The 51,815-nt window shown below is 42.2% G+C and overlaps 2 protein-coding genes across 2 annotated transcripts; one reads left to right on the forward strand and one right to left on the reverse strand.

Annotated features, from left to right (window-relative positions):
* Positions 1-9,654: 9,654 nt before the first annotated feature.
* nkx2.1c (transcription factor Nkx2.1c) lies at positions 9,655-12,408 on the forward strand. The gene is given in 2 exon segments (NM_001124223.1): positions 9,655-10,085; positions 10,261-12,408. Coding segments are annotated over 2 exon segments (1,035 nt in total). The 5' UTR covers positions 9,655-9,718; the 3' UTR covers positions 10,929-12,408.
* On the reverse strand, positions 12,283-42,126 carry LOC110522080 (5'-3' exoribonuclease 2). Its single transcript, XM_021600166.2, has 30 exons — positions 41,882-42,126; positions 40,908-41,035; positions 40,477-40,588; positions 40,225-40,336; positions 40,026-40,084; positions 39,746-39,835; positions 39,188-39,260; positions 38,920-38,970; positions 37,616-37,773; positions 37,378-37,452; positions 37,130-37,263; positions 36,961-37,018; positions 36,588-36,695; positions 36,263-36,307; positions 35,715-35,858; positions 32,495-32,583; positions 30,120-30,255; positions 28,245-28,352; positions 28,042-28,131; positions 24,022-24,094; positions 23,786-23,869; positions 23,377-23,474; positions 21,903-21,982; positions 21,752-21,808; positions 20,961-21,029; positions 20,428-20,562; positions 19,600-19,715; positions 16,069-16,132; positions 12,671-12,854; positions 12,283-12,514 (listed from the first exon to the last, which is right to left on the reverse strand). Exons 1-30 carry the CDS (start codon positions 41,954-41,956, stop codon positions 12,452-12,454), a joined length of 2,868 nt encoding a protein of 955 aa, XP_021455841.2. The 5' UTR covers positions 41,957-42,126; the 3' UTR covers positions 12,283-12,451.
* Positions 42,127-51,815: the final 9,689 nt, after the last annotated feature.

Below are 51,815 nucleotides of genomic sequence, written 5' to 3' on the forward strand. Positions count from 1 at the left end.
TACATTTGATTTGATTTGATTGTGCAAGGGAGGAGCAGCTGAACTCAGTAACACAACCTAACAGAGCCAGGCTTTTATTGTGGATTAAATATACCCAGATGTAGGACCCCTTGTTCATCATGTTCAACACAAAATGTTCTCTTAAAGTATTTTTTCTTTCTTTTTTTGACATGGTGTAGAGAAATATATCCTGTTAAATACATGATGCAACAAAACTCAATGACGTTGGATCAACTTTTTTGTTGTTGCATGCACTGAAAATCTACTTTGTTCATAGATTCCATAGATTCGTCTGTGTTGTGTGTTATGGTGTCCATCGGGACACACTGGGAGAGTACTGAGGGTCAGAGGTCGACGATCACTCTTCCCCATCCCCCACCCCGGCTATAGTGTGAGTCTTTAACGGCAGCCCCATCTTCCCCTGGCTGGGAGATGGAAGCTGGGCTGGCCAGGACAGGAGCCAGGTGGTCTGGATCCCTCCTGTGAGTGGTTTGAGTGGCTGCCTTTCCAAGAGCCCCGGGAGCACAGCTGCTTGTCCCATTGCTCTTCACAAGAGCAGGGGATTAAATGGAGAAGAGAGAGAATGAGGGACAGAGAGAGAGAGAGAGAGAGAGAGAGAGAGAGAGAGAGAGAGAGAGAGAGAGAGAGAGAGAGAGAGAGAGAGTGTGTGTGTGTGTGTGTGTAAGAAGTAGAAATTGAAAAACTGGAAATCTAAGGGAGAGGGTAAATAGTAGTCCAATGCCACACAGACGTGCACCAGGTTTGTGAGAATGGATGGGTTTCACAAAATAGCATTTTCGAAATTTGAGTTGAAATATGAATTCAAATAGGAACATAATATACATTTTCACCTCAGCTCAATTGTGGTATGAGCACCCTTTACCTGGTATAAAAGGTTTTCTTATAGTGAGGAAGTAACTGCAGAAAAACCTGGGCCAAATGTACTAGTTTTCCTACAGCTTCAATGTTAGGAACTCTAATGATAATACGTAGGGAGTCACACAAGGGACAACACATAGAGGGGAATGGCCCTGACAACAACAACAAAAAGGGTCTTAGGATGCAATTAACCACATAGAGGTCAGAGTCTATTTGCCAAGGGTTCTATTGGGAGATCCTCCATATAACATAAGAACTAAAATCATTACAGCCTATAGAGTGTTAATGATGTCTCTCACAGGAGGGATAAACTGTCGGGAACTGTTCTGCCAGGTGGGTGGAAATCCACTGTAACTGTCTTTTCACACCATAATGACGGTGTCTCCGTAACACAAAAGAGAACACACAACGTGATTAGTCTCATAATATCAATGCCTCATTTCAAATACTGCATTTTTCCTGAGGGCAATCTTCTTCGGTTATCTGGGACAGGGATATGGGTGATTTAGATGAAAATGCAATCACTCTCCTGAGTGTTTACGTGGTTTGCTAAATGAATTGTGACGTGCACTTCTAAAGAATTGGCCAGAGAAAATCAATTTAATTGAGATACCAACACTGCAAAGTGCCACTTGTCATAATACTCGCTGTTGGACACTTTGTGGCTGTGCTTTTTATTACAGTGTATTAGATCAAGCGGCAGAAAGTCATATTACACCTGAATAACCTGACTGAAATAGTGATAATATCCATCATATTACATATTACATTATATTCAACATGATAGAATTATTATATCATCAGCATATAAAGTTGTACTATGCTCATAAGGCATAAGGTATATTCTTCAAGAATCAATGGGTATATCCTACACTGAACAAAAATATAAACACAACATGTGAAGTATTGATCCCATGTTTCATGAGCTGAAATAAAAAAAAGCACAAAAAGCTTATTTCTCACAAATTTGTTTACATCCCTGTTAGTGAGCATTTCTCCTTTGCCAAGATAATCCATCCACCTGACAGGTGTGGCATATCAAGAAGCTGATTAAACGGCATAGCCATTACACAGGTGCACCTTGTGTTGGGGACAATAGAAGGCCACTCTAAAATGTGCAGTTTTGTCACACAACACAGATGTCTAAAGTTTTGACGGAGCGTGCAATTGGCATGCTGACTGCAGGAATGTACACCAGTGCTGTTGCCAGAGAATATGAATGTGCATTCCTCTACCATAAGCTGCCTCCAACGTCATTCTTATGCCCTACAAGGCCCACCCATGCCTGCACCCCTGCCCAGTCACGTGGAATCCATAGATTAGGGCCTAATGAATTTATTTCAATTGACTGATATATTCTTTATATGAAACGTAACTCAGTAAAATCTTTGAAATTGTTGCATGTTGCTTTTATATTTATGTTCAGTGTACATATCATTCATTACCACAGAACAGAAGTACATCTTTACAGACTGTTCTCATGCTCCTCACAGTATTCTATGGGCTACGGCTCAGCTGTGTGAGGCTGTAGTGTACAGCCGTCACATTACACCCTGCATCTGCAAACTCTAAATTGGCCAGAATGATACAATGACTCACATCAAAGGCACAATCACAGTTCATTTGAAGTGCATGCACAATGCACCAGGGCAAGGATCAGCCATGTCCAGCGAAGTGGTCTTCTTCCCAGAATACAAACATCTTCCTTGTTCTTGGTGGATGTCTTTGCATATTCATGCCTTTCCAAGTGGCCCTTTAATTATAGACTGCAGATTCATATTCATTGGATCTTTGTTTTGTACAGATGTTTTCTAGCCACATGTGCAGGAATAAGAATGGGTAAATATTTCACCACGGTAGCTCTCAATTTGTTTTGGCAATAGGGGAAAGAATCACAATAGAACATGTTTATACAGTATATACACACATATACGTTTATATTTGTTATAATATAAACAATTTATTGGCTTAACAAGGACATTGAAGAAGGTGGTATAGAATACATTAAATATCCACATTCCCTATCAAACCAGTATTGATGCTTTGCCTCAAGGTGTCAAAAAATTAAAAAAAAGACTAAACATAGGCTATCAAAAGAGCTGTTGTACATTTGTGCTGGGATGTCTGGTATCCAGCATCGAGGAGAGAGATATATGGAGAAATACCCAGAACTGGAAATGCATATTGATGTGTGTGCTCTTTAGGTGATTGGACCTGATATTGATTTGTGTTTCATAGAAACACCTGAGAAAGATGGCCTTGTGATAGGCTATATAGCTGCAGTATAGGCGTATATGGGCTATAGGCCTATCGTCATCATTATCGTCATTGGTACAACTCGTCTAACAGCTAACTAGGCTATTTGGTGATTGCTGGTGCAATCCAAAAACAATATCCTATAACATTCATTTTTCTTGAGATCACAGGTGGATGACATTGTTTTATATGGATGAATAACAAATGGGTCGTCCACTCTTCCTGTGCCTTTTGAGAAGTGTAACTTGGTAAAAAAAAAAAAAAAACACATCTGCAGTAAGTGACTTTTAAGTGCTAAATAAAGTAACTGTGTTGACCGTCACAAGTTAAGGTTAAGTTTAGGCATTAACTCAGACTTCTTAAGGTTAGGGTTAAGGTTTGGGATAGAATTAAAAAACAAAAATATAAACAAATAAAAATAAACTACTTTCTATCGCTGGATTCCAACGTGCAACCTTTGGAATCAGAGGATCCTTACTCCTGTTCGTCCTTCCCGTTCCACAACGCCCTAGAAAAAAAACGAAACCTACTTGAAGGTAACAGTGCTCATTGTTGCCCCTAGTGGACGGTTTCCATGACATCTCCCGATGTCCTCAGACATGTATGGACGTCTAACACTGATTTGTTTAACGGGTAACCTGTCTGGCCATAAAAATAGTAGAACTAGCTCACCGCTTTTACGCGATGATTTCACTATTAGATGTGCAATGTCTCTTTGGTTTTTTTTTGTTTTATTAGGCCTAGATTCAATCCGATCAAGCGTTAACCTGCAATAGCACACACCCAGCATAGCGGATGTTTGGCGATGTCAGCGGTGGAACTGTGCTGGAGCCATCAAATCAGTGAGCAGCTGCTCTAGCGATCATTCTCGCTAAACCACACCTGCCCCACTCCTGTTAGACTTTCAGAAGAGAGTGTATGCTATAGAAAATTACGCTCAAATTGTAAAATCATTCAACAAAATAATGAGGATTCCTTTAATCCTAATCAAGGTGTAGATGACTTCTCACATTCCAGTGTTCAAACTTGGAAACAAGACTGCATGAGATTTATCTTAATCTTAATCTTAACTAATCATATGAAATAGCCGAAATAATAATCTTCAGAAATGACTTTGTCAAAGCAACAAAGTAACTAGGGCTTTACAATGATGGGGAAACTTTACAATGTGGAGATTAACTGAGTTCAAATCTTCCTAGAAGTGACACAGGGTTGACGGAGGGCACTTTAGCAAACCTTTGTTCATATAACAAATCTGATGAATTAAAATACCCTGTGGTCTATATTAAAAAGGACTTCAGTTAATATAAAAGGTTTCTAAAATAAAATATTGGTGCATGGTTTCTACTTAAAATGTCAAAAGGGACTCTTTTCGAGGAACAGACCCAAATAACTGAATAGACGAACGTGTCAGTCGCTTCCAAGATTTGTAATAACGACAATAAAACAAAGGACAGGATAATCTAAGGGGGGGGGGGGGGGTAAACCCGTTTACAAAAAGATTATGGCATTCGACCAATTCCACTTCCAAAATATAATTTTTTTTACATAAAAAAAAAAGAGTTAAAACGCACAAAGAACATTAGCTTAGAACGGTAAAGTTTCCGTTTTGTTAATTGTTAATGCACGACATTTCTTGGTGGAGGTGTACATATAAATAGTTATATTTATTCTGATAGAATAAAGACCTCCCAACTATCTAAAGTTTTAAGCCTATGTACGATAATTGATTTGATCACATCGGCTGCTGATATCATCAAATCGCACTTTTAATAAATACACTTTAAATCCACACTTGGTCCAATGCTAAAGCCCCCATATAAGCATAATTTAATTTATAATATAAGAAACATGAATTAAAATACAAATAATACTGGAGTGGATGAGAGGGTCTTGACTGAGGAGGCTTGGCACACACGTTTATCACTTCATCTATGCTACTCATGAAAGAAGATTAAACAGTTTGGTGCAATAATCTGAAATTCACATTGGCGAAATCTAAATACAATAAAGCAATCAATTAAAGCCGCCCATGGGCCGAAAGCTTGAGAAAAAGCTGCTATCTACTTCTAATAATACGTCTATACTATTATTATTTGCTACAGTAGGATAGTAGTAATTATGCTGTCAGCACTTTATATAGTGAGTATACAGCCTATACAATTTTCTGGAAAAGATGGCACACAGTAGGCATCAATGGTGTCTATAATACAACTTTTTCATTCGCAATGCTTAAAATGCTCTTTACAAGTTACCGAAGTGCTTCCATTATATCAATAAAAATATGACAGGTTTGTGAAATAATACATTCATATGTCATAAGCTAAAACAATTCTCTATTATCCATCATTCTTTGGTGACAGGCTTGTCTACATTTGATTCCAAAGCAATGACTAGGCCTGACGTTTCATTTTGCCATGATGTTTCTTCCGAATGTCAACATTTTGATTAGTAGACTATACTTAATTCACCACTGTATCAACTAAATTCATATTCCAATTCTTGATTTATTAATTTAGGGGCTACCACTGCCCTCTCCAGACCACCAACGCGATTTTTCTCGTGCCTGCTCAAAAAGCTATTTTGATAGGGTTTATAGGCTAGCCTACCTCCAAGTTATAGCAACCGTGCACCTGCCGTGCAACATTAATATGTAAATGTGACTACTCTTTTGAAACATATTGTCATTATTTACAATTCTGTTAGACAGTGTCATCGGCAAACATAGCCTAGGCCCTCCGTTGAGCAAATACCCACAGCTTTTGGTGTAATTGAAATGAACTAATCGTTCATAAGACATTGCCCAAACAAAGAGAGCAGGCCTACAGGTTGATTGTAGTCATGGGGGGCCTTTTCCATCGTCCGGTGCACATGGAATGATGTTGCAACACGATTCGATGCCTTTGGTAGCTTGCCGCACTGGCGCGTAGCTTAATACAGCTGCCATTTGTCTTGCGAAGAGCTGGGATTCCACTTCTGTAAGTGTTTCGCCTGAGAAAGGAATATACCACAATTGTCCAACATTCTGAAACCGTCGAACAGTGTTTGCTACAAAAATACTCCAGTGAATAATTTCCACCCATCTTGTTTCTTTCTTGTTGCCCTCACCGTGACATGAAAGTTGAGATCATAGCTTTTCATTTTGTTGAATTGGGTTAACAAGCACGGACTCCACACAAGCTCATTTGCTTCACTTACATCTCCGGTGCATTAGCAGGAACGGTTCAGGACCCGGGCCCTCACTCTAAGCGCAGAACCCCTTTACTGACCTCTCCAAATCTCTCTCATGTTATTGAGCCAGTGGTGGCGGAATGCATCAAGTGCCCCATTGACAGCAAATATGCCATCCCTCTACTCCAAGACGTTCGGGATCTTTTCAAATATAACCTCAAAAGAGTTGCTTGCGTTTTTTTGTATATTATCTCAAAATGTTCGATATGCAAGTAGGCTGTGCGTTTATGGGGGATAGAGAGGTGATGCAAAATTATAGAGCTAGTAAATAGCACAACGTTAACACAATTCAAAGATCATTCCGAATTCCCACTATAGTTAGTTACTGAAGGCTACAGTCACCTCAAGAGAATCGGTCATTGCTGGAAAGTCCAAACACAGGCCTCTATCATTGAGGGTCATTGTTCTGATTAGTGCTCGAGTGTCTCCTATCTTCTTTCCCAATCAAAATGTCTGTTTTGCTTTGCGCTATATTAATTATGGTGCAAATGTTGATCTGATTACAAGTGATACTGAATTTACTAGCTAGTGGAAAACAGTATGTAGTCTAAATGGAACATTACTTGGACTTGTTTCATAATATGAAACTCAACATAAGTTATAGGCCTATAGATAGCCTATGGGGTATATTTCTATAATGATGTAGCCTAATAATGTAATAACACTAAAATACATTCCTATAGGCTACGATTTTGACCTATTATGGGTTTGTATATATAAATAAATGGTGTAACATATCAAGAAGAACCGTAATTATCCTATCGGGTTTCCATAGCTACACCAACGACTGGGTTATGGAACACTAATCTAGCATAACAATTTGAGTCTAATTTTACCGGTTGAATTAATATTGATCAAATTAACATTCATTCAAAAAAGTTACAGTAAATGAAAACATCAAGACAAAAACAAGTTACCTGCAATAAGCTGGAATTCAACAGACCCGAGCTGGAAAGATTCCCTTTTCATGCTATATACCAGCACAAGCGATAGTGGTACATAAAATGGAAAAACATTTTGTGAATATAGGCCTATGTATTTATGGTCCCGAGACATGCACGTTTCAATAGAAAGACCGAAATCATTATTGCTATTTTTGTTATCGAATGTTTCTCTGTGCAGTCATGATAATGGGAACGTGGTTGGAATGGAAGAAATTTGAGTGCAGTAGCCCATAACCATACCTTTTGAAAGGTCCCCAAGATTGAGCGGTTTGGTTATTTGCATGGGGCTACATCCAGGAAAAAGACCGAAAAGAGCCATCCACCACAATACAATTCGTTTATTATATGGCTCATTCAACAGATGCATTATGGAAAGCAGACAACTAAGATGTTATCCGATCTGAACATATTTTTACAAATGAGCATTATAGCCGATGCTACAATTGTGCTAGGCTGAAAACTTTGTTGTAGCCTAGGACTAACAAAAAATGAAAGAGCAAAATGGTATTCAAATTAAATTGTTGATAAATGACATTAGGCTATAGCCAATCAGAATTTTAAAAAGTGGTCTACAGAAAAATTGCCTAACCCTACATCTTGACTAAGCAAGATCGCCTATCAGACAGAATCAAGACAAGGCCATTACCATACTTGGCCTAAAATCTGAAAAATTCACATTCACAAAACAATTATTTAATTATAAAAAAATTAATGTTGAAAATGCATGTGTGTGGGCTGCACAAATGTGACTGTGCTTCAGCACTTGTCATTTCCTGGTCTTGCCACCTCTTTCTGCCACAGGGATTTTAGCATATAGACTACCGCTATCTGCACGGATAAGAAATTATCAAGTATAATTCATTTAAAACAGATTGACAAAAGATAATTTCACGGAAATCAACTCACCTGTTGTCAAGTCAATACCTCTCAAACATTCGAGGTAGCCTAAAAATGATTTAGACAGTTTTATAGTAATTTAAGTCGCGAAATCACCGTATGGCCTATATTTTACCTTTTTAAAATGTTCAGATTAGCCTGCATGCGGCTCGCATAGCCTACCTCTGAAGCATTGGATGAGCAGGTGAACTCGTTTCTAACTGGGCACAGACGTCAGTTTAAAGACCGTTTTTGGTTGAACTGTCAACTTATTTTCATTCAATGTGAAATCAACAAAATGTCACCATGTCATTGGATTTAGGTTAAACGTTGGGTAAAAAAAAATCGCTTATGTTGACAACTTTTCCACCTTCATTCAACGTCACACACATTGTTGTTTAAATGACATGGAAGCAACGTTGATTCAACCTGCCGTTGTCCGGTGTTCTACCAGAGATAAATGACCATTATAGATCAAAGTAAATGGCAACAATGAGTTATTAACTCAATTAGCATGCTATTGGTGATCCATCTTTTTGATTTTAAAATAGATAAGGACTTAATACACATTTAATTGTCTTTGATGAATCTCGTTCACATCAAGGACTGAACTTTGATTTGAATCCATGCCATCTTTGCGGTGTAGGACATTGTGCCATAGGCTACTCTATCCGTTCCCATATCCACAATTAAATAGGCCTAATTGGAAAGTACCAGGATGACTGGACAAGTAAGCAAAAGTGGAATTTGTTTGTCTTCCAATGAGTGACACATTAAACGCGATTAATAACATAGGGTTGGTTATTTTCACATCTAATAAAGTATTATTTTAAAATACTAATCCATTGTATTGTCTGATTACATTTTGTAAAGAAGCAAAAATAATATAATTTTTATGATCGTTATTGTATGGGGTAATGCAAGCCTACCAATTTGTCAATTGAAAAATATATATAATCACACCCTTAAATGCAGAATGTGACAGCTTGGATGGTGAAAGAAAGTCTTCATTGTGGTGCCTGATTCGGTCTCTGGTGTCTGTTCGAAGAGCTCTCGAGTTAAGAAAAAGGTTGCCATTTTATTTTTTGGCTGGAGCAACAGCTTTACCCGAATGCACCAAAACTATAGCCCATTGCCTCACTTGAAATCCGACCAAAGAATAAAAAAAAAAAAACTTTTCGAATTAGTTCCATATCACATGTATTTATCAAATTGACGTTTAAACCATCTAAATGACATCTTGCTTATCTTAACTCAAAACTAAAATGTTCCTAAATTACCCGGTTAAAATGTCAAAGCCCATTGTTGGCATGTTTGGCTCGTTGCTCCGCCCCTCGTGTTTGTCGTAAACCTGGCGCCTGGCTAGAGTCAAGACAAGATAAGAGCGCCCAAGGCTCCCCTCCTTCTCCAAGGCGATCCATTGGAAATCTCAGACGGACTCACAAGTACTCTTGTAGGTGTCCTGCAGCAGAGACACAACACTACGGTCGGACTTGTTCCGCGTTCAGCCAAATTCACCTGCGGGCTAAACCATGTCCTTGAGCCCAAAGCACTCAACTCCTTTCTCAGTGACAGATATTTTAAGCCCGATCGAGGAGACCTACAGAAAGTTTGGAGGCATGGACAGTACAGGGAACCTCGCGTCTTCGCTGGGCGCATACCGACAAACTCAGGTGTCTCAACCAGGCATCCAGCAGCACGCCATGTGCCATAACACCGGGGTGGGGAGCACCTATCACATGCCACACAGCGTCTCCCAATTTTCCAGTGCCATAGGAGGCTACTGTAATGGGAGCATCGGGAATATGGGAGACCTCCCGTCTTACCAAGACACAATGAGAAACGGCGCAGCAGCAACTGCATGGTATAGCGCAAACACCGAACCCCGCTACCCAACAAGTAAGTTGAACAAGTAGCCTTTGATGTTACTTTTAAATGCAATTCGTTTTGAATAACTTAAATGTAAACTACAACTTGAAATGGTGATTAATTGAATTGCGCACCACGATTAAATTCAAATAATTTAAAACTAAACCGGTATCTAATATGCATTTATTTAACTGTGCCATTGAAGTTTCTAGATTCATGGGGGCTACCACAGGGATGAACATGACCGGGATGGGGACATTGGCAGGGATGGATGCCACCAAATCCATGGTCACCTTACACTCTGCGCCCAGGAGAAAACGACGGGTGCTCTTCTCTCAGGCCCAGGTGTACGAGCTGGAGAGGCGCTTTAAGCAGCAGAAATACCTGTCGGCACCCGAGAGAGAACACCTGGCAAGCATGATCCACCTGACACCGACCCAGGTAAAAATTTGGTTTCAGAACCACAGGTACAAAATGAAACGCCAGGCAAAGGACAAAGCGAACCAGCAGATTCAACAGGAGAACGGCAGTGTGTGCTCACAGCAACAGTCACCGAGGCGGGTAGCAGTCCCGGTTCTCGTGAAGGATGGCAAACCCTGCCAGAACGGGTCAAGCATAACGACGTCTGGGCAACAGCAGGTGCAGCAGCAGCAGAACGCGTCCGGTGGTGCGATGACGGCATCGGGAAGTGCGGTGGTTAATCACCATAATCAGCAGGTGAATAATCCGTTATCATCCGAAGAATTGGAGGAAATGTCCCCCAGTTCCCCTATCCTACACAGCCAGATAAACATGGCTCAGACAGACGCGGCTCTCCTCGAGTACACCAATAACATGGTCAGTTCAAACCTGCTTTATGGTAGAACTTGGTAAAAGGGAGAAACCTGCCATTTTATATTTTCATTCTGGAGAATACATCAAGTGGATTTTAAGACGAATAAAAACATCGGGAAGGACAGTGATCGTTGGTGACATGGACAACAGAAGCACCATACTTCCTTGACATTTGAGAGGTGCATAGACCACCTATTTTTAAGAAAGTCGACCGTGCGTGTTTTACTTTTGAAGAGTTTTTGATAAAAAATGAGACTCCAAGCACTCGGTGACGGTGTGAAGGGAGTGAAGTTTTATTTGTTGGAATTAAATTCTTTAAGGACACATTGAGGGTATCAGGCCAAAGTCTTGTAATATTTCGATGAATGAACCTGAACTGTATATATAGTTAACACATTTCATGTGACAGTGATTGTTTTTAAACGAAATATTTGTTCGTTCATTTTTTGTAAATTACAAATGTGATGGCTGCATAGCATACATATATACAAATCACAATCCAGTTGAACTAACAATAAATTGCTTGACATGTAAGCATATCTGCTTATTCATGTGGCACATGCGGATGTAACAAAGTTGACGTGTAGGTTATAGCGCAATTTTGATTAAGACGTTGGCCTAATGCAATCACATTTGTTATTAGTCCTCATCACCCAATTATTGAACGAAAGAGTCAAAATATAATTTCCAATATTTCTTACCGTTACAAGCAGGCCTGGTTAAGTAAACAAATATTTAAGCACGTAGTGTATAGCATGATAAAGTCCCAAAATGCAAGACTATTTGCAGGAAATTTAAAATTGGACCGTGACTGATTTGGCCAAACAATGGAAAACGAAGATGAAAGGCGAGAATTTTCAAACTACTGTAATAACTGGAGCTCAATTGTTGTTTCACATTTTCAATAAATATAATTTGTTAATCGTGGGCTCTTTGATTTGAACATTTGAAATATAAGCACGCAAAAATGCTAACTATTAGTGATACATTTGCCTAGTTTATTATAATAATAATAATAATAATAATAAGGTCCCATTAAATAAAGGGGCACTGAATGGCCTATTATGTATATTTGCTATGGAGCTGTCAATCCAATACATTTTGAATTGACAAAAAAACAAAAACATTCGAAAATAATTAAACCATTGTCCAAAGACTTGCTATGTTTATGATTTAGGAATATTTAGTTTACATTTTTCAATGAATGCTTCACATCAGAAAGCTTATGGCGATTGTGAGGATTGGTAGGAGGAATATGATTTGAAAATGTAAGGTATATGTGATGCAAATAGCTGAATCGTTTAATTTGGCTATATTTATGAACATTTGAAATAAAATATTAATCTAAATTAGGGTCAATATCAACTTTACAAACAAACTGACAATGACACAATTGTCTTGACTCACTTGTATTTCACAAGTTTTACAGGCATTATTCTTAAAAATTCAGTACATAAGAACATTTTCAGAATTATTAAAAGAAAACAAGTAAAACAGCCTGAAAGACAAATATAGCGAGAAAAAAAAAATAATATTCGCCTTCTGCCCATCTAAGTCTAAATTTAACTCCAATTGTATCTTCTTGCTGGGGGTGGCAAGGGGTAATTCCGTCCAGCGCTGTATCCCTGTAAAACACAGAAAGGACCAAACCGGTCAGAAGGGCTGCACAATAAACAAAGCATAAAGGGCAAAGACGGCAGCCACTAGTGCAGTATAGTATGTGTAAATTATCTGGAGGTGTCCTCCTCGTCAGGTGGATATGGTCAAAGTCAAGTCATTACCGGTTGTCCTCCACGGTCGTCTCTGCGGTCTCCTCTACGGTCATCCTGACCACGTTGTTGGTGGTAGCCACTCTGACCCTGCCCCCCTCCATGGCCTCCTCTCTGCATGTTCTGCTGGTAGGCAGCTCCCTGGGACTGCATCGACCGGTCCCAGCCGTGCCCACCACTACCACTATACTGCTGCCTGTGTGGGAACAAACATTAAAATTGTCGTTTTGGATTTTACATTTATGGACTGTATGCCTACATTTGCAATTCGGTTCTTAACTGCCATGTTGTAGAAGATTACTAAAACTACATCACTGCCAATTTGCCTTTGATTCTAAAACAATGCAGATTAGTTAAACACGAAGTTAAAACATCTAGCTAATGACTAGGGCCGGAATGATACCAGTATCGCAATATCTTTTCCATGGCGAATATTAAAACACGAAGCAGACTAAAATCTTTGGTCCTTTAGAAACCTGCTGTATGTAAAATATTGTGTTCCATAGTTTGGAAAAGAAATACGCGACTGGATGACAACATAACGTTAGTTTCCAACAAAAGTTCAATCCACTTCGTGTTTCCTTGTCGCGATCCTGGTATCGTCCCGGCCCTACCCAAATAAACAAATCAGAATTTGTATTGAATTCTAAAGAAAGTTCAGTCTTTCCTCCTAATTGACAGCTACAAAACACATTTGCCATGCTGGACAATTTGGGCTTTAGGCCCTCCCTGCATTTGTCCTACCCATTTAGTCTAAGTATGTCAGAGCACCTGATCAGGAGCAAAAATAAAATATGTTTCAAGTTCTATTGATGCAGCCTTCAAAATTGACCGTGGTGACCTAGCAACATCCCTGCTAATTGGTATAGACCTGGAGATTGAATTCATAAAAATAAAAAAATAAAAGGGCCACCCATGTCACATGATTGAAAGTATAAAAATATTAAATTAATGCCAGAGTATGAAATAAACCATACATTTACATGTGGCTTGAATCATGAACTGCATTCATCCCTGAAATGAGGACACCACATTTCCTGTGTGTGATGAGCACACAGTGGGTCTCCATGAATAACGCCTCAGCAATGTGTCCATCCATAAGCCAAGCCACCACATTAAGGTCTCATCTTATTCACTACAATTGGCCAAGGAAAAAAGTAGGAACCGTTGTCGAGGGGCCCATCCCTCATTATTGAACCATGTCACATTCTTCCCCAATGCCAGACTTAACAGAGCACTGGAATCTGTAATCCCTCCTCAAAGTTCCTTATGAGTTGCATTTCGGTCCCGTTCGTATAAGTAGTTAAAAGAAACCGTTTTCAATTCTCCCACTAATAACTAGTGACCTAAGGTGACGGAGAGCCACAATAGGCCTGGTAGGCCTGAAAATTTGAACCAAAGAAGCTGATTAGTCCTTCAAGAGGTCTGGAGCCAGAAACAATGGCGGGTCTGTGCGGACACAGTGGCTGTGGTGCAGAAATGTTACCGCTGGAGCAGTATTAGTGATGCCTCATTAAGTCGGCCAAACCTCAAGAGAAATTTGTTTAGCACTCCCAAATTGTTAATTCATCTCTAAGCCCCCCCATGGTGCAGCCCAGTGGGCTCAACTAATATAGGAAGGCCTGTCATCTACCTGGACATTAAGTGTGACTCCATAGTCACCACTAAACCACTGGAATATTCTCTACTAACCACATACAGTAACAGTCAAAAGTTCAGACACCTACTCATTCAAGGGGTTTTCTTTATACTTACCATTTTCTACAAAGTAGAATAATCGTGAATATATCAAAACTACAAAATAACAAATTTGGACTCATGTAGTAATCAAAAAAAAAAAGAAGTGTTAAATAAATGAAAATATTTTATATTCTTCAAAATAGCCACCCTTTGCTGTCATGAGAGCTTTGCACACTCCTGGCATTCTCTCAACCAGCTTTTCCAACAGTCTGGAAGGAGTTACCACATATGCTGGCTGCTTTTCCGTCACTCTTCGGTCCAACTCATCCCAAACCATCTCAATTTGGATGAGGTCAGGTGATTGTGGAGGCCAGATCATCTGATGCAGCACTCCATCACTCTCCTTGGTCATTTGACCCAAAACACACCTCCAGGCTGTGTATAGGCTAAATAGCCTATACACAGCCTGGAGGTGTGTTTTGGGTCATTGTTCTGTTAAAAAATCAAAATGACAGTCCCACTAAGCGCAAACCAGATGGGATGGCATATTGCTGCAGAATGCTGTGGTAGCCATGCTGGTTAATTGTGCCTTGATTTCTAAGTAAATCACTGAGTGTGACCAGCAAAGCACCTCCTCCTCCATGCATCACAGTGGGAACCACACATGCGGATATCATTCATTCACCTACTGCGTCTCTCAAAGCCACGGCAGTTGGAACCAAAAATCTAATATTTGGACTCAGACCAAAAGGACAGATGTACACCGGTCTAATGTCCATTGCTCGTGTTTCTTGGCCCAAGCAAGTCGCTTCTTATTGGTGTCCTTTGGTAGTGGTTTCTTTGCAGCAATTCGACCATGAAGGCCTGATTCACAGTCTCCTCTGAACAGTCGATGTTGAGATGGGTCTGTTACTTGAACTCTGAAGCATTTATTTGGGCTGCAATGTCTGAGGCTGGTAACTAATGAACTTATCCTCTGGGTCTTCCTTTCCTGTTGCGGTCCTCATGAGAGCCAGTTTCATCATTGCGCTTGATGGTTTTTGCAACTGCACTTGAAGAAACTTTTAAAGTTGACTGACCTTCATATCTTAAAGTAATGGACTGTCATTTCTCTTTGCTTATTTGAGCTGTTCTTGCCATAATATGAACTTGGTCTTTTACCAAATAGGACTATCTTCTGTATACCACCCCTACCTTGATTGGCTCAAAACACACTGAGGAAAGAAATTCCAAATTAACTTTTAATAAGGCACACCTGTTAATTGAAATGCATTCCAGGTGACTACCCCATGAAGCTGGTTTTGAGAATGCCAAGTGTACAAAGCTGTCATTAAGGCAAAGGGTGGCTACTTTGAAGAATCTCAAATATCATTTTGATTTGTTTAACACTTTTTTGGTTACTACATGATTCCATGTGTTATTCCTAGTTGATGTCTTTATTATTCTACAATTTAGAAAATAGTAAAAACAAAAACCCTTGACTGAGTAGGTGTCCAAACTTTTGACTGGTACTGTATATTACACTAAACCTCATGTAATAATAAAAAAAAAGGTACTACCATGGTTAATTTCCTATGCTGCAGTGGGGGCTTTGGACAAATACTACAACATCCGTTCGTAAAGTGTTTATATAAATGCCACTGCAACAATCAATTACTTATCAGGCCCAGGATGAGAGGCCTTGCGAATACACGCCTATGTATTAAAAGCAGACAATGCCGTAGACTCACCTTGGATATTGCTGTACAGGGTTGAATGGGGGAGGTGCCCCTAGAAGACCCTGCTGCCTGGAATCTGTGACAAAAGAGAGACATTCAGAAAGTGGTTCTGGGGAACCAATTTCCCTAACACGCTACTAACCTATCGAGAGCAATACACCCTTTTAAAAACAGCAATACTTAAGGTGTACCTACCTAAGAATTTGGTACTGATGAGTTGCCATCAGTGTCATTTTTATACACCTCCGTACATATTGCATAGATAAAACCAGCTATGAGACTCTGTTTAGTGAAAATGCTAGTTTGAAACAAAGTGAGATTCCAAGGAATCCATTCCAAAGCAATCCCTTCGAGTGAAAGTTAAATCTGTTGCACGCAATGTTTGCGAATCAAAACGGAAACTCAGGTTTAGCATACAACAGACTATGTAAAAATGTATTAAAAGTTAATTAACCCAGTTCACTTCAGCCTTAACCTCAATATGAAACCAATAGATTTCAACCTAAAAACTGATCAAAAGAAAGTCACAATGATAAAATTAAGCCCATTCAAGCACTAAACCACAATAGGATTTGAGGTGGGGGTAAAAAAAATGCTGCATTTGCATTTCTTGTCTCCAGCAAAATGAAATAAGCATTCAGCGTGCAGCATTGTGGATGACTCAAGTACCCCTGGTTCCATCGCGGCGAGCCCCTTCACAAAGCCACACTTTTTAAAAAGTAGCGAGAGCGGCTTCTTCCAGATCCGCTGTTGCCAAGGCAATGACCAGCTGCAAGCCCTGGACTTGTTTGTTTATAGGGGCAGGCCTGGTGAGTGGCTGAGACGGGAGGAGAGGGGGCGGGGTGAAATGAAAAGAACTTCAGCAAAGGAAAGCCAGTCATTTACAAACCTGGATTGGAGGTTGGTGTTAAAAATGTTTGATAGGAGGGGATGGGATATGTGGAAATAAGCGTTTGGCCTGCTGGCACAGCACAACAAAAGTTTCACTTTGAGGCCAATGCTCAATGTTATGGAGAGAGAGTTTAATAATATGGTCTGAGATGACCAAGAGAATATGGACTGGTCAGTCTGACTTGCGGGGTGGAGTAAAATTGACCACAATAGATGTTTGTCAAGTGATTGAAAATTCTACAGATAAGAACTAGTACAATTGAAACAGACTAACAACGCATAACTGTTCATCCAAACAAAGGTGATTAGGTTGCATCTGTGGACTTGTAAATCTTGACAGTTAATAATCTTGTGGACCAACAACCTTATTGCAGACCACCCACTCTGGCCCCAATTATACTCCGGTAACATTGTCATCCGTCTTCTGTCCTGATGACCGGCAAGTCAGTCAAAGGAGGAAATTACAATTAGGCGCCTGTCCTTCTCCTTAATTAACAATGATCTAAAACTCTAGAGCTCCAAGCCATGTGACACAAAAGACAACGAACGATTACGCCTAAAGTCCCCCAGTACACTTCACATTCCCTGTATTAAACCAGGGGATAACAACTAGCTCAAACCAACTCCATTTTTCTTCCAACAGTTGGCAACGTTCTATGCCTAGACCTTTCGGCCTGAAATTAGAATCAACTGAATTCCATGAGAATGCCTTAAAAAAGTGCAACTTCTAATAATGCAGTGACAAAGTTTCTAGTACAATGTGACTGGACGTCAGAAGACTAATGGCCACCGGCGGTGTCTCTCCGTTGGGTCATTACACAGCAGCTGTTTTTATTAGGCCCAACAAAACCACGCAGCATGTTTCAGAAGCAGCCGGTTGACACATCACCGCAGGAGGTAGTGGCACGCTGAAAGGGGAAGTTAACTTTGGTTTCAACCCTCTCCAGTCTACCACACATCCAATCAAATGGGATCGTCCCAGAAGGCTTTTATCAGAGGGGCCAGTGTGTCCAGAAGCACTCGACAATCTCATTACCACCCGCAGTCTCCCAGTGCAGCCAGCACCACTAATCAGCGACACAGGAGCCACCCCCAACCCAACACAAAAGGCCCCAACCTGACCAGGGTGATTACTGACAACCTAGTGGATCCTCCCTGAGAGAGACAGTTCACAGCAACAAAAGCCTTTGAGCGCTGAGCTCCCTACTGTCCCAGAGTTGTCACATTTGTAGTCTCGTCTCAATAACTTGTCTGGCTAATTGTGCTGTTGGGACCAATATCGTCTCACACCATATATAGACTAGTTAATCTGTGCATCTTTTTATAAATTGGTTGACTAAAACTGCTAGATTCTCTTATGGATGGAATGGGAATATATACACACACACACACACACACACACACACACTTACAATTATTTGATGTAAAGTTCCCTCTGACTTAAAGCTGCAATGTCACTTTTGGGGCAATCTGACCAAATTCAAATAGAAATGCAAGTTATGGATTTAATTCTCATTGAAAACAAGTTATAGATCGGTCACTCATTGAAAGTGTAAAAAAAGAGGCAGATCTGTTTTACGTGCGCCATTTCCATGTTTCCCGTTCTTCAGTTCAAATCGAGTCTTTTGTACACCAGCTTCAAACAGCAAAATTAAATGTAAAAAAAAAAAAATAGTTATTGAAAATATAATTTATTGTTGGTTATTTGAGGCAAGTGTCAAAGGGACAGTACGCTAAAATTAAGCTGTTACATTTGTATTATTCCTGCAGTTTGGCGAATTGTATCGTCAGGACTAGAAGACCATGAATTTAAAAAATCCCACCGTTACATAAAGTGACAATTTGAAGAGAAACAGGCCCACAATCAGATGGGCCAGAGTATTAACCCTGATTGCCTTAATCAAAATAACTAATATAGAAAGAAAGAGGATGAAGTCCGTCCTACGCTGCTAATTGGCAAGTTTACCATCAGGGATGAACAGCAGAGGCCAAGGGAGGCTGCCGCAATCCGAGGGAACCAAAAGCCTTATTTGCATCAAGTGCCACTGGAATAGCCTCTGCTCCCCCACAAGCTATCAGCAGCCAGATGAGATTATTCATCAACTTGCAAATGGGAACATCAAAGTCAAATTGGAGAACTGAGCCTGCGTCCCAAATGGCTCACTATTCCCTGTATAGCGTACTACTTTTGAGCAGAGCCCTGCTATCAGAGGAGCATGGGGCTGAGACCGGGGCCTGGGGACAACCAGGAGCCTCTGATTAGGGGCTAGGAGACCGAGAGAGAGAACGGCCCACTCCAGATTACGCCATTCCAACTCCCCAGTGTTGAACAAAAGGGCCATTTAATTGTATAATATATAGTTATTTTTATTCTTAGAAGAGGTACAATATGTCAGCCGAAGACAAAGGAAGTGAAATGTAGCAGCAAGTAAGAAAGGATGCAACAAAACGGCTTTTTGGATCTGAGATTACTGTCCATCTTTGCTAGCTTTTCTATCACCTATTCAGATAGTTACTACTCGACACCTGCATTGAACACGTAAAGACTTTTTTAAATGGGAGATGCAGCGATTGTGTTTGTCTAAGGCCTGACTGTGTGTGTGTGTGTGTGTGTGTGTGTGTGTGTGTGTGTGTGTGTGTAAGAGGACTTACGTGAGAAGTGACCACCACTGTGGGGGGGCCTGCTGTAGTTCCCCTGGTGGTAGTTGCCAGGGGGTGGAGCGTTGCTGTACTGCCCACCTCCCTGCTGCTGTCGGTTAATGCTGTGACTGAAAACATGCAGCGTAAGTCACAGATATTAAATAATTTGCTATAGGCTGTTCCATACACACTGTTCCTTAAGCCCCAGCTGCCAGTCAAATAGCTGACTACTAACCCTAATGTGGCCGGCTTCTTCATTGAGTAACACATCGGGTGCATCAGATGCCTACACATACATTTTTATATATTATAGCTGCTAATACTAACCATTTGCTGTCACAACACAAGCATACCAAACTCTGTGGGGGGGGGGGCGAAAAATAAATAACTAATTTATGCCAGGTTTTCCTAATTACCAGTCTCTAAACACCTGCCCATTTGGCCCCATCAAGGCAAATAACTGTTTAAATTACAGAATTAAGGATTTGGTGGACAAAAAACATTTCTGAATACATCAGGTTTCTTTGGCAGCATGCATAATTCATTCCTGAACATGCTACAGTCCAGAATCAGCCAGATGTTCAATTACCCAAGTTCCTTAAAGGGGCATTCCGGGATTGGTACATCCATTCTTGGACTTTCCATGAGCTTGGTTCAACTGTATTTACTGTATAAACAACTTAACAGTAAACAAACAGCCTTCTGTGAAAGTCTGACTAAGTTAAAGAGCTTAGATATCATATATCAAAGGGTGACCATTGAAGGGATATCATACAAGTTGGTCTGGCTTGCAAGTCTAAAATGGTAAATACTGTCTAGTCTGAAGAGATGTGCACGTACCCCAGGGCCCTGAAGGCTGACTGGTCCAGATGGACCTGCTGCCGGTTGGAGTTGAAGCCCAGTTGGGGCCTCCAGTTACCCCTACCACGGTTACCCCTCTCCCAGTCTCCAGGCTTCAGCACCTTGGCAGGAATCCTGAGAGACAAGGAGACACTTTATTTTTCCACACAAAACAGTAACAGAATAGGAAACACCACACTGGTCATATAGAGCTCCATGATCCACCAAAAAATGAAAAGACAATGAACACACTATGAATTTCTCAAAGGGGACAGGGAGACATGAGCGATAAATAACAGATATAGTGGATGCCATTCTTTAAAATCAGACGCGGTGTACAAATTCAATTGACAAACCATTTTAAAAGGTGTAGCAATAAGTATTTTGATAACATTTAAGATAAAGATTTTACACTATATTAACATTGTTCTTTAAGCAATGTGTCTAAGCACATACAGAAGGTGTAAGATAATATACAGCTCTGACTCAATGGGAACATGTTAATTATAAAACAATGCATTGCAATAACTTACTTTGCTCCATGAAGAATGACAGCCTTGAACACAAAGGTCTCTCCAAACTGTGGGTCCTTATATTTCACTCTGCCAAGAAAAAAATGAATTTTACAACCATTTATTTTATGAATAATTTAATTTGTGAGTTCTTTTTTTTAAACAGTACTCCCTAAAAAGTTTACATTTCGGTGAAACTCCAGGCAAAGCAGACTCCAAGCCTTGCATTGGCAATGAATTTAATAACCATCCTGCCCCAAGGAGAAATAGCGAGCCAAGGCATTTAAATCGGATACTCCAGCGCTGGTCGTAGAAAATGGCATCAATTCCGTTTGACATCAGCTTTGCTCTACTTCCAGTGTGAATGAGAGAGGCCATGTCCCAAAAGGCACCCTAAACCCTATATCCTGGTCTAAAGCAGTGGACTATATACGGAATAGGGTGCCATTTGGGACACAAACCCACTGAGAACAAGGGAGTCTCAGCACCTCTTAGAAGCTGACCCCCAGAGGGCCAAGCAGGTCGTTACATCCAAGGACTTTTTCTATCGTGCGGTAAATGAGCATTTGAAGTCGACCACTGAAGGAAAACTTGAAATTGGTTTCACACAGAAGATGACCTTAAATTTCTTCTCCTGGTCGAGATCAATCATGTAACGTAAAGCAGTAATGTGCCCTTACGACTATCGCTCTGAGGATTGTCAACTGGCCCTTCAGGTGAACATTTGTAGGAAATTCAGTCTTTATACAAACGTGCACGTGTCCCAACTGGGAAGACCAACTGGTGTGACTGAGGGAAAAGGCAATCCTTACCCAATGGCACTGTTCTGTGCAATGTCCCGTAGCATGGGGATGGGAGACTCCACTGGTCTAAGAACAAAAGCACATAGGTTAGCCATGATTCTCTCCAGAGAAAGACAAATAATGTATCAAAAAGAGTGATGAGAAAATAGATGTTCCTTACTTATCTGGTAGGATAGGGTCTCCGTCAAGAGTCAATGTACCTTGAATTCCATGGCATAGTTCCGCCGGCATCTCGGTGCCCTGAGGTAAACAGACATACTATTGCTTAAAGTTCATTTTAATGTAATGGTTTATGTATTTAGCCAGGATAGTCCTGTCAGTAATTGCAACTGTTTAAGGGAGTTCAACTACACAAATGAACTCAGCAAAAAAAAAAAAAAATCCTCACTGTCAACTGTGTTTTTTTCAACAAACTTGTGTAAATATTTGTATGAACATAAGATTCAACAACTGAGACAAACTGAACAAGTTCCACAGACATGTGACTAACAAATGGAATAATGTGTCCCTGAACAAAGGGGGGGAAGTAACAGCCAGTAGCTGGTGTGGTCACCAGCTGCATTAAGTTCTGCAGTGCATCTCCTCCTCATGGACTGCACCAGATTTGCCAGTTCTTGCTGTGAGATGTTGCCTCACTCTTCCACCAAGGCACCTGCAAGTTCCCGAACATTTCTGGGGGGGGGGGGGGTGGTGGCCCTAGCCCTCACCCCTCGATCCAACAGGTCCCAGACGTGCTCAATGGGATTGAGATCCGGGCTCTTCGCTGGCCATGGCAGAACACTGACATTCCTGTCTTGCAGGAAATCACGCACAGAACGAGCAGTATGGCTGGTGGCATTGTCCTGCTGGAGGGTCATGTCAGGATGAGCCTGCAGGAAGGGTACCACAGGGAGGAGGATGGCTTTCCTGTAAAGCACAGCGTTGAGATTGAGCTTGTCATTGCAGGCAGTTTGATGATGCTGTGACACACCGCCCCAGAAAATGACGGACCCTCCATCTTCAAATCCGCTCCAGAGTACAGGCCTCGGTGTAATGCTCATTCCTAGTGTAACTCGGGCAGTTGTTGCCATCCTGTACCTGTCCCGCAGGTGTGATGTTCGGATGTACCGATCCTGTGCAGGTGTTGTTACACGTGGTCTGCCACTGCGAGGATGAGCAGCTGTCCGTCCTGTCTCCCTGTAGCACCGTCTTAGGCATCTCACAGTACGAACATTGCAATTTATTGCCCTGGCCACATCTGCAGTCCCCATGCCTCCTTGCAGCATGCCTAAGGCACGATCACGCAGATGAGCAGGGACCCTGGGCATCTTTCTTTTGGTGTTTTTCAGAGTCAGTAGAAAGGCTTCTTTAGTGACCCAAGTTTTCACAACTGTGACTTTATTTGCCTACTGTCTTTAAGCTGTTAGTGTCTTAACAAGCGTTCCACAAGTGCATGTTCATTAATTGTTTATGGTTCATTGAACAAGCATGGGAAACAGTGTTTAAACCCTTTACAATGAAGATCTGTGAAGTCAATTGGATTTTAACTAAATTATCTTTGAAAGACAGGGTCCTGAAAAAGGGATGTTTCTTTTTTTACTGAGTTTATTAGGATGATGTGATCAAATTGCAGGGATGCTGCTTTCTTGCCATACCTCGTGAGATTCTCCACGGTACAGTTCCTGGATGAAGTCACAGATAGAATGAGACTTCCCCACAAACAGCATATCACTGCCAAGGCTGTTCCTCTTGTCTGAAACAAAGAGAGTGAACACATTAGCGGACCGACTAAGTCAATATTCAAAAGGATTCCTGTAAGGGAGTACTTTATTGATCGGCACTGACAACTGTCATTGAAAAAGACATTGCCAATTGAACACAGGGCACAAACTTCACACATGGAATACTTCAGAAACAAAGAAGTGTGACATTCATCGTCAAGGAGTGGTTTTCACACTTCAAATATTTCATTAATAAAGTACTGTGACTACCACTTGAAAAAATATATATTCTGAAGGAGTGGTTTACAATGGTGGCTTGAAGTTGAAGAGTCCTATTACTCACTTTCCTCGGGAGAGAGGTTTGGGTAGACTTCAGCCAGGGCTGCCCTGAGACGGCGCTCATCCACGAAGGGAAGCAATGCAACGCCTACACAAAAAGGTGAAAACAGTCAAAACGCATTTCAAAGTTCTTTTTACATTAGCAGTAGCGCTTGAGTGTTTAGCCGTTCGAAACCCGGAAGAGCAAGCAAAGCACACCGACCTGCATTCAGTGCCATGCCAATTAACCTGTCGACTTACCTTGCCAAGCATACTTCTTGCCATTCAAGTCAATGGCAAAGTCGTCAGGGTAGAAGTCAATGATTGAGGACTCCTGTTGGAGAACAAGTGCCAGGTTGGGGAATTAGTGACAAACAGAAGCAGTTTAGCAACTAATATGATGGCAACATTGGTCACACTTAATTATTTGGATAGTATCCCACACAGACAATATCATTTACAGTGAGCTGCAAACACATTGGGACTGTACTCAATTTTTAATTAAAAATAAATACATTTAACTAGGCAAGTCAGTTAAGAGACTTATTTCCCCCTCACTAACTTTAAATCATCAGCTATCTGAGCAGCTAACCGATCGCTGCAGCTGTACATTGCCCATCTGTAAATAGCCCACCCAATCTACCTCATCCCCATATTGTTTTTATTTACTTTACTGCTCTTTTGCACACCAGTATCACTACTTGCACATCTGCTAAATTGTAATTACTTCGCTACTATGGCCTATTTTATTGTCATCCCACACACTGTATATAGACTTTTTCTACTGTGTTATTGAGTGTACGCTTGTTTATTCCATGTTTAACTTTGTGTTGTTTGTGTTGCACAGCTTTGCTTTATCTTGGCCAGGTCGCAGTTGTAAAGGAGAACTTGTTCTCAACTAGCCTACCTGTAAATAAATTCTTATTTACAATGGACGGCCTACCCAAGCCAAACCCGGACGACGCTGGACCAATTGTGCGCCGCCCTATGGGACTCCCAATCATGGCCGGATGTGATACAGCCTGGACCATGAAACTCCAGCACTTTGTAAAGTAGAAGTGTTTAGAAATATTTTTTTTCTCATTTCAAATCCAATAATTACAGGTGGTCCTGAATGAATCATGAAAAATGATGATACCCAAGACATGCTAACCTCTCACCATTACAATAGAGCCCCACAGCGGTGTCATAATGCTCTCAGACAAGGTAACTTAAATTTTTTTTTTGGGGGGGGGTATGATTCAATAAAATACACAAAAGTATGTTGACCATTTCAGCCACACCCATTGCTGACAGGTGTCTAAAAACATCAAGCAATCTCCTAGGACAAACATTGGCAGTAGAATGGCCTCACTAAAGAGCTCAGTGACTTTCAACGTGGCACCGACATAGGAAGTCAAATTTCTGCCCTGCTAGAGCTGCCCCGGGCAAGTGTAGGTGCTGTTATTGTGAAGTGGAAATGTCTACGAGTAACAACGGCTCAGCCGTGAAGTGGTATGCCACAGAAGCTCATAACGGAACCGCCAAGGGCTGAAGAGTGTAAAAATCATCCTCGGTCGCAACCCTCACTACTGGAAGCAACGTCAGCACAATGTTCGTCAGGAGCTTCATGAAATGGGTTTCCATGCTGAGCAGCCGCACACAAGCCTAAGATCACCATGCGCAATGCCAAGCGTCAGCTAGAGTGGTGTAAAGCTCACCGCCATTGGACTCCGGAGCAGTAGAAACGCATTCTCTGGAGTGATAAATCACGCTTCACTACCTGGCAGTCCAACGGACGAATCTGGGTTTGGCGGATGCCAGGAGAACACTACCTGCCCCAATACATAGAGAAATAATCTGGGGCTGTTTTTCATGGTTCAGGCTAGGCCTCTGGGAAGGGAAATCTTAACGCTACAGCATACAATGACATTGTAAATGATTCTGTGCTTCCAACTTGGTGGCAACAGTTTGGGGAAGGCCCTTGCCTGTTTCAGCAATGTCCTTGTGCATAAAGCAAAGTCCAAACAGAAATGGTTTGTCGAGGTCGATGTGGAAGGACTGGCCTGCACAGTGCCCCAACCTCAACCCCATCAAACACCTTTGGGATGAATTGGAACGCCGACTGCGAGCCGGGCCTAATCACCCAACATCAGTGCCCGACCTCCCTAATGCTTGCGGCTGAAGTACCCCGCAGCAATGTTCCAACATCTATTGGAAAGCTTTCCCAGAAGACATCTAGTGGAAAGCCTTCCTAGAAGAGTGGAGGTGTTATAACAGCAAGGGGGGGGGACCAACTCCATATTAATGCTCATGATTTTAGAACGAGATGTTCGAGCAGGTGTCCACATACTTAGATGCACAAATACACTATGACTAACTTTCTCACTCATTCAAAATGTATCCATAATCATGGTAGCATCCACATTAATGTAGAAGTGTTTGGAAACATGTAATCTTATTTACAACAAAAATACTCCAAAATTACACAATACATTATATACAGTTGAAGTCACACTTAAGTTGGAATCATTAAAACTCATTTTTCAACCACTCCACAAATTTCTTGTTAACAAACTATAGTTGTGGCAAGTCGGTTAGGACATCTACTTTGTGCATGACACAAGTAATTTTTCCAACAATTGTTTACAGACAGATTATTTCACTTATAATTCACTGTATCACAATTCCAGTGGGGCAGAAGTTTACATACACTAAGTTGACTGTGCCTTTAAACAGCTTGGAAAATTCCAGAAAATGGCTTTAGAAGCTTCTGATAGGCTAATTGACATTATTTGTGTCAATTGGAGGTGTACCTGTGGATGTATTTCAAGGCCTACCTTCAAACTCAGTGCCTCTTTGCTTGGCATCATGGGAAAGTCAAAAGAAATCAGCCCTCCGACCTCAGAAAAATAATTGTACACCTCCACAAGTCTTTCATCCTTGGTAGCAATTTCCAAATGCCTGAAGGTACCACGTTCATCTGTACAAACAATAGTACGCAAGTATAAACACCATGGGACCACGCAGCCATCATACCGCTCAGAAAGGAGGCGCGTTCTGTCTCCTAGAGGTGAACATACTTCAGTGCAAATCAATCCCAGAACAGCAAAGGACCTTGTGAAGGTGCTGGATGAAACATATATCCACAGTAAAACGAGTCCTACATAGATAACCTGAAAGACCGCTCAGCAAGGAAGAAGCCACTGCTCCAAAACCACCATAAAAAGCCAGACTATGGTTTGCAACTGCACATGGGGACAAATACCGTACTTTTTGGAGGAATGTCCTCTGGTCTGATAAAACAAAAATAGAACTGTTTGGCCATAATGACCATCGTTATGTTTGGAGGAAAAAGGGGGAGACTTGCAAGCCAAAGAACACCATCCCAACCGTGAAGTACAGGGGTGGCAGCATTATGTTGTGGGGGTGCTTTGCTGCAGGAGGGACTGGTGCACTTCACAAAATAGATGGCATCATGATGGAGGACAATTATGTGGATATATTGAAGCAACATCTCAAGACATCAGTCAGGAAGTTAAAGCTTGGTCACAAATGGGTCTTCCAAATGGACAATGACCCCAAACATACTTCCAAAGTTGTGGCAAAATGGCTTAAGGACAACAAAGTCAAGGTATTGGAGTAGTCATCACAAAGCCCTGACTTCAATCCTATAGACAATTTGTGGGCAGAACTGAAAAAGTGTGGCCAACAAACCTGACTCAGTTACACCAGCTCTGTCAGGAGGAATGGGCCAAAATTCACCCAACATATTGTGGGAAGCTTGTGGAAGGCTGCCCGAAACGTTTGACCCAAGTTAAACAATTTAAAGGAAATGCTACCAAATACTAATTGAGTGTGTATAAACTTCTGACCCACTGGGAATGTGATTAAAGAAATAAAAGCTGAAATAAATTATTCTACTATTATTCTGACATTTCCCATTCTTAAAATAAAGTGGTGATCCTAACTGACCTAATACAGGCCATTTTTACTAGGATTAAATGTCAAGAATTGTGAAAAACTGAGTTTAAACGTATTTGGCTAAGGCTAAACTTCGGCAGACTATGTACAAAAAGTGTTGCACATTTTTAAACTGTTCACCTGACATGGATGAAAATACCCTAAATTTACTTTAGTGTAGCCTTCCAAATCCAAAGCACTGGAGTACAGAGCCAAAAACAACTAAATGGGTCACTGTTCCAATAGTTTGAGCTCACTGTATATTTATGGTCTCCTATGTGTACACTATCAACGATAACATTTTATGCTGAAAATGTGTAATATCAAGTAAAAACTTACTGGATTGCTCATGAGTGACCGCCAAGTTTCGGGTAGGAAATTTCCACTGGCAGCAGGGAAAACACCCATCAGCTGCTCCAGGGGCTTGAACTGAAACACACAGCAACAGACACGCCACACAGAACATTACAGGCTTAAACCAGGGGAAGACTGAAGTGGAATGACAGAAAAAAAAAAAAAGCCTGCAGCCAGACCATTCTTACCGGCTTGGTCCCAAGCTCGAAGTCGGTGAACATGCCTTTGATGTCTTTGAAGTCTGAGGCGAACGGGGCGTAGTGGAACGGGAAGTACCACTTCCAGGATGCGCACCCCTGTCAAAAATCAACAGAAACAGTTGAGACGGCCCGGACAAATAATCCTCCAATACCTCACCAACTGCACTGACAGTGGACTAATTAGATGACTGGCTAACTGGGGCCCAATCACCGCAGAATTTGACTTTACTCATCTTTTATTTGTGTAAATATTCATTTGCGGAAATGGCAATTCAACAGTAAAATAATCAATAGATAGCTTACTAAAAAGGATGCCCAAGTGTGAATAAATTCCATTTTAATTATATATAGCCTACATGACACTAATCTAGGTGACATTTGCCCGTGAGTATGACTGACATTTAAATCTTATAAGATTGCATACTCAGGGGAAAACTGGAAAATGGAAGTAGTAGAAGTTGCTAAACCATGAAGTTTAATCAGTGTAAGGAAGGAATGGTGGGAAGGACTTGGAAGTGGGAAATCCATGAACATGCCATAAAAAACACTTTCCAATACCAGTTTAGTACCTCTTCACTTACTAACAAAATGAACACTGAAATTCATGTCATCCAATATTTTATGTATTTTCATATACACACACACACACAAGGCAGAGGTGATAAAAAATATTAACCCAAAGAATCCAACCCTGAAACGCTTATCCTCGGCTAATGAATGACCGTCACCGGCTGGCTGGTTAGAATGCTCTTCTCGTAGAGAACGAGGTGCCCCTAATCATTTCAACAGTCTTCACATCAGACTTGGCAAAACTCATTTAAAAAACACAGACAAGTCTATTATGAAAAGGTAACTCATTCAAATAACAAAAAAAGGTGGCCCACTGTGCCAACACAGGATAAGAATGTGTGAGTCGGACAAAAACAGCCAAATACCCATGTTTAAATATTTACATAGCCCTAGAACATATACATAATCAAATTCCCCCGGTGCAAATCGATTGTTTTTAAACGAACAACGTGACAAATCAAGGTAACGCCCTGTTATGCAGAGCGATCCTACTAATAAAAATAAAAATGGGTATGAGCTTTAGCTTTGTGTTTTGGCGTCCGACTAAACCGTTCCGTTTTCCCACAGCGTTTGGCAACATGTGTGCATGCATCATAACTCCAGTGGCACAACCAGCCCGGTGAATGTCTGGCGGAAACTACGAGACACGTCTCCATCAATGGAGGGCCCGGGTAATGAATACATTCAGGCCGTCCCCCGGGACTGCTGTTGATTGCCGAGCATGTGGTGTCAACACAAGGGCCCCGCATGCACAGGGCTCACAATTACCTTGGACAAATCCCTAAACACCAGTCTGATTTAGACTAGGATCTTCTGGAGAGAACCAACACCTAATTATTACATTTTAAGTTAAAGATCAGGATCTGCATCTACAACTAACATTTAAACTGTTTTTTTTTTGGGGGGGGGGGGGGGTTGTTCGGTGACAAAGCAAACAGAGTAGCGAGGACAGCTTGAGTCATCAGATACCGAACAAAGACCTCCAGAGAGTATGTCGTAATCCCCTGAGACCTGAAATTATGGGTTGAAGTGTACATTTTCAGAGAGAGAGAGATTTTTTTTTCTTCCAATTTCAACTTAATACTGCTCAATAATCAGTCAAATAATTGACCATTGAAAGATGACCCACCCAATTTGACCAGGCCTTGTTTTTTTAAAAAGCCCATTCTGAGAGGGACGTTATGATGTTAGTTCTCAGCTGTGCAGGTTAAGCTTTTAAAGTACGGCCTTGTGTATGTGACTCTGCATCCCGTGCATATGACAAATAAACGTCGGTTTGAGTTAGTGTTGTACCTGGTAGTAGTACCTCAGGACCCAGCAGAGACCCTCCACGTAGGACATGACCACCTTTTTGCGAAAATCATCGTCAGTCGCGTCAACGTCAAACTTGGTCTTGTAGTATCGCTGCTTCCAGCCATCCTCCCACAACCTAACACAGGGACAGTCGTATTCATTTCCCCATTCATGCACATGGAGTGGTGTTCATGTTCTATTGTGGGGGTTAGGCAACTAGATTCAGCTACGAGACGATGTGTGTCAGGGTGCAGGAACATAATTATAAATCATTGGGCTGCGCCCCAATAAATAAATCTTGGTCAACCGAGAGGCATCTGTTCTTTCGGCCAATCGATTCTTAAACATTGAGAGAGAAACATATACACACACACACACTATGTTTGAATAAAATCCACTATATGTAGGCAGAGCGTTGCTGCTTTAAGCACTGACATTAAAAATGAAGATGCATTTCTAAAAATAGGAAGCCAGAGATCAATTTAGCCTAAACTGATTTTTCTTTTTAGAGAGCGAGAGATTATACATCTTTTCCCGACCCTCCTCCTCCCACTGACCTTCGCTGCCGTTACGCTCCTGACTTTGCCGGTAATAGGCTACACCAGCGATCAGCAACCTTTTCAATTTGGAGTGGCAATTTACTCTACAATTTCCACTGATCTGCATGCCAGTTATGATTTTCATATGCACATTTTTCGTGTATAATAAAGTCTTTATATCTCAAAATAAAAGGTAGTGTGGGTAATCAAAATTGTAAATGAAAATTAAACAAATCTAAAAGTAACTTGCAAAAAACAACCTACATAAAGCCAACAAACCAAAACATTGCAGCATTCAGGAAGAAAAAACCCTGATGAATATGAATATCCTATAAATCACATTGGCTACGCATGGCCTGTCTGCAAGGAACTGGAAACATTGCATTAACTATTGTATTACCTGGGCCCTGCCTGAAACTCCTGCTAGCAAAACTGCAACCTTGTACAATACCCCATAATGACAAAGCGAAAACAAATTTTGAAAAAATGTGAAAATCCAACAGAAATACCTGTTGCAGCATTGAAAGTCCCCAAGAACAGTGGCCCCCATCATTCTTAAATGGAACACAGCCAAACTGAGCAATCCGGGGAGAAAGGCCTTGATCAGGGAGGTGACCAAGAGCCTGATGGACAATCAGAGCTCCTCTGTGGAGAATCTTCCATAAGGACAACCCTCTCCGCAGCACGCCACCAATCAGGCCTTTATGGTAGAGTGGCCAGACAGAAGGCACTTTTCAGTAAAAGGCACATGACAGCCCGCTTGGAGTTTGGAACAAGTCTCTGATTGTCCTTGAGCAGCCAAGCCAGAGCCTGGACTTGAACCCGATCTAACATCTCTGGAGTGACCTGAAAATAGCTGTGGAGCAACGCTCCCCATCCAACCTGACAGAGCTTGAGAGGATCTGCAGAGAAGGGGAGAAACTCCCCAAATACAAGTGCCAAACTTGTAGCACCAAACCCAAGAAGAATCGTTGCTGTAATCACTGGCAAAGGTGCCTCAACAAAGTAATGAGTAAAGGGTCTGAATAGTTATGTAAATGTAATATTTTTTATTATTATAAATTGACAAAAATGTAAAAAACTGTTTTTGCTTTGTCATTATGGGGTAGTGTAGATTGATTCAATTGTTTTCCCCCTTAAGAATAAGGCTGTAACGTACCAAAATGTGTAAAAAGTCAAGGGTCTGAATACTGGAGGCACAGTATATAATTTTACTTAACTGTTGTCGACTCCTTTTGTATAGGTGACAAAGCCTTCTAACAAGTAAGGATGAAAGCATTGGGCCTGCTCATCAATAAAACCATTCTCAGGCTTTGCATTGTTTGTCACTATGCAGAGTAACATATAGAGCACCATTTCCTCATCTTACATACAGGATCTGGTAATTACCATAGTAGTCCATTTCTATGAAGGCTTGGGAGACAAACTAGTTTGCTTCTTTAAGAAGTAGTGTAATGGTTTCGACATACTAGTAGATTGGCGATGCAGTGCCATTCTGCACACATAATCAAGGATGAGCAGCATCTGTCTAGTCCATCCTCCACACTGGCCCACAAGGAGAGCAGCCTAGTAACAGGAAAGCCTCCATGAATACCAATTTAGCCCAATGGATTTAACAGCTTTGGCGAGCGCATCAGGAATTTGAGAATATTCCTTCTTTCCATATTAATCACTTGCATGGACTAGGAGAGGGTGGTTGGAGGTGGTAAGAAACCACAGAGGGGCCCCTGCAGTGGAGAGGCATAAATCACACCATCTCCCTAGCTGAGATGCCTGCCTGGATGGTTGACAGAGTACCTGGTTGACTGACTGACTGACTGTAGCGTAGGCGTTTACCTGACGTTATCTTCAGGATCTGGTTCGCTGTCGCTGTCCTCGGCTTTCCGCTTCACACCCCGGCCATCCTGCCCATCACTGGTCCCTGCCTGGACAAGATACAAGACGGAGAAGACAGTCAGGAGATAGCATACAAGGAAGACATATCCTTAGAAATAAATATACCCACATCATCTTTCAGTCTGACAAGAAGCAACCCACAAAGCAACTTAAAAATGAAAGCGCGTGGACAATTTTTCCACCATCGGAGGAAGCAAGAGCGGTTGGGACTGATATTCTCCTTTGTGTGAGAGCTCATACCTGATCCTATTGAAATAAAACCACCTCAAGTAGAGAGTGAAGACCTTCCCCTTTGCCACGCTTCCCTTGTGAACACCGCATTCGTGTGCAAACTCGGGCTATTGTTCTCATGCATTTATGTAGCAAAAGCAGAGCGAATAGAGTCACTGTAACAGCTTCTTACAATGTACATTCATAACTTTAATAAATTACTTGTAAAGACTGGCATCAATAGAAAATGGCTACCACGCTCAGACTTAACATCAGGTACATACAGGGCTCTAAATTAAAATTCTTCATTGGTAGTAAATGACCTACTGCTCAGATTTTTTCGTAACATGACAAACGTAAGCCTATGTAACAATTAGGCCAGACAAACTTGATTTACAGTTTAACGGATGCCCCTCGACCTTTTATTTTTGCCAATTGATGCACTGTCCACTCGAGGATTTCCCAAGCCGATACCCAAGAGTAAAAGACCAAACCACTTCAGATCACACACACTTGTTAACATTCAGGGCCTCAGATTGAACAGTGACACCCGCTTGGAACCGGTACGTGCAGATGTTTCATTTCTCTAGCATGCTAGCATGGCTGAGGCGGTGGAAATTCCTACTGTGTGTGTGTCCAGGTTAAATGTAGGATGTCCCTCGTTATAAACAAAGTTGGTTAAATCCACAATTAAATGCTTAATTTTATGTCCTATTAGAAGCAATTAATACCCCAAAACAATGTCAACAAACCAAATGACTGGCCAGAGATCAGGGCATTCATTAGCAAAGCAGATCGCATTGGACAACCAGATTGAAATCAAAATGAGTGATGGCATCGAAGTGTGTCAGCTGCATGGTGATTTGCGATTCATAAATGACATTTTACGGTTCTGCCTGTAGCAGGTCGACAGACAACAAAAAACTTCAAATGAATGTAGTCATCATGCGCTGCCAAACACAGCCTGCAGATCCTGCAAAATGCATTGCCAGTGGCACGTGCCGATCAGGAGCTCCACAATGATGCGGTAACTGACTCCAAGGTGGGGGCTTTTCATGGCAGCCGGATGAGAATGTGTTGAGGGATTGACTGTATAGGCCGACTGGGCTCAAATTTGCTTCAGTGGATTGACGTTTCTAATTGCGCATGTTAAATAAATAAATGTATTCTGTAGATGCCACACAATGGCTGGATTTTAATGCGCTTTTTCCAATGCTACATGACAGACCTTGAATGATTGTCCATCTACAAGGTAAAGGCCTAGTCTATGCAAGTCACTTAGGAAAAAAATCTCATTTAGCAGACGCTTTTATTCTAATTCAAGAATACAATGTTAACCCCCGTCGTATCAAACTAAATGCTAGGCAGCAAGGGGAAATAATGTGAGAGTTCAGATAAATACAACAAAAAAAACTTGGCTCACTCAACTCACCTTTTCAGAAAAAATCTAAATCCGTTTAAAACAGTAAACCATCGTTGTCTGGCCTAATCAATTAAAAACAGTTGTATCAATGTGGTTTGTACAGTAGGCTATAGGCCCAATCCATTACCACTATGCTTGAATAGCCCTGTGTTGCCAATGTTGTTCTTCTCAGACCATATTAAAATGATACTGCTAAACTTAAGGTTTATGATCACACTGGTAATAGATGAGTTGTATTACTTATGAGGTATACCCAGGTGAGCATAAATTCAAATAATTGAACGTATATATTTTTACTGGACTGATTGCATCTGATGGTCACCACCCCTCTGCTCTCCCTCCTGCTGCAGAGACTGACCTTGACCAAAAAGGGGACAGTCTTCAAGCTGATGGTGGAACTCAAGTCGCACCGCATTATTTCTGCGTCATGCACAAATTTACAAAAGTTGGGGGGGGTGTTGGTCACACATCAAAACATTTAGGAGCATATGAGACCAAAAACGGTCACACTTTAGAGCCCTGGATACATACAGGGTACTGTCAAAATAAAGGAAACGCAACAGTGCCTTAATATGGCGTTGGGCCACCAGAACAGCTTCAATGCACCTTGGCATAGATTCTACAAGTATCTGGAAATCTATTGGAGGGATGTAACAACATTCTTTCACGAGAAATTGCATAATTTGGTGTTTTGTTGATGGAAAACACTGTCTCGGGCACTGCTCCAGAATCGCCCATAAGTGTTCAATTAGGTTGAGATCTGGTGACCAAGATGGCCATGGCATACAATGTTATCATGCTTATCAAACCATTCAATGACCACTCATGCCATGTGGATGAGGGTATTGTCATCCTGGAAGAGGCCACTCCCATCAGGATAGAAGTGCTTCACCATGATCACTCAGAATGGCGGTGTATTTATTGCCGTTTAACATTGCACGCTAAGGGGTTGAGTGGACCTTAGGAAAATGCACCTCACACCATAACAGAGCCACTAGGACCCTCATTTACTGTATATACACGCATACAATTTAACATGGACACAATTCCTGTGCTGCATTTGATCAATACAAGCCATACATTCTGGTACAGTCTTCAAATCACTACAAACTGCAACTGTAAAGTTAATGTTGTGCAATTTCACACATTTTGCAATAGGGCAGAGAAATTAAGCAGTTTTAAAGCCAATTTCCTGCAATTCTACACCTTTTGCCATGACTTACACCATGCTCATATGATATGAGTGAGTAACTAACAAAATCAAATGGGGGGGGGGGGGGGGGGGGGCACCTGGAGGTCAGGCCTAGAAACGTCATAGATGTCAAGTGCCAAGCAGTGGTCTTGGTATGACTCGGTTGGGAAATGAACCCCCAATCTCAGAGCAGACACTAACCACAGAGTTGTACGAACGTCCCATAACCGCCTGCTGTGCCCTAACATCTCATTAGTGGCTAGTAAATAATAGGAGTCTTCCTTCTGCACCAAGTTAACCTGAAGCAATATCCCCATGATCAGCCCTCATCATACCCTGTTGTGCTGGTCCCTGCCCTGCATCCGCATATCGAAGGCTTGGTGCCGGGCATTCTGAACCACCTCAGGTCTGCCTCTGCCGCCAAGGGCCTGGGGGGCAAACTGACCGCTGGTCAGGTAGGATGGGCCCTGCTGCTGAGCCTATGGAACACAAATTCACACACACATACTCGCAATTAACAACGTAAGTTTCCCCACTTGTTTCCTGGTTTCTCGTTTCCAAATCTTGCAGACTTTTGGTTTCCCAGGTCTAAATTAGTCAAGTCCAAAGAAAGAAGAACTAGCATACAATGCAGCAGCCCTCAAGGGCCAGAGTTGTGCACATCTATTGAGGGAACATTTCAAACAGTTCTCATCTTCAATACAGAGCTACAACACAGACAGGTTCAGAATAAATGAAAAATACCATGCGTGTGATTGCCCATTGAAACGAATGAACTTGCATAGTCCTTTCAAAGAAACACGGAAAATGTGAGGACTGAGGGCTTCATTCAAAACATCTTGTCAAGCAAATAGCCATAACATGGGTACATCTTTCCACTTACCTTCATCCTCTTCTTTTTCTCCTTATTCCTTCGCTTGAATCCCTCCTGCAAGACAAACCCCATTAGTTACAAACAGTGAAGCTGGAAAAAGACATGGCTTTCAGTTCACAATGACTAATTCCCTTACTTTTGCATCAACCACATTATCTTAAATAACGACAGTGTCAAATACCTACCTGAACGAGCCATTTTAAATCAAATACCCATGCAGTGGTTAATGCAAATCATACGGAAAATCTCCCAGCCCACTGTTTAGCCAGAGAAGAACATAATCTATTGAGCAGTACTTTCCCTGCTGAAAGCTACTGATCCTCCTTAGTCTTACATCATCCTCTTTGCGCTTCTTGAAGATATTGTCTTCAGCCACACCGATTGCCTGCATGATCAACTCAACACTCTCCAACTTGACAAAGCCATTCTCTGTGATGTAGCCCTGTGAGGAGGGACAAAGACCAAGTTAAGGCTATGAACAAATACCTGGGCAAGGAGGAAAGTCAGGACAGCTGTTAAGGGCATGTGTCCTAGACAACTTAAGCCTAGTCCTGGACCAAAAACCTTTTTCAGGGGAGAATTCCAATTGAGCATGCTTTTTAGTCCAGGACTAAAAAAAATATATATAAAAAAATTGGTGTTTGGGAAACTGAACCAAATACTTTTCTTGAAGGGGACATACCTAAGCCTACACTGACAACACTTACCCCAGTCTTGTGCACAACGTCTTTGTAGATGCCCACCAGTCGATCTATCGCACCCTCTCTGAAAGACACGAAAAGTATCATCAACTGAAATGTATGGAAAGAGCGAGAATTCATTGTCGTCAAGGTGTTTTCAAGACCGTAAGCATCATCTCAGTTCAGTCAGGCTTACCTAATCTCTAAGGACGGTAAATGAGGCAGGAAATCATTGCCAACGAAGAAGCACATGAAGACCCAGTCGTCAACAGTCCTCTCAAAGTCAAAGGGAAAGGGCAGACTGGCCATTGTCAACTCTCGCTCCAGGTACTATGGAAAAGGAAACAAACCTTGAAAAACAGATCTAAAACTGGGGAGACTCATGCCTCAACAACTTATCCTAGCAGTATTTTTTGAAATTCAAGAAGATATGACAGAACGTACCTCACGCAAAACGCACAGCCTGATGAATATGAACTCCTGTTCAGAAGCCGGCATAGCGTCTGCAAACTCATCATGCTGCAATAAGAACACAACATTGGTCACTATGAACGCATAGTGCTGGACTAAAAAAACAAACTCAATGGAGAAGCTCCATTGAAAATGATTTTTAGTCCTGGACTGGGCCTAATCTATGTCTGTGAAACTGGCCCTTGGAGACATAGCTATAATGTCAATGTACCTCTCCCTGTTTCTCCCTGGCCACTCCCTGGCAGTCCTTGATCTCATGGCCTTTCTGTCCACACATAGCACAGGGCCTGGGCTGGTTGGGCTTGAACTCCTCTCGGATGATGGTGAAATTGGGCTCGTGAGTGGCAAGGCCCAGCATGATAAGGTCAGCTAGGGAAATCCAAAATAAAATATGCAAACAATAGAAGAGGACATTCAGCAACTCTTGGATAACAGTGGCAGTTGATGAAAGAGCGTCTATTGTTAAAATGTAAAAACCCACGTGTTTCGACCCTTCATCAGTATTGTTGTGCAAACAGAAAACCTTGAATACATTGAAAGGCTGAAAATAGCTCTGAAGTACTGCATTTTATACATGCTTTGTCATCCGGGACAATTAACTCTGGTTTCTTCGGCATTATGTTAATTAAATGACCTAGTCTATATTATGAGCCATGCCTGCATTATCATCTACAAATGCTAATATGCACGTACAATACCATGATTTATCCATTTGGAGGGAGGAGAAAGAGCGCTGCGCCCAAAATGGCACCGTTTCCCTAGAAAGTACACAACATTTGACCAGAGCCCCACTGACCCTGGTCAAAAGTAGTGCACTAATGTAAGGCCTAGGATGCCATTTGTGACACAGCCTGAATGTATCAATCTCCTCTTCAAGCTAATTACATACAACAAAATCCCTCCTTTGCTCACCAAGTGCATCATGAACCATGGAATGCTGAAGCTTTTATCTATCATGTCCTGTGTAAGTGCACCCATTCAAAACTAACTGGCCATTAATATAGCAGAACAATAAGGCCTGCAGAAAACCGTGACGCTCTATTGTCTAACAATGTACAAGGTTGGAGAGTTGCAAGTAGTGATGCTAACTGTTTTTAAGGACTGGAAACCAGGAACCTGTTAATACGGACTACCATGAACTTAATTTATAGACGTCTCAAACGTAGACTTAGAAAAACAAAACATGTACGCCATCACCGTCAACCACAGACCTTGAGCCCGTCAGGCTCAAATAAGATGTCAATAATTGTAGGGAATACATTGTTAACTACTCAACAAAACCTGAATATGAATTACTGCATCTACATACCTTCAAGTTGGTTTGACAAGAGTCTTAACAGTAATTGTGGCATCTAATTTGCTTTTGTGTCTTTACCCATCATGCTCTCTCATAACTACAAGTTGCAGGATATATAAAACACAGCTTTGGGGAAAGCTCTTGCTATAGATGCTCAACTTTCTCCAATTGTTGGTTACTCTTCAATACTTAAGAGACCCTTGTGGTGCAAAGCTTACCGTCAGCTCCACAAAGACAGTGGTGTGTGTTGGGGTCATGGTGAGGCTGAGCTGTGAGAAACAAAAAAGATAAATGGATGGATTATGAGTCATTACATATAGTTAGCATACATGTGATTGCAGAGCTTGAAATAAAAAGTTGCACTAAGACAGAAGGCCATTTGAGACCTTGTAATATGCCTGGCAGAAATCACAATGTCACAAATTACCTTTTTTTTTTTAAAGGGCCAATAACCACATATTGAAAATGACCATAAATGGCTCATACCTCTCTGTCGCCTGATATAGTCCATGATCTTATGCTCCCCCTCACCAGGGACACTGGCGTCAGACAATATGACCTAAAACGAATAAAGAATGTTTCCATATGAACAATGATAGCAATACTCAATGCATATGACCATGTCAGACCTGACCTTGGTTTCATTTCCAATAAGCACATAGAGAAATGTTCTAAGGCAGGGCTGCCCAACCCTCTTCCTGGAGATCTACGGTCCTGTAGGATTTCAGTCCAACCCTAATTTAGCATATCTGACTCAGCTAGTTAAGGTCTTGTTCAAAAGCTAAATTGGTAGAATCAGATGTATTAAATCAGGGTTGGGCTGAAAACCCACAGGACTGTAGATCTCCAGGAAGAGGATTGGGCAGCCCCTGTTCTAAGGCCTTAACATGTCTGAGCAGAAGAACTGACCAACATAACACTTAAAACGTTTCAGCTTGAGGCCGAAACGTGTCAGCTTTAAAATAAATTAAAGACCACCAATGCATTAGAATTTGTTGTGTTCTTTTTCGGAATTGCTATCACCTTTTTTGCAATAATACTTACTGTAATGTTACGCCATCCAGGGTCATTACTGAGTCTGTCTGCAATGTAGTAACGGAGACACTTTGCAAGGTTGTCCATGAATTCTGTGCCCTAGAGAATATTCAAATGAATAATAATGAATTTCCAGACAGTATTCACAATTTAGCAGCCTGACAAAAATGCAATCAGAGATCTCAGCTTTAGCACCGTCATGAAGACATTTTACACTGCAAAATATTGGTGACAGTAACACAGCCTTAGAAAATATTGTTATTCTACAAGAAAAGCCTCAAATACTTACTGGGGTGATACAGTTACTGTCAAATCTCTCCTTGATTTCATCAGGTGGAAGATACCCTCCTAAAAGGTGAAGATTAAACAGTTGTTTCATATATTTAGTATGTAATTCTGTTATGGCAAATATTTGTCATTAAATGTGCGTAACAGTCTAAATTCTAATGGAACGATAAGTATAGACAGTTTTCTGAAAATATATGCACCTCTCCCGAGGATCTCCTCTCGGATGCGGGATTTCTCCTCAACCAGTTCCACTCCTTCCTTGGAGGCACGGAATCGCCTGGACCGCTGCTGGTTCATTTTGGCACGAGGGGCCTGTTCAGAGATAAACAGAATGTCACAACTGCTGCACAGGTCATTGGCCAACATATTGTTTGAACAAAACGGTAGGATATCTAAAAGGGGTTAATAGAAAAAAAGTGTATCTCCCATGAAAAGAAAGCAGCAGAACTTACCACTCCATCAATAGCCATGTAAAGAACCCTTCTGGGCCGCACAATGTTGAAGAGCCGATCCATGTATTCAAAGATGGCAACCATCATTTCATCTTCATTTTTGGGTGCAGCCCTGTGAAAGTGAAGTGGCGTTTTAGAGGGTTAATACTAGAATAACATCACAACTCAATGTAATACACAAGAGTCCTACCATAGAGATTCATAGCTATTGAGTGTATTCCAAATGGCACAGTATATATACACTGCACTATTTTTGACCAGCACTTTATGGGACCTGGTCAAAAGTAATCCACTATAAAGTGTATTATAACGTTTCTGTACAGCACTTTGTGACATCAGCTGATGTAAGAAGGGCTTCATAAATACATTTGTAAGATTATATCAATCAAAGGGAATATGGGGCAATGCTATGTTCTGTGAGGAGGACTCACTTGTCTTCAGGATGTGTACAGGGGTGAATGATCCCATTCATATCCAAGTACAAATTGTCAAACTCCACTTCATTTGGATTCGGTTTGCTGGTATCAACAGGAATCCGTACACCGTTGCATTCCTTGGACTGTGAGTAAAGGGAAGATGGAACCAAAATTAATTAAACATTCTTGCAATGACACAACTAATGATAACCTTATTTATGTAACAATACTTGGCTGCGCCATGCATAAGACTCTGCCAAACGTTCTCTAGTCATAACATCGACGGGCCGTCTAGTTTCAGTTTTGTTTGCAAACCAATGGAAAGCCAACTCGACTCGCGAGTTTGTCACTCAATAGTCGTTTCACAATGAATTATTCTCGGCCCCGGGCTCTCTCAGCCCTAGACAATTAAACAACGTTTTACGATGGAATTGAGTGGCGACTAGTTTGGGCGGACTGGAGCTCCGACGTAACAAAATTAAGTGAATATGAAAACTTATTTTAGTGCCCAACGAATTTACACACGACATTGTTCTATGTAATGTGTCATTTTTTTGGGGTGCTGAGGTCAGTTTTTGATAAACTTCCTTTTATGTAACGTCGGAGCTCCAGTCACCGATAAACTCCACAATTTACGATGGAGTTGGCCATCTTAGCCCAAGGCTAGACTGGCCCTGTGCTAATGACGTGCATGTGTAGCCATCTAAATTGCAAGTAGCATAGTTGGTGCGCTGGCTTGCTAACGTTAGTTGCGTGCATCCCATACATTAGCCATTTTTAGATTGAATGAACATGTTAATGTTACACTACTAATATAGTTAAGATATAATAGCTAGTTAGGTAATGTTATATCTAAAGTGCAGTAACGTTCGTAGCTGCGCTAACAAACAGTTTACAGGAATAAATAGCATAATTATTACACGGCCTTAATAATGCGCAACACTAGCTGGCGCTACCAATCAGGTAGCTGGCTACAAACAAAGACGTACCCTCTCCTCAGTACAATGGACAACAATCGTAGAATATTTCCGACTTAACCAACGAAAAAATGCGGGGACTCCCATCTCCCGTAGTTTCACAATACGCTACACACAGCTATAAATTATGACATATGTTTAAAACGACTTGGTTAAAAACGACGGCTGGAGGAATAGCTAGCTGTTTTGCTAGCTACGCGTTTCCAAATAAACTACTGATCACGTTTGATTTCCGGGTTATAGGGTTTATCTTCCGGGAGCCATTTTGCACATGTGAGGAATCGAATAGCGCCGCCATCGCGAATTCAAAAATACCCCAGAGATTCAAACCATAAAGAGGAGAACGCTGAGGTATTACATGTTGAAACGTTCAAATGTTGCGTTCGTAACCAAGTGGAAAGGTTGTATTTACAACACTAACGCCCCTCCATATTTTAACTTGTATATGGTTTTTGAACACTATAATTAGTTTACAAGCATGATAGCTGTACTTTTAGTTTTGGGTTTTACCAGCTTGTTGGCAATTAGCTAATTTGAGTTTCTCAGTGAGTTCTACTAGTGAAACTAAAAGGGTGCATACTGTCACCCTGTGTGTGTTGTTTGAACAGGTATAAAGCTAAGGTTGGTGATTTACTGCCACCTGCAGTTTACAGAAGGCTGCTGTGGGGAGGATGGCTCATAATAATGGATGGAATGGAGCCAATGGAACAGTATCAAACACATGGAAACCATGTGTTTGGTGTGTTCGATACCATTCCATTGATTCCGTTCCAGCCATAGGAGCCCGTCCTCCCCAAGGTACCACCGGCCTCCTGTGCTTCAGTCCTGGGGTTCCCGAGAGGCGCAGCAGTCTAAAGCACTGCATCTCAGTGCTTGAGGCATCACTACAGACACCCTGGTTCGAATCCAGGCTGCATCACAATCGTCCGTGATTGGGAGTCCCATAGGGCGGCTTACAATTGGCCCAGCGTTGTCCAGGTTTGGCTGGTGTAGGCCCTCATTGTAAATAAGAATCTGTTCTTAACTGACTTGCCTAGTTAAATAAATACAACTGGAATGTTCATGATGCATTGGGCCATCCCTCCTGATGACCTGGAAGGAATCATTTAATCGATCCCACCCTGTGTTGACTACCTCAAAATGGTGAAAGTCCTCAATGGCGCTGCCCATGCTAAAACAGACTTTTGGGCACTAGAGTCCTCTATCTATCTCTATGGCTGTAACAGGGTAGAGGACAGGTGCCTCTGAATTATGGTACACTCATGGAACATTTCCTTTGAGGATTTACCCCTGTGTTTTACCCAAAAGGCTCAGACTTTTCTGTTTCCATCTACATGGGCCGGCACCCGTGCCTCACTGGGCCATGGCTCCGGAGGACCTGCTCTAACTTGGATCCAAGGCAAGGCTCAGAGTACTTTTCAACTTGCATTCACATAACAATGGCCAGGGTTGGGTAGGTTACTTCCTATATGTAATCCGTTACTAGTTACCTGTCAAAAATGTTAATCAGTAGGCTAATTTAACTTTTGGGTTACCCAAACTTAGTAACGTAATTGTATTACTTTCAGTTACTTTCCCCCTAATAGGAATTAGAAGAAGACAAAAGGATCCATCAAACGTGTTTGGTGTCATCCTCATAGTGGTCTCTGACTTGTGGTCAGACTTGCTCAGGTGGAACAAACTTATACTTGCGCCTTTTTTCAATGCTGAATTGAAGGTCCTTTCTAAATGTAAAAGTAATCCAAGAAGAATCATCTAGTTTTTCAAAAGTATCTATAATCTGATTACAATATTTAGCTGGTAATGGCGACGTCCAGGTTGTCTTGGGGGCTGCCATCCTTACCTCAAGACGGAAGCCTTCCGCGATGGGACCTCGGGGGTCCCATTCACCCCAACCCGCTCCATGGGGGCCCCCACCTGGTATTGCTGCAACGGGGCAGGGAGCATCCAGTTGGTCCTTTGTGGGCAGTACAGGTGTCACAGGTCTGCACATACTGTTCTGTGTCTTGACGACAGCCAGCCTAGTAGAGTTTCCCTCAGAGGCATTGGAGGGTATTTTGTGTACCCAAAGTAGACTTCCCAAACCGACCCATGGATAGCTCTGAGGGCATGGGCACACATGGAACGAGGCACGAGCCGCTGCCACACCACTGAGTTGCCTGCTAGTTTACTCCATCTTCGAAACAGCACACCATTGTGAATGGCAAGGTCGTCCCACTGGGAGTAGTAGGCCTTGGCTTCGGGGCACAGGGGTGAGACACTGTTCCATGCAGGCCACTGGTAGGTCTCCAACCAGCCCTTCCCAGTTGTCAACACTGAGTCGTCTTCCTGCTTCCACTTCAGGTCTTGGTCATTCCAGGTCTCTAAGGGTGCTGAGCTCCTGTCTGCCACCTGAATTGCCGCCACTGTGGGCAGGAGACCCACATTTTGTTCCAAGTGTGGGCAGTGCTTCCAGTCTTCCTCTTCCCACGACTGACAACACATCAGCGTTTGTGTGGAGATGACCAGACCGGTGTTGCAACTGGCAGTGATACTCCTGTAGCTCTTCTATCCAGGGATCCACCTGGCACTGTGGTTCTTGGAAGTTGAGGAGCCAGGTGAGTGAGGCATAGTCTGTACGAAGGAGAAACTAGGTCCAGTAGAGCTCGGGTCGGAAATGGAGTGCATCGACCATAGCCAACAACTCTCGCCAGGTGACACAGTAGTTGCACTCAGCACGGTTGAGGCTCTGACTGTAGAAGGCCACTACCAGTTCCTCATCCGGCCACTCCTGTGAAAGAACAGCCCCAATTAACACATTGTTGGCATCTGTGTCCACAATGAATGGGTGCTGAGTGTTGAGGTATTCCATGCCTTGATAAGGGCATCCCACAGTTCAGTGAATGTGGCCGTGCAGTCCTCATCCCAGTTGAACTGCTAGTCCTTGTTTGAAAGGTGGTGTAGAGGGCTGGCTACTGTTGAAAAGTCCTTGATGAACCTCTGATAGTAACAATCTAGGCCAACAAAACTTCTCAACTTAAAGAGGTTCTTGGGGGTTGGCCAGTGCTGAACCTCCACCACCTTGCCTGGATCAGTTGCAACTCCTTCTGCCCTGACAACATGGCCTAGGAACTTGATCTCCTGCTGCAGTAGGTGACACTTCTTTGGTTGGAGCTTGAGTCCAGCCTGCTGGATGGCAAGTAGAACTTCCCACAGATTTGGCAGAGATCCTTGGAAGTCTGCTGCATGCACAAGGACATCCAGGGACATTGTTGCCAGCACTAGCTCTATAAGACGCTGAAAGGTTGGCAGAGCGTTGCAGAGCCCGAAAGGCATCACGGTGAACTGCCACAGTCCTTGTCCAATTGAGAAGACTGTCATCGGCCTCGATTCAAGGGAAAGCTCCACTTGCCAATAACCGCTGCGGAGATCAAGGCAGTGTTGGGAAAAAGTACTCAATTCTCATACTTGAGTATAAGTAAAGATACCTTAATAGTAAAAGTGAAAGTCACCCAGTAAAATACTACTTGAGTAAAAGTCAAAAAATATTTGGTTTTATATATACTTAAATATTAAATGTAAATGCTAAAATATACTTACGTATCAAAAGTAAAAATACGATTGCCAGGGTTACACGTCAGCACTCAGACATAATTTAAAAACAAAGCATTTGTGTTTAGTGAGTCTGCCAGATCCGTGGCAGTAGGGTTGACCAGGGATGTTCTAGTGATAAGTGTGCGAATTTGACCATTTTTTGTCCAGCTAAACATTTGAAATGTAACAAGTACTTTTTGGTGTCGGGGAAAATGTATAGAGTAAAAAGTACATCATTTTCTTTAGGAATGTAGTGAAGTCAAAGTAAAAGTTGTTAAAATATAAATAGTAAAGTACGGATACCCCAAAAAACTACTTATGTAGTACTTTAGAGTATTTTTACTTAAGTACTTTACACCACTGGATCAAGGGAACTGAACTACCATGACGCTGGGATGTAGTCCAGTGCATCATTTATGCATGGGAGGGGATAGAAATCCTTCCTGGTCACATAGTTCAGCTGCCTGTAGTCCGCACAGAAGTGCCATGACCCGTCCTTTTTCTTGACTACGGGGACCGCCCAAAAGCTGTTGAATGGTTTGATGAACCCTGCTTCTGTGCCAGTTGCAAGTGATGGGGCCGCAAACAAATAGGTGCTGTGTCGCCAGTATCGATAGAATGCTGTACTAGACTGGTTCTCCGGCAGTCTTCGTCTCGTGATGCAAAGTAATCCGCAAACTCTGCAAGCAGTGCTTCCAACTTATCCTGCTACCCAGGCTCCAGCCGTTCTGAACACCTCTGCTTTAGTTCCTGCACAGCTTGCGGTGTAGCTATCGAAGGTACGTCCACCGTGCCACTGGTCACCTGTTGGGGAAGGATCTTTGTGGGGCTGTCTGTCACCAATTCCTGCCGGGTCACCTGCAGCTGCCGTTGTCTTCTTCCCTTGTTCCAAAGTTCCATCACATCTTTCATCTGGAGTGTCCGTGTTCCAACATCTAGGCATGCCCCTGCTTGATTGAATAAATCAACGCTAGGATGCAGTCATCTTGGATATAGGCCAACCAGCACTCATGCTCCAATGAGACAAGGATAAGAAATTACCGCTAAGGACCTCCGGCCATTCATGTCCACGAGCTCCCCTGCCACAGTGCGAAGACCGACCAAGATAGGGGTCCAACCCGGAAGGGAAGGGTCCACTGTGTCTGGAACAACATCAGGCCCGAACAAGGGATATTGTGGAACCAGTGTCAATCAATGCCTGGCAGGCCTCACCGCTGATGCTGCATGGAAGGTAGAGGTCCTGTGTCTGGCCCAAACGACCAACTCGATTGCCGGTTCAACAAGGGGTCAGGGGACTGGGATGATGTTCCCCTCACGTCATCACCCCTCTGGTGTTTCCCGTCGACTCAGGAGCATGCAACGGCTGAGGTGGGGCTTCACAGTGGCAAGCGATGTGGCCTTTCTGCCCACAGTGGAAACAAAACCTCAGGCTGGCGTTGACCTCTCAAAGTGGACCATATTGGAGTCCGCTGCTGGTGTTACACCTTGTCTTGACAGACCACCTTATTGGAGTCACTGTTTATCTCCACCTGTGTTTCTATCTGCTGTGTCTTTGGGGTAACCCGACTCTCAGGGCCAAGACATTTTCTGCTCTTCCTGCTTTATCCGTGGCCTTCTTCCATGTGGCCAGACGCACATGCTGTTGGAGCCTCTCTGGTGTCAAGGCCCGGAGGAAGGCATGTAGGGCCAGTACATCTTGATCAGCCTGATAGCTTCTTCTGCATACTCTCACTGGGCGTATATCTGGGGAAGGGTATAAAACCATTTCTAGAGTGTTGAAAGTTTCCAAAAGCAGGGGGCGGAGCTAGCATCTTGGAGTGAACGGCTGTGTGTGAGAGGCTCCTGCAACTTTTTTGCGAAATAATCTAATTTAACCTACTTTATGGCACTTTTTACAACAAACGTTTCTTTCTAATACAAGATTGTAACTTTCTATGTGAACATGCCGAGTAATAAGCGACCAAAGGACAATAAATCCACAGCGGAGGCCTACTCCCCACTAAACAACGAGACAGACACGGCGGCAGGCACAGGCAACAACATGACACTTACAGAACTTACCCGGGCTTTGGGGGAGCTACATGTTGCTATAGCTGAGGATCTTAAGGCTACTATTGCTCAACTGGACACCAAAATCGAGAGCATCATTCGAACGGTCGCTTCGCATGGCCAGAGTATTGTGGACCTTGAGAAAGCTTCTGAATTCAACGCTGGTAGGATCGACGAGTTAGAGAAGCTATGCACGTCATTGCAGGATAGTGTGCAGAGGCTTTCTGTGAAAGTGGTCGACCTGGAGGGCCGATCCAGACGTAATAACATTCGTGTTGTTGGTCTGGCAGAGGGGGTGGAGACGGGCTCTCACCCCACCGACTTCGTCGCCAAGCTATTGAAGGATGCAATGGGATCGGATCTTTTGGCTTCGGCTCCCCAGCTGGACCGTGCACACCGCTCCCTTGTCCCAGTGCCTGGACCGGGCCAACATCCTCCCCCAGTAATCATCTGTTGTCACAGTTTCAAGACCAAGGATCTTATCCTGCTTGAAGCTCGAATGAGGGGCAACCTGTCACATAAAGGGCACCCATTCCGTGTCTATGAGGATTATGCGCCCGATGTGGAAAAGCACCGCGCCGGCTACAGAGATGTCATGACCAAACTCTACAAACTCCATCTTCGCCCAGCCTTGCTCTTCCCTGCAAGACTAAGAATTACCCCGCCTTCCGGTGAGAAGATTTGTCTCTCCTCGGTTGTGGACGCAGAGAAGTTTATCCGGGAATATACGCCAATCCCCCGTACAGGTTAGAGTGCCTTGTCATTGTGTGTTAGGGTCTGCTCATGGACTCGAATCCATACTATACCATAACGGGTGAAACCGTATTAAACGGGCTCAGCAAGGGCTACCGAACATGTAAGACGCTGAGCCGACCAATGGATGGCGGTCAGAGCTCTCATTTAACGTTAAGTTCACTTTCATCCCGGCTGTGTTCAGAGCGGAGGCCTTCCAGGTTTGATCATTGACACTTTCGGATGGATATACTTATATGCTTTGTTTCGTTATTTATTTTTCAATCCTTACATTATTCTTATTACCATACCATTTACTTATTGCTTGCAGGGGACTGAGGGTGATGGTTGGGAAGGGGCAGACGCAGACACCTGGTTAGCAAGTTCATGTTTTGTGCCGTTCTGCCTTTGTCTAGCCGTGGGCCACTCTCCCGACTATATTCCCACCAGCCCTCTGTAGTGCTTGTGTCTGTGTAGGTGTGCGTACATATAATTATTATTTGTACTTTATTATTATTTTCTCTAAGCATTTTAGTATGTGTATATTTTAAATCAGTGTAGATTGTTATTCTGGGGTATGAATGTTTGTATGTGTACATGTGCATATGTATGTGTGTGTATATGTGTGTATGTGCATCCATACATATATTTTTTAAATATATATTTTTATATATGCATATTGTTTTTGTGGGTGTGTATGTACAGTGGGGCAAAAAAGTATTTAGTCAGCCACCAATTGTGCAAGTTCTCCCACTTAAAAGGATGAGAGAGGCCTGTAATTTTCATCATAGGTACACTTCAACTATGACAGACAAAATGAGAAAAAACAATCCAGAAAATCACATTTATTTGCAAATTATGGTGGAAAATAAGTATTTGGTCACCTACAAACAAGCAAGATTTCTGGCTCTCATAGACCTGTAACTTCCTCTTTAAGAGGCTCCTCTGTCCTCCACTCGTTACCTGTATTAATGGCACCTGTTTGAACTTGTTATCAGTATAAAAGACACCTGTCCACAACCTCAAACAGTCACACTCCAAACTCCACTATGGCCAAGACCAAAGAGCTGTCAAAGGACACCAGAAACAAAATTGTAGATCTGCACCAGGCTGGGAAGACTGAATATGCAATAGGTAAGCAGCTTGGTTTCAAGAAATCAACTGTGGGAGCAATTATTAGGAAATGGAAGACATAGAAGACCATTGATAATCTCCCTCGATCTGGGGCTCCACGCAAGATCTCACCCCGTGGGGTTAAAATTATCACAAGAACGGTGAGCAAAAATCCCAGAACCACACGGGGGGACCTAGTGAATGGCCTGCAGAGAGCTGGTTACCAAAGTAACAAAGCCTACCATCAGTAACACACTACGCCGCCAGGGACTCAAATCCTGCAGTGCCAGACGTGTCCCCCTGCTTAAGCCAGTACATGTCCAGGCCCGTCTGAAGTTTGCCAGAGAGCATTTGGATGATCCAGAAGAAGATTGGGAGAATGTCATATGGTCAGATGAAACCAAAATATAACTTTTTGGTAAAAACTCAACTCGTTATGTTAGGAGGACAACGAATGCTGAGTTGCATCCAAAGAACACCATACCTACTGTGACGCATGGGGTTGAAACATCATGCTTTGGGGCTGTTTTTCTGCAAAGGGACCAGGACGACTGATCCGTGTAAAGGAAAGAATGAATGGGGCCATGTATCATGAGATTCTGAGTGAAAACCTCCTTCCATCAGCAAGGGCATTGAAGATGAAACGTGGCTGGGTCTTTCAGCATGACAATGATCCCAAACACACCGCCTGGGCAACGAAGGAGTGGCTTCGTAAGAAGCATTTCAAGGTCCTGGAGTGGCCAAGCCAGTCTCCAGATCTCAACCCCATAGAAAATCTTTGGAGGGAGTTGAAAGTCCGTGTTGCCCATCAACAGAACCAAAACATCACTGCTCTAGAGGAGATCTGCATGGAGGAATGGGCCAAAATACCAGCAACAGTGTGTGAAAACCTTGTGAAGACTTACAGAAAACATTTGACCTCTGTCATTGCCAACAAAGGGTATGTAACAAAGTATTGAGAAACTTTTGTTATTGACCAAATACTTATTTTCCACCATCATTTGCAAATAAATAAATTAAAAATCCTACAATGTGATTTTCTGGATTTTTTTTCTCATTTTGTGTGTCATAGTTGAAGTGTACCTAAGATTAGAATTACTGGCCTCTCTCATCTTTTTAAGTGGGAGAACTAAATACTTTTTTGCCCCACTGTATGTATATGTATATATATATATATATATATATATACAGTGCCGTGCGAAAGTATTCGGCCCCCTTGAACTTTGCGACCTTTTGCCACATTTCAGGCTTCAAACATAAAGATATAAAACTGTATTTTTTTTGTGAAGAATCAACAACAAGTGGGACCCAATCATGAAGTGGAACGACATTTATTGGATATTTCAAACTTTTTTAACAAATCAAAAACTGAAAAATTGGGCGTGCAAAATTATTCAGCCCCCTCAAGTTAATACTTGGTTGCGCCACCTTTTGCTGCGATTATAGCTGTAAGTCGCTTGGGGTATGTCTCTATCAGTTTTGCACATCGAGAGACTGAATTTTTTTCCCATTCCTCCTTGCAAAACAGCTCGAGCTCAGTGAGGTTGGATGGAGAGCATTTGTGAACAGCAGTTTTCAGTTCTTTCCACAGATTCTCGATTGGATTCAGGTCTGGACTTTGACTTGGCCATTCTAACACCTGGATATGTTTATTTTTGAACCATTCCATTGTAGATTTTGCTTTATGTTTTGGATCATTGTCTTGTTGGAAGACAAATCTCCGTCCCAGTCTCAGGTCTTTTGCAGACTCCATCAGGTTTTCTTCCAGAATGGTCCTGTATTTGGCTCCATCCATCTTCCCATCAATTTTAACCATCTTCCCTGTCCCTGCTGAAGAAAAGCAGGCCCAAACCATGATGCTGCCACCACCATGTTTGACAGTGGGGATGGTGTGTTCAGGGTGATGAGCTGTGTTGCTTTTACGCCAAACATAACGTTTTGCATTGTTGCCAAAAAGTTCCATTTTGGTTTCATCTGACCAGAGCACCTTCTTCCACATGTTTGGTGTGTCTCCCAGGTGGCTTGTGGCAAACTTTAAACAACACTTTTTATGGATATCTTTAAGAAATGGCTTTCTTCTTGCCACTCTTCCATAAAGGCCAGATTTGTGCAATATACGACTGATTGTTGTCCTATGGACAGAGTCTCCCACCTCAGCTGTAGATCTCTGCAGTTCATCCAGAGTGATCATGGGCCTCTTGGCTGCATCTCTGATCAGTCTTCTCCTTGTATGAGCTGAAAGTTTAGAGGGACGGCCAGGTCTTGGTAGATTTGCAGTGGTCTGATACTCCTTCCATTTCAATATTATCGCTTGCACAGTGCTCCTTGGGATGTTTAAAGCTTGGGAAATCTTTTTGTATCCAAATCCGGCTTTAAACTTCTTCACAACAGTATCTCGGACCTGCCTGGTGTGTTCCTTGTTCTTCATGATGCTCTCTGCGCTTTTAACGGACCTCTGAGACTATCACAGTGCAGGTGC

The sequence above is a fragment of the Oncorhynchus mykiss genome, chromosome 4, assembly GCF_013265735.2.
Source record: "Oncorhynchus mykiss isolate Arlee chromosome 4, USDA_OmykA_1.1, whole genome shotgun sequence".
Lineage (NCBI taxonomy): Eukaryota > Metazoa > Chordata > Actinopteri > Salmoniformes > Salmonidae > Oncorhynchus > Oncorhynchus mykiss.

Coding starts and splice junctions, on each gene's coding strand:
- LOC110522080 (XM_021600166.2), bottom strand. CDS start 41,956: ATGGGAGTCCCCGCATTTTTTCGTTGGTTAAGTCGGAAATATTCTACG. Junction 40,337..40,476: donor ACATGGCTATTGATGGAGTG/GTAAGTTCTGCT, acceptor ATCTCTGAACAG/GCCCCTCGTGCCAAAATGAA. Junction 28,353..30,119: donor TCCTGAGGTACTACTACCAG/GTACAACACTAA, acceptor GATTTTTGACAG/GGGTGCGCATCCTGGAAGTG.